The 66,859-nt window shown below is 42.9% G+C and overlaps 1 protein-coding gene across 1 annotated transcript; it reads right to left on the bottom strand.

Annotated features, from left to right (window-relative positions):
* Positions 1-9,397: 9,397 nt before the first annotated feature.
* On the bottom strand, positions 9,398-63,984 carry TRIM71 (tripartite motif containing 71). The gene is made up of 4 exons (XM_074150948.1): positions 63,073-63,984; positions 22,465-22,632; positions 13,622-13,756; positions 9,398-10,849 (listed from the first exon to the last, which is right to left on the bottom strand). Exons 1-4 carry the CDS (start codon positions 63,982-63,984, stop codon positions 9,398-9,400), a joined length of 2,667 nt encoding a protein of 888 aa, XP_074007049.1.
* Positions 63,985-66,859: the final 2,875 nt, after the last annotated feature.

The following is a 66,859-nucleotide window of genomic DNA, read 5'->3' as shown; positions in this document are numbered from 1 at the left end:
CCTTTCCTGTTTGTGTGGCCAAGATGGCAGCATCTTAGTGTGAGGGAGAGTGCGTTGCTGTGGCATCCTGGGGCCAGGGTTGCATCTGGTGCCTTGTAAGATGCTGCACTGGCCGGGGGGGGACAGGGACAGTCAGCTGGGTGGTAAATGGGCTCTTCTGCTGCCCGGAGGCTGCAGCACTACCACGGACTAGAGCTGTGCTGCCCGCGTCTGCCTCATGGCTCCATGTGGGAGTCAAAAGGCAAAAGGCAGTTTGCGGAAATGGGGAAGGTCAGCAGGGACAAACCTGGTTCACGCGGGCTTTTAGCTGGATGGGGGGATTGTTCGTGGCCAGGAGGGGGTTCTTTTGTTTGTTTGTGGGTGGGGTTTTTTCTGCTCCCTGGTTTTCCTTTGTCCTACAGGAAGGTGTAATGGTGCAAGTACAGTGAAGAGTGCCTGACCGTAAGAAAAAGTTGTTGGGTTGGTGGTGGGGTTTGGGGTTTTTTTGTTTTTCAGAAACTTTTCTGCCTTTTGCTCAAACTAAGAGGCTGTAAGACAGCAGCATAAGCAAGGAAGCTCTGGTCAGTTATTGTGAGCGCAGGAGCAGAGGTGCCTTGGGACTTACTCCAGGCATAAGATAATCAGAGCCCAGCATGGAGCACAGGGATGTCTCCTTCCTTCCCCTCCCGGCCTGGTTTGTGCCGTTTCAGCTATTCTGAGACATTGCACTGGGACAACACCGTATCTCCCTCTGCTGCTGGCCTTGTACTTTGCCTGCAGCCACCACCACAAAGGTCACTTTTCCAAGTGGCCACCTGGGGCTCGGGGCCTGCAAGTTCCGCTCTGAAGGAGTCGAGCAGAAGGTAGTGCAAATGTGTGCAGGAGGAAGCCAGCAGGACCAGCCTGGGTTTGCCCCCAAGATCTTGAACAAACAAGCCACAAGCAACAGAAGACCACAAGTAAGTTGATTAATCAACGTGCAAGCTGTAAAATGGGTACAAGCTAACCCTCACAGCGCGGTACAGCAGAAAGCTGTTTTCTTAGCTAACTGGCTTTGCTACTTTTCAAGGCTTTCAGAGTAATGACCAAGTAGCTGACAACTTCATGTAACCTTTCTGTTGCTGGAGGAGGTGGCACCCACTCTATCCTCAGGTAGGGGTAACAGGAATAAAAAAAATCAGGAAAAAGCACATAGTGGTCACCTTTCTGATAGAAGGGCGAAAGGGAGCCGATACATCCATCAAGTCAAAATAGATTGGCTGATTAAATAAAAAAAAAAAAAAAAGTTAAAGATACTAGCTGTGTGGTCCTGGACCCTGAATGGAGAAGATTCTCCTCTGCCCTTCCCCACCCCCTCAGGAATGCAGGACATTCACATGCAAAAGGCTCCCCCTGCCCCAGCCACCCCCGGGGAGGATGCGGGGGCATCTTATCACAGCTGCAATCACATGCAAGCGGCAACAGCAGCATTATTCAGCCCCAGTCCTCCCCAAACAACAACCGCTCTTCTGCGCTGACCAGAGCAGCTCTGACATTTCTCCCCCCTGCCTGTAGCACTGAGTGGTGGTGACTTCCAGCTGTTGGGTTTCAGTTTTACCATTAACAGAGGGAGAAAACCCAACCAAACACACCCCTAACAACAAAAAACCCTAAAACACAACTCGTAAGGGAGCAGGCAAGGACCAGTCTCCCCTCCGGCACTGCCACAGAGTCACAGTCCACTTCTGCCTTCTCCCTCAGTTGCTTTTAGGCTCCGATAGTAAAGAAGTGAAGGTCAAAGTAAAACTGCAAGCTGTCCTGTGGTCAAAGCAGTGAGTGGGAGCAGGAGCAGGAGCAGCACAGGCTGGGCTGAGATTGACTTAGTAAAAGTTAGTAAAGTTAATAACACTTATTTTGGTTTGGGCCACTTCCTGCAGGAAAGGCTGCCTGTCCCTCCTCCTGCTGTCCCCTTCACTCCAGGATCTCAACCTTGCAGTCACACACTGGCTCTTGTCCCCCCAGTAGAAGGGGGTTACACTCCCCTTCCCCCCAAGCACCATAGCCCCGTTGCTGTCTCGGCCTCCTTGCCCACGTGCTGGGATGGGCTCAGAGCTAAAGGTTTTGGCAAGAAAGTGGACAACAGTGACCATGGTCATGGTGCAAGAACTGTGCAGCGCTTCTTCAGCAGCATCCAGAGCCACCTCATGGCACTCAGTAAGCTTCCAGCTTCTGGTTGTCTTCAGGGAGAGAACACAGAGAAGCCAAGGGAATACAAAGTACCACACAAAGCTGGCAGTCTTGAAACTCACCTGAGCAGCCTTTTCCCCCTCCTTCACAGGGTCTTCTTCCTTCCTCCTTTCAACTGGAAGTGAACTCCGTACTGCTGAAATGTTGCCAGCTGCTCCAGCAGGAAGAGCGAGCGATGGTTTGGTCAAGGCTTTTGATGGATAGAACACAGCATGGTGCTGAGCAGTCCTACAGTTGCACGCAGCTGGGGCTAGAAAGCATCTTGGCTTTGAAGAGCTCACGCAGGCAGCACTTTCAGAAACTGGAATCCACCTCCACCACAACCCATGCTGGGAATTCAGTCAGAGGTCTTAATTCTCACACCTTACTTGAAGAGTATCTTCCTGTGTTCACCATTTCTTCACAAACTTTTTCCAGAGTAGTAAGGAGAAAGAGCACCTTTTATTTTCTGCTTACCTGACTTCTGTTGGCAATCTGCTCTGCAAGGTGCCAGACACGCTATTAAATGTCCTGGTGGCTTTGCTTTATGCCACCACTGAGAAGAAGCATTACTTTCACAGTTGCAAAGGTGGAAAAATGGAAACCTAGAAATGGACCTAACAATGTTAAACCAGGAACTTCTTGGCAAAGTACTGGAAACACTGCATGGAGTTCAGTACCAACGCCATTTCCTCCAGGCATTAGTGAGGCTGTTTTTTTTTTAACAGACCAGGCCAACTAGGAGTTTGACACTACATCAAAACTTTTTTTTATTTTTTTTCTTTTAAAACACTTATTTCCAAAGCACCCCAACATTTCTCCTCTCTCCTTTCAAAGCAGGTGCCTTTAAAGTTTTCAAACTTTAAAAAATCAGGCAAGAGCTTTTTCCTTTTCGCATCCTGACAGAAAAGAAGGCTTTGGCTGGGTAACACAGAAACACACATACACAGATTTGCCATGAAAAAACCTCCTCACGTTTATTTGATTAAACAAAAATAAAATAAACTGCATAGGAACATTTTAAAGTCCAGAGAGACACTGACTTTGTTTTAAGGCTGCCAGTAGCTGATACATCATCTCCTTGCTACATCCTTCAGCCTTCCCTATGGACCACAAAGATACATTCAGAAGCCTCCATTAACACAAGGGTTCTAACATTTTGTTCACTTATTCTACGTAAAAAGTTTGCACATAACCTGTCATGCTTTCTTCTCTATGGTTCTCAACATCTGACATCTAGCAATTATGTCACTTTTTGTCCAAGTAGAAATGTGATGCCCTTTTTGGAGCATAGAAGTTCTTGTCACAGCCTGTCTCATTATCAGTTAGATATAAAAGCTCTGAGCAGCTCATTAAAAGCAGAGCACTGTCTGTCCTGCTGAGACATTTTTATTATTATTAGGAGAGCAGCATGATTAATCACTAAAGTAGAAAAGAAACAACTGCAACAGAAGAGGAAACTACAAAACCAATCAACTCAAGATGCCCAACATCCAAGGACTGACAAAATCACTCTGGATCCCGATGCAAACCTGCGCCGAGGCAACGCTACTTATATACCAGTAATTAAGTTTTATAAGATGGGGCTATACGTATACAGTCAATTAAACAAGGGGAGAAAAATGCACATTTGTGCCACTGGTTTCACATGGACGACCTCCACTTTGTTCAAGGCTCCCAGTTTCTATGGGACTTTAATTGCAGGCATGTGTTCAACACCCTCCCTACTCCAAGCCATTGTGCACACAGCAAACAGCGCATGACAGGTAATGCACAGTACAAACAAGAGTCACATACAGTAAGAAACCCCCACCAACTCAGGTGACTAAGCACACCTTACAAACTAGTTAAAAACTTCTTTAGTCATTTTAGAAAAGAAACTAAAAACAAAAACCCAGAAAGACATCTCTGCCTCTGAAGGAAAAACTACTACATTGTCTGAAAAGTACTCTACAAACCTATAAAAGGACTTTTTTTTTTAAACTAGTCTGGTAGTTCAAAAGGAAGTTACTTAACTACGTCACTACACAGACACTTAACATTCAGTCAGTAAGGCTCTACGAAAAGAGCTTAAAAAATTATCTACCTGAGTTTGTAAGTTGATACAATCATTAATAGAAGGTCTAAGACCATGCAGGTACACAAAGCATTTTTAGAACCATTATTGGTTAAACAATGATGGAAAAAGATGCCAGTCTGGCTTGTTAACCCGTAAGATCACTTAGAGACATCAATGTACATTTTCCACCATAACATTTACCAAACCCAACACAGCCTATCCTTACTAGGGGTCTCCTGTACCTACTTTTGTCACCCCCTAATATGAGCAGGGCAGGAAAAAAAAGACTTTTCAATGTAGTAATCTGAAAATGTGCTTCTGCAACTTTAATCCACAGGTAAAACAAGGGGCATGTTGCACGTCTATGAAAGTTGCATAAAACCCCAACATACTGGTTTTAAACTGCCTCTCCTGAGAATGTCTGAATCTAAACTGCTCTCCAGGAATAGGAACTTGGTTGCTTTGTCATGGTGGAAAAAATCCCATTGAGTCAAGAAAGCTACTAATACAATCACCAAGTCAAAAAAAATCAGGATCTTATTCCCTTCAAGCATTTGGTATAGCATTGTGGTTACAGCAATCGTAACATTAGTCTTTCCAAACAGGACATATTTGTAGGCATTCATAGAAGTTTTTCTCTTGTAGAGAGAAGACCTAAAGGTCTTATGGACATAAGAACACTGCAATTGAACATGAAGTATGTCATGTCAGCTAGTAGTGTCATAATACTGAAAAAAGTTTACATTTCCATACTTCGTAGTGAAAACAGTACAAACTCAAAAGGTATCCCGGTCCAATTTGCCTGAATTTACAGATTCTCTAGCAAGGGCAGCTTAATAGTTCCATGGGCAGGTAGCAAAACCAAAAGCAAACAAAAGCAAGAAGTCACCACATTGTACACACTTAGTATCTCTGTTTCAATCAAAATGCTCGTCCAACAGGTAGGATGAATCCTTCCCCCAGGCAGATTCTCAATTATTTCTCAAACCTGTCTGATGCTAAATTGAGGTAGATGATTTACTTCTGCAAAGTGAGGTAGAACTTCAAGAAAAAGATAGTGGCATCTCTAGTTGTGCATTTTGTACCACAGCAAACTGGGCTTAAAACTCCCAAGGACTCAAAGACCAAAGGTACAATATTTGTCTAACGCAAGTACCAGTGTTCATTTTTTATACAGCTCCAAACTGTTTGTCTAAATATCTCTATCTTTAAATATCCTATTACCTTTTGGCACCATTTGGCTTACACTCCTTAAAAACAAAAAAAGAAACCACCAAAAACCCAACACTTTGGCACAATATTTTTTTTTAAATCCAGAAGCGAACTAAGAAATCTTATGATCAAAATTATGGCAAGATAAGCCTATAAACCTGCTCTCCAGAGTTGGTTTAACTGCAACTTAACAGACTGGGCCCATTCTCCTGCAATTCCAAGGGAACGCCACATCCAAATGCTTTGTTCTTCCTTGCAACCAAGTTGGTTGCGTCTGGCCGCAATATGTATTTGTTTTCAAGTGGTGTCATCCTTCCCTTGCTTTCTTTACAAGTTTAAGGTTTATGGGCTTCTTTAAATAAGCTCTATTTAAAAGGTACTAAATAAAAAGGAGTGAATTATCTTGAAGGACCTGCATTGTCACATACTGAGCTTGCTTCAGTTTGCTACTGAAGTTCCTGCTATTTAGTTCTGAGAAAGGACAAGATTGCTTCATGGGCTAACCCAAAACAGCCATACTGGCCACTGATAACATCTTGTCAAGCAAAAGCATTTTCTGAGCGCCACTGCTTTAACCTGGCATAGTGAAATTCCTTTGGGAGTTCTCGTAGACAGGTCTGTCAGCCACATCTGTTGTTCCCCAGGGTCAGAGCTAAGAGAAAGAGGCACAAGCTCACCTCAGCCTTCTCCAAGCCATTTCCACTAGTTCAGAAGATTACTCTAAATGCTTATTCCGGTTGCAATCCAGCTTCAAAGCCTCGCTTTTTCTCTCTGTACCATGTGTATTAATTATGATACTGGGGCATTAACCTGAGAACATGCATAGCCTGAGAACATGCATGGAAAAAAAACAGAGCAAGGTTTGAATCTCATTTTAAGTATTACTTTTTAAAAGCCCCTATGGGGCACCTGATGTTGGCATTGTGTATCAGCGCTACTTAATTTCATTGCATATAAAACACTCCATTTTATAAGCTACACTACCACTTTTCCATGAGACCAAGTGTGCTTAGCACTATGACAAAGATAAGGAATTATTTTGGGTAGCTAAATAGTAGTGTTTTTAAAACGAAAAAGCTCCCCAACACGTGAGGTCAAACACTTGAGGTTTGGTTTGTAAGCAAATCCCACTGAATTTATAAATAGACAGCAACTTAGAAAGAGTTAAAATCATTCCTCTTCCTGACAGAACTGGACTGGGGGGGTTTGTGCAATGGCTCCATACAGAATAGCAAAGGGACACATCCGTGTCTGTCACCTTCTACACGGTGCAGGCTGGAGAGGGCCAAAAAGGTATCTGCAGTTCAACACAATCCTGAATGCACACAACTTACTTTTTAATGCCTGGAAAACAACTCCCTTCTAGTCCCACAGAAGGGGGAACCCAACAAGCATTAAAGCACAGGAGCATTCCTAGCATACTCCAACACTGTCAGCCACTCCGGTCAAGGTATTAAGAGACCTGGCATTTTTATTAAGACATGATAGGATAAATGCAAGGACACTGCAAAGTAAACATTAAAGCTTTTTAAACCAGTTTTCTTTGGTATCTAGATCTTGCAGGCTATTAGTTTTCACAGCCCAAGTTGCAAATAATTCTCGGACTGAATAATACATGGACATCTGTCACAACTGTAGGCCACCCCCAAGAAGGGAGGCACGTACACGAGCAGAACTTGAAAAAGTTGAAGGTAAACTAGCTTTCTCTCATACCCAATATTTTGAGTGGCCACAGAAATTTAGTGACAGACATCTGTATAAAAGATTATCCTTTAAAGACTATTTTTAAACCATGCTATCCTAAGATTAAGCCTAACTGAAACATACTGCTTTGAAGAGTTTGCTTCCTTGAGGCTTTGGCTGAGAAGGCAGCACAGTTATTTAATCTTATTTAATTCAGGTGTTTTTCCTCACCCTTCTTTCAAAAGAGGTTTTTGCCATCTCATGAATCCGTCTGTCTCTCTGGTCCTTTATTTTAAGCCTCCTCTAAGTGGCAGCTATCTGTCTGCACACATCACCAGGATTTCTACAAAACCCAGACAGTTAACACTCCTTGGAGGGGAAAAGCAGCAAGAAGGAAAGTGCACCTTGTGATTTCTCACAAACTTGTGAAGAGCCTTTCAATCTCAGGTCACTTTTGTGCATGGTGGCTGGCAAAGAGATGGAGCCTTTCCTTGGAGGATGGTTTAGGCTCTTCAGGCTTTTTGATAACGACCATGTTTATGTTTCAGAGATCTCCTCTTGCAAACAGTAAGGTAAATCCCATGGCATTTCCAAGCCTAAGAGTACTGATACATGAATTTTTCCATCATGGAGAGACAGAAAAGCCCTCTGTTCCCTGCTTTAACCATTCTAGTTTGCCACCAAAGGCCTTATCCAGAGGTGAAGCAACAGGTAAACTAGGATGCAAAAAATTCAAGAATAAAACCAAATACTTCCAGGGACTCAAAGTCACATTTTGCTAAAGAGATCTCTATTCTCCTAAAAAGTTTCTGCTTCTCAGAAAAGCTTTTTTTTTTTTTTAATCCCTGAAAGGGCTAACTTCCCCCTGCCTCCAAGCTTTTAAGGATCATATACATTTATTTTTACACAGAATTCTTTGGTACTGCCCTGGAAAAAAGCAGCGAAGTTTCATCTTGATGCAGTTTGCCTTATGCTGGTACTGGTAACTTTTCACTTGGATCTGTAGCAAGAGATTAATGGAGCTACAGGCCCGTTCCACCCTAAAACCTACAATAGATCTTCCAGAATTTTTCAGTTCAGCTCTTTGGGGAAGCCAGAAGAAAAAAAAAAAATAGTATTTTTGTCACTGAGAGTTATTGCAATCCTTTTTAAACACAAAAAGGCTGTTGACTTCTCCAAAACGCACCCTGAATCTCCAAAGCTGTGCTTATTCCTTACTTTTGGAAAAAGGTACCACTTCTGTTCCAACAAATTCAAACATTATTCCCTTAAAGTCTCTCTATGGGGAAGGGCAAAAAAAGTCATTTTACAAGAAAGTAAATCAAAAGGGTTTGATTTTTCCTGTTTCAATGCTCCTTGTAACCTCTTCTGTTATCCAGATTAGGTGTACTGATAAAAGAAACAGTAACTTATTTTTAAAACTAATTTAGTTTTCAGGTGAAAGGGTAAAAAGAAATACTCAATGATAGGATACATTAAAGGAAGCCTTGCTTTTTATCTAAACTTTACAAGGACTGCACTAAGCCACTAAAATGAACAATTTGGTTTAAACTTAAAGAATTTTTGTGCATTTTCATCAGCTTTGCTTTGTGCTGTTGGATTACTGTGTTTCAGAAAAAAATACACAGAAATGCCAAAAAGATGCAAACTTGCTCTTCCTGGCAAGTGAATCCCACTCACTTTCACAAAACGTTCAAAGCCGTCTGGAAACAAGACGCTGTGCTCACCAGTAAATCAAACACACTGAGGTATAAAAAGGAGAACAGGAAAAAGTTCTCTGCTGCAGCAGCAATTAAAAAAAAAAACACAACACAAAAGTCCCCCCTCCCATGTCCCCACCCATAGAACTGCAGTATGGTCAAGAACACAAATTCTCTACAAACACCTACAACCATTTTCTCCATTAAAAAAAGTTACATAGAGCCTTTTTTTTTGGCTTAGTTTACAGAACTCACCACACAAACCACCTAATGTGCACAGCAACACTTGTTTGTGCATGAAACCCCATGGGGGGGAGAGGTAAAATGTTCTGAACTGTGAGTGTGTGGGGATAGGGAGGGGGCGAGAAACCGGGGAGGGAAGGGAAGACAATGAGGTAGATAGAATTTAACTTTACAGGCTCACTCCCTGCAGAAAAGATAAGTACATTCATCTGTAAAAAAATTAAAGATGAGGTAGGTTTGAATTAACGTTGTATTTTTTTCATTTTTCTCTTAGAAGAATTTCCCTGAGACAGTTTCTTCCTAATTCAAACACAGATTAGAAGACCAGAATTCGATTGTTTCCAAAGTCGACCACAACAATCATGCCATCAGGGGTGACGGCTATACCTGAAGGACGGTCCATCTGACCAAAGCCGCTTCCCTGAGTGCCAAACTTGCATAAAAAGCTACCATTTGACTCAAATATCTGCACCCGGTGGTTCCTGGAATCAGCCACGATGATGCGCCCCTCTTGATCCACCGCCACTCCCTGTGGGCGCAGGAACTGGCCGTTCCCGGTGCCCTCCGAGCCCAGAAAGCGTGCTGACTGGCAATCTGGATGGATGACCAGAAGGCGATGGTTGTTGAAGTCAGTCACGACCAAGTGGCCCTCGTGATTGAAAGTCACACCTCTGGGGGAATCAAAGTGCTTCCAGAGTGCCCCTTCGAAGCCATACTTGTTAAGAAACACACCATCGGGCCCAAACAGCTGAACGCGATGGTTCCTCGTGTCAGAGACCAGGATCTTGCCCTCTGCGTTGACAGCCACATCCCATGGGTAATTGAATTGCCCATTCTTTGTTCCTTTCTCCCCAAACTTCAGAATGAACTGCCCCTCAAATGTGAAGATCTGGATGCGATGATTGTCCTTGTCAGCCACCACGATCCTACGTGAGATGTCACAGGCCACACCGGCAGGGCGATCAAACTGGCCTGGCCGGGAGCCCAGCGTGCCAAACTTGTGATGGAAGGTCCCGCATGGTTTGAACACCTGGATGCGGTTATTACTGCGGTCAGCAACAATGATGTAGCCTTCTTTGTCTACACTAACCCCCCAGGGGCGGCAGAGTTTGCCGTCGCTGTCTCCCTCACTGCCAAAGGAGAGCCCTGGCAGCCCAATGCCTATGTAGCTACGCCCAGATTTTACCACAACTTTGAAGGGGCTGTTCTCAATGTGTTGGTTGCACATCATCACGGAGACCAGGTGCTCTCCCTCTAGCTGTGGACGGTAGCTGACCAGGTATGTCCCATTCTGCTGATCACTGACATCTGCCCCGAAAAGGTTTCCATCCGGGCCCATCACCACTGCAGAGATCATGTCACCTCCTGAAAGGCGAGGCTCACCATCGTGGTCGTATCCTATCACTGTGAAAGAGGCCACTTTGCCCTGCAGTGCACGCTTGAGGCCTTCCCCAGTGGCTTTGGTCAGAGGAGCAAAAGCCCCACTGCTGACAAAGCCCATTGATTTAATGGCCATATACAATGCCTGGTCAGGGGGAGTGAACATGATCCTGTCATCTTCCTGCGGCTGGAGAAGGCCTCTCACATTCTTCAGCTCCTGCACTTGAGCCAGCATGCGGTCCCGAGCCAGAAGAATATCCATGGTACGACCCTCCTCCAGGACCTGCTGAACAGCACTAATGGTGTTGTCCAGCTTATTTAGGTTCTGACGTAACTTTTCAACTTGCAAGTAGAGTGACTTAGCCTTGACTTGACGAATCTTTTCCACCTTGGGGGAGGAACGGGGGGGGGGGAAGAGAAAAGCACACATATCAGGAAAGCCAACCCGTAATACGGAAACATTTCCTAATGTCACTCTTCCATATAAGAGCTGGTTGTGCAGTTGTTGCAGCATTTTGACACAGAACTGCAAGACAAGCCTCTAAAAGCCATGATGTAGAGAAGCAGAAATGAGGAAAAGTAATTATTTATCCAAATTTGGGATTATTCTCCTCTCCCATCCTTCAGCCAAAATTATACATTCTTACTCTGCAGGTCTGCTACATCCGAGTGCCATTCAAAAGGAAGAGTCACTTGCTTACTAATAATGATTTGCTTCCTCAAGCACTATTCCATTTTCTAGTTGCAAGGTACTTGACAGATCATCCAAAGGTATGTCTTATTTAGACTCCAGGGAAGACAGAGGTTACTGCAAGCTCTCAAGAGCAGCGGCTGAGGCTTCTCTGACCAGAGCTGAGACCAATTTCAGAAGGCAGGCTGTTATCACACAGAGCTGAGGCTAGGAGTCAGCATCCACTAATCCACATGGGCTCCTGTCATTCTCCTGCCTGCCAGAACTGTTTTCAGGTGACTGGATAATACCAGACATTTATCTCCAGGGATTTTGAGGGTCCAATTATTTTAATATTTTCTTGCAAATACTGGCAGTCATGCTGAGCTAGTGCTTTACAACAGGATGCTTTATAATGTCACTTCAAATGACACAGAAGGTTGCTGCCAGTCCCTGCTTGGGGGACTGAAGCTCAAGCTAAAATTGTTTGTTTGTAACTATTTTATATAAGCCTGTATTTATCTTTACTTTAGACCATCTGGCAAAGACACCTGCCTCCTAAGACTAGTGAAACATGTAATTGCTTTGTTGCAAAAATACATTTCCTTATGTCTGAATACCTGCTTGGCTGCAAAACAATACCAGCAACATATTTTAATGAGGGACAACTCACTGTCTGAAGATTCCTTGGCTATACACTGACTAGATAACAGATGTACAAACATGCTATATCATTTACAGTTAAGGCATGTAGGTTTTACCTAACTTAAAAAAAAAGTCAGGAGATGCTTCTTCCAGTAGATTTCCAAAAGAGATTACTAATCCTAGGTCTCAGCTTAATCCTTGGCCTCAGGTTTGGTACCCAAAATTATTCATTAGCATGCTTCACAGGAAGGCTTATTACACTCGGCCCTTTTTTTTTTTTGCTAAAATGATCTACCATCACAAAGTTTCCTTCTTAAAATAGTGTTTTGTAACGTGAAGAGAACTTGCTCTCAGAGTAAACATTCCAATAGAGTGCATTTATGCAGCCTCTTGGATACAAACATCTTGGAGGCAGCTCTCACTTCTCCTGCACCAGTAACACCTCAAAACAGAAAGCTGCCAAGCTTTTGGGGGAAGGCTAACAGTGGAAAGTGAACTCTTCTCTCTCAGTCCAAATGCCTCAAAAAGCAGCATTAGAAGTACAGTAACTACACAAAGTGCACTGACACTTATAAAAGAACAGAAAACCAAACTTCTCTTTATTAGTCTCACTGTAGCCAAGAGTAATTCTGTACAATAAACTCTGGTAAGAGTAGTCACTTTGCTGATATTAAGCCAGAAAACTACTGTTCCAATCAACAGTGATGGAGAAGAGGCAGGGGAGAAGTACTTCAGCAGGACGGCACTGCTTGTTGGCAGCACGTGCCTCATCAACCACACGTACATGCCATCCTGCCTGGGTCTGCTAGTATAGGCAGCAGCCACACAGTTTCCTACCACACTTTATCTGGTACAACTGCATATTGTACAAGCATTCTCAATTTGTTCCTAAATTTTTCTCATCTTAACCACACATTTTTGGTCCCTTATACCAGTACTAGAAATCATGTGGTCATAGGACTAGTCATTTTGACTCACTGATCTAAAAGACCTAATTCAACAGAGTGTGGGTTTCTGTTCATTTCTGCAAGGGGGACCCAAAGGGCCAATCCAAACTAATCTGTGCCTAAACATGCAGAGAAGTGCCATGACCACTAAATTACCCTTTTGGAATAAGAAACTTTGCTGTTACTTCCTTTCCTCCTCTCAAAATACCACATGTGCATTGTGGCTAAAGTGAGTACAGCAGTTTGGGATTGTGTAGATACTCTTGCTATAGAGTATTCTTTTCTTCTACTAGTAACAAAAGAAAAGTATCAGAGGGACAATAACTTGATTGAGAGTAAGTTTTTAGGTGTCTGGACAACAAAAGTTAGTCTTGCAGAATTTCTACTAGTCTTCCCAAAAAAAAAAAATAATAGGTCACAGCATATACAGCTTTGCTCCTTTCCTTTGTTTGTGAAAATTGGATCATGTAAGAAAACACATATACTATATACCTACTACAGCATCATATTAAATAGCCTTTAAATACCTTCTTTAAATGTCATCTTTAAAACCTCTCTCTTCTCTGGTCAGTGCTGAGATATGAGGCACAGCTGCTGAGCCAGCAGGGGGAGCGTCCACCCTACTTGTGGGGCTAAACTTGTGTGAGGATACCATAAATCACTACAATAACCCAACCAGTTTCTCAGATTAAGAGATACCTTCAGCACAAAACCAACCAGGGCCAGAATCCAGCATTCTGCTACCTACTGTGAACTCATTTTTCTGTAAACTGTAGTGTTTCAATTCAGTGTTCCTTGGGAGGAAATCAGAATCTGGCCATATACTAGTTTAAGAGCACATTTTCAGTTTGAAAAGGCAATTGTCAAGGAGTTCAAATCACAAATGTAAGGTGCATACCTTCCAGAGCAGCTCACACTCCCGCTCTTCCAAGGCCTTCTTATGCCTAGTAGTCACTGCTTTGACTTCAGACTGTACCACCTTCGCTTTCATCTCAACCTGCTCTGCCACAGCCTGGGCCTGTTCAATACTCAGCTGCGGAGAAAAAAAAGACAACACGCTTAGGGCTCAATCAAACAAATTAGAAACGCAGAGGACTGCTGCTTACATTTCACTACATCTTCATGTGAAGGCATAAAGTGACAACTCTTTGGTTTTTTACCAGGCCTTTGCCCATTTCATACATCAGAGCCTGAAAACTGACTTTTTTTTTTAATACATCTGTGACATGGAGTTTACACCTTCATTGTACTATGCACCAACATGACAGGGCTACATTCCCAGTGCAATTCCAGCAAGCAGCTACTATGAACTCAAGCAAGAGACTTGCACAGAAATTCATACTCCTGTTTTCCCATATACAGAAAACCCAGTTTGTCTTGTCCCTCCAAAAGCTTCAGACTCTTGTGTGATGTTCTGCTTCTAGTAAGAAATGACACTGTAGGGAACAGACTTTTATCCATGCATCTGATCTGCACAGGAATACTCCTAACAGAATTAGAAGTTAATAAACTTTTTAAAGAAAAAACCAAAGATTAGATGTTTATAATTAAAAAGCATTCACAGTTATTCACACCTTGAATACAGACCAAATTCTTTTTAATAGAACCTTGTAACACTAGTATTTTTAAGACATTTTGCAGTAGTATTCCACAAATAAAAAGAATGCATCTGGAAGGAACTTCTTTTCTCAAAAAAAAAAAAAAAGATGTTTCCTTGAAAAATCCTTCTCAAACTGCTCCCAGTTTCAAACTGTAACGGACAACAGCATAAAACCCAACAAGATAAAGAGCAGGTAAAAAAAGGTTCAATAGCATCAGTTAACTGAATCTTTTCAACACCGCTGTCACACAGTGAACCAGCATTAGCGTGCAGACAAGGTTGTGAACTTTTAAGAGGTTAGCGCGATATTACTTTATTAGTTAGGAAATTATAGAACAAAATGTTGGTATGTGCAGATATTTAGAAAACAGAAGGCTCGAGGGGATCTTACCAATGTAAGTACCCGAAGGGAGGGTGCAAAGAGGACAGAGCCAGGCTCTTTTCATTATTTTCATTGTGCAGTGAGACCGGCACAAACACTGATGTTACTTAAAATTTTACTCTGAGGGATTGGAAGTACCAGGTTCAACCCCGAAGTTTAAAAAAAATGCACTGTGCAAGGCACTGGTGACTTCTCTAATAGGATGGGGAATGATACTGGCCATCTTTGGGCTCCGGAGAAGTCACAAGTGAATAGGTACAGCTGAAAGCAGGATATTTACTGTATTTACTGCCAACAGCAGGAAAAAAAAAAAATAGCTGTTCTCCATCTCACATTCAGTAACCCAATGTGATTCTTTGCTAAACACAGGCCTTCTGTTTCTCAAGCACTGAACAGGCTTGACCATCTCATTCACTAGCACTGGAACGATTATGACATACCATGAGGAGAGTGCATCACAAAAGCTGCTTTTCTTTAAAAGGATTTGTTGTTAAAAAGATTCTGTAGTGTCTGACCAGAATAAAAAATGCTGCTGCTTAACACATTTCCTAAGAAGTTGACCTCTTTGAGACAAGTTCTGCACAGGAAATGCCTGCAGAACGACAGGAGAGAGTTATCACGGCAGAGCTATGATATCTTAAGAGTAATCTAAGAGAACAAGGGATTTCCATGTAAAGAAGGCTCACAGAAGTTGTACTTAAAGCTCTTGGCTTTTCCTTCAGATTGATAACTTGCCTATTGCTGTTCCCCCACCACCACACCACTGCCTGCTGCTGTGTTTGATGCTGCTCAGCCTTCCTAGGCTGTTCCAGCCTGGTTTGGTAGAGTGCAGGATCCTGTGAATTTTACCAAAACATTGCCAACATCCTAGAGCCTTAGTGTATTGGGCACCCTTCACTCACCTGAGCTGTTCAGACTCAGGCAGGTAAAAATAAATCCAGGTACACTGTTGGTAGACAACTTTGTGCTATTTGGTATAGTTACATGCCCTACCATAACTAGTTTCTACAGATGAGAGATCACAGCATCCACAGGGAATCTCCTGCTATGATGCCCCCTACCCAGAGGGCCACAACAAAAGGAAACCTTCCAGTGGGGCAGACAAGCATGTTTTCATGAAGGAAAGCAACGCAGACATCCATCACTAGCTATTGCTACCAGCATATTTCAGGACTTCTTGCTCTTCTCTCCAAACCTACCCAACAAACAACATTCAAACCACACACTTTAGCAGAAGAGGACAATGGTGTACAGTATTATCTGTACTTTCAGCTTTCAAAGCATTTAATGAGGATTATTAAATATGCAGGCCTCAGTTTTTATTCTTCAGACATTCTGTACAACCAGAAAAGCCTACCTTGTTAACACCTCAAGGAAGCTATTCCTACAGAATATTCATACAGAACTTTACATCTTATTAAACCTAGCTCTGCATAAACACACCCCTATGTAAAGTGTCACCCAGGGTGCCAGTATGTACATACAACATGCTAAACCAAACACTCCTTTCCAGGACAAGACAGCACGCTCAGGCACGCCTGGCCAGTTCCTACATGTTCCAGCCAGCTTTGAGTAAAAGGTGAAAAGTAAAGTTGTATTGGACCCCAGGTGTCTTTGCAAGCCCCCTTTAGGTGGGCACTTCCATGAGCTCCCCTTTAGCTACGTTTAACCACCTGAGGGAAAAACTGGTAATAAGCTTGCTACAGTGGCTCTGACAGAACAACTGATGCTACAACACAAAGCTATGAAGAAACTGACTGCAAGAGCCAGAACTTTGCTGCACTTCTGGGTATCTGGGCCAAAGAGGCCCAAAACACGATTTGCCATTTGGTAGAATGGCAGCTTTCAGCTGTTTTTCACATTTCCTGTTTTCTACTGGACATTAGGAACTGGAGCCTCAAGTTAACAAGAAGTTTTCTACAATTTAATCAACCTTAGTATTCCTATGGAATATTTAAATGTAATGTTCTAGAAATATCACTAACTCCAAGTTTTCACTAGTGCTGCTTTTTTAGATGAAAAATCATGATCAGAAGCATAAAACACCCCAGGAGAAAGAAAAACCATGACAAAGCATCTGTTCTGACAGACTACAAACAAGAACTGTATGTAGGGCTACTGTAAAGGTGCTGATGCCCTCACTGCATGGTCTCCACAGTCATACCCAAACTAAGTCAGTACGGCCACAGTTATGTCCACACAGCATACAGTTCTTTAAAGAGGCTATCTTAGGTCTCTGAAACAGCAGAGCCTGTTAATCCAGATGCTGAGCCATGCTGTTAAGATTATATAAATTCAGTGCAGAAAATTATCCATTTGAGCAAACCAGCACGACATGCCACTGTGGCAACATCATGAGATACGTAAAGGCTGCTTATGATAACTGTATCACAACTTGTCAACACCAGCTTGCACGCACATTTTTGAAAAGGTCCTTAGATCCTTCAGTATCTTGGGGGTGAATGGACCACAGGTAATGGCTAAAGAACCTTAAATACACACTTCCCTACCTCAACATGGAGGATTTACACTTTGAACAGCAACAAATTTAAGAGGAAGTTAATCCTACTTAGAGGGGAAAAAAGCTTTGAGATGCATGCATATTCTCTGGCAAACCTTCTCTAGCTTTTAGAAGCACATTAAAATACAAAATACAAAGAAATCTTTCTGTATACCTCAAGTTATCCCTCTTCTATCACATTTCATCCATAAATAGTTTGTTTTCAGTTCAAAACAAACAAAAAGATATAGAGAGTTTGTTTCAAAGAACGTTTCCAAACGGATAAAACAATATTTCCAAAAGGATAAAACAACCAGGGCATAACAGCCATCTTTCTCAAGCATCAAGAACTGGATATAAACTTCCTAATGTTCTTACAGTAGAAAAATGAACTGGTAGATCCTATACAAAGTATAGTTGCAGTAAAGAAACTAGGATTAATAGTCTTAGCAGTGGCTTTGCAGTAGTATTAGTGCAGCTATAGCACAAATCACAATAGTTGGATCAATTTAAAGATTTCAGTTAAAATTGTAAATCACTAGAAAATTCTCACTTAAAGAAAAATTCTCACATGAAGAGAATCTCAAAAGAAGCTTTGATGGGGGAAGGGCTAGAGGCCAGGTTAACTCATGTCAGAAGCCAATGAACAATCACTGTGGCTTATCCTGCAAGAACAGACTTTTTGCCTAAAGTTTTAGGCAGAACAGTAGTTTGAACAGCAACACATGTCAAATCCATCTTTTCCAATAACCATCTGCTCATATGTTACACTAAGGAACTCACTAAAACACAACACAAAACAACTAGAAGTACAAAGACATTCAGCCTCTGTTGATACAAGTCCTAGCTTTAGAACAGCACAATTGACTCCATTTTGTTTACAAAGCTTCATTCCAGATTCTCAAACCTGCAAGCCTGACTTCAAAGCCACGCAGAAGGGTGCCTGAGCTAACTTGATGTGACAACCCCAGAACGATCCCTTGCAGCACAGCGGTGCCATCCTTCTCGGGTATCGACCTCCCGGCAGCAAAGATCCATATGGCAACCCACAGGGAAGCTTCCACTCAAGGGCAGAGGGCTCAAGGCAACAGATCAGCTTCCTCCTCTGGCTGGCCAAGTTTCTTACAGTACCTCCCTCCCCCACTTCCCTAGAATAAAGGTGTTAATCTACTTCATACCACCTCCCCCGCAATTTGGGAGAGAAGAGACATTGCCTTAATGGCTGACCTGCCTTACCACCAACTCTTAAGCCTTTCATGTGGGTAGATAAGAGTCATTCCCCCTGCATTCTGCACATGACCAATCTCACTGCAGGTTTCCACATTTAAATTAATGCACCATCAAACATCCCAGCATAACAGCTAGCGGCTCAGCTAGGAAAAAATTTACCTGTTTTCCAATAAAACCACTTAAGACAACTGCCATGAACAGATCAAATTGTATTTTAACATGTTCACCTGGAAATTGACCCTAAATGGGAATGAACACTCAGTGCTTTACTGCTACGCAAGTGCATTAGATTACACACACATACATACATATATACAATTACACATGTATAGATGTATTTTAAGAACATGACATTTTGAAAAAGCCATCTATCTTTCATCATAACAGATTTACGTTCAGTTTGTGGCCCAGTCAGTCCTTGGAAAAAAAGCTGAAAGAAGACAGCTAAGTGTACACTTTCATGAGGTAGAACGAGGCAGCGGGACAAGTTCCCCACACAGAAAGGCAGAGGTCCTGCTTCCCCCGACCCCACTAACCCAACGCTAACTTCAGCTTTCATAGCATCCTGTAAATCAATTCAAATCTCTGAAAAGGCTAGAAAAAGCATCCCAGCAAGGAGGATAGCTTTCCACTGGGACAAGGAAGAGGTCCTACAAGTGAAAGAGTTGGGTGTTTCTGCTCTGTTCCCTGGAACTGTTGACAGTCCTTGTAGCACTGCAGTGACCCAGCCAAAAAGTAGTGTCACAGAAAGGCTCCCCTTTCAGCTGGATCAGCTCACCACTCAGGCACACGAGCACAAGTGTTCACATTGGGGACCAGCTTAGAAATGCATGATCCAGGCCAGGACCAGCACAGCACAGGGAAGCTTTCCATTGCTGCAGAATCTCACCGAGAAAAGAAAAAGAAAAAAAAACCAAAACCAAACCACACAAGCCTCTTGCTGCCAGGGTTACTATTTCTTACAGAGGACTTCAACTCCTTTGAAAAGTGAGGTTGGGACTTTTCAGGAATGACAGGCTAGATCAGGCTTCAGTGGATCAAGAGGCTGAAATATATCCCAACTCACAGCATCTCTTTTTTTTTTTTTTTCTAAGTCTGAAAAACAATCTTTCCTCCAAAGCCACAGGAAGAGTTTAAATAAACATTTCTTCCTAAAAGCCTTCAACTTTGGTTAACCAGATACTCTCCAGCCAGTTGACTCATGGCTTGATTTCCTCTCATGCAACGCCCTTCAAATTCCACCTTTTCCCCTTTACTCTGCACTACCCTTCCTCATTCATCCTCACCATCTCTTGTCAGATAGCTATCACTTTCAGAGCCTATTAAACCATTACTAGTGCAGCAGTATGAATCAGTCCCACTAGACAGTGTTACTACACCATATTACTTTTCAAGCCTCATAGAGCTCCAGTCTACGTTCCTCATACTGCAGCTGGTACTGGCATTTAATTCCCTGTTGACTGTTTTCAAACTTTAATAAAAGCACTCAAGCCGATTTCTTTTAGAGTCTACTTAGTTTAGAGGTTGTTGCAAATTCATGCTGACATGCTGTCTCCTCCCCAGGATAAATACATACCTTCACAGCCCAAGAACAAGGAAAGCTCTGCTCCATGGAAACTTTCTAATGCAGCACGCTCACTCCATCAACCTTTGAGTCAGGCACCTCTGTTTTTAACTGCATCACATGCCCTTCTAGCTGTTGCTGATGTAGCTTAGGTAGTAGCTGACTTAAGTTGTACAGTCTTCCCATTCCTGCACTCGCAGATTACCACCACCTCAGCTTTAACACTGATCTGCTTGCTCACTACACCCTTCTGTACAGCAGGCAAGATTAAAAAGCCCATGAAACCAGTAAGACAACTCAGTTCTTGAAAAGCATGGCTTATTTTACAGAATCTTTATACAAGCTGCCTGGTTAACACTTCCAAGATAGCCTCTTAACCTGGATGGGCTGTAGCTAGACCAGGGCAAAGCTAAATTCAGTTGAGCTGCTTGTTCAAGTTACATGACCATAGCCAGTACCACCCACCCTCTACCTGTACCGCTGTAAAGGAGTCAGCTCACCATGGTGGCAGGAGCCTCCACCATAAAAGTCAGAAGAAAATGGGGGAGGAATAAGCAAAGTAAACCCAGTAGGGAGTAAGCAGGCACCAAAGTTGTCATGCAATAGTAGTAGAGTGGTACTGAATGACATTCTGCTAATTTCCACTCTAAGAGACAGTTCCTTCTTAGATTATTTATCCACACCAGATAGATGATTAAGAGTCCTGGAGGTCAAAAGCAGTAATTTAATTACCAACAGACAAGACCTTGTCTAAGACAGACCAGAGAAAATTCAGAACGCTGGACCGGTGAGGTTCTTTAAACTAGTCTAATCCCATTCTTCTTGCTCATTTTGGGGACATTAAATGTTTCACTATGGACACCGCTGAAGAGCCTTATGATCCAATTTAAAACAAATCTTTAAAGAAGCTAAGGTTTGCAGGATTCTGTCTTAAGATGGAGTTTTAAGTTAGACATCCAGTTCCAAAAACTTGGTGTTTGCTCTGTCATAACAAGTTAACATCACAAGCTAAAGGAAGACATCAACAACAGTTTAATATCTATGCCATCGTAATACTTATTATTCCATTTCACAGGGGCAAAGACTTAAGGAAAGAAAATTTAGGTGCTCCTGTCCCACTGAAGAAGCTTACTTAAGAGTTCTATCTATCTGACAGGCTAAAAAGTTATGGCTTATTCTCACTAACCAGTAAGGCAGAAAAATTATTATGTGACAGAAAGGGATTCAACTTCAAAAGTCAGTCCCCAAGACACACAAGCCCTATATCTAATAACCTGCCCAGAGTACGGAAGAATTCCGTGGTGCTGCAGGAAAGTGACTTAGGAGAGACTGAAGGAGCTGTCCCTGCCAACAACAATGGAAGAAGAAATTTAACAGTTTTTAGTTAGTAAGAAAATTTAAGAGACCTACTAAAATCCTCATCTACTAGAAACAAGCAACGATGGATGGACAACAGGTTTGGTTGTTTTAATTATTATTGTATCACACATATGCCAAGAAGGCACACCCAATTCAGAAAGTAAGTTTGCTTCCTATAGATGACATTCTATCAATGTTTACTCAAAAAAAAAAAATCTTATTAGTTAAATCACATAGAAGTGTTGAGTTTCAGACTATCCAGCTCAAATCTAGAGCATTTGAGGCTAACAAAATGAAATGATAGTAGTGTGGAGCGTAGCTTCTGAAAATGTTTTCCTAAAGTCTCCATACAAGCAAAACTACTGCTAACTTCATATGACACTTACTACTACATATTATTCAGCAAAAGTAACTGTCTACATATTAGATTAGGTTAATTCCCTGCGTAAGTTTCTTCTGTAGTTTGAAGCAATGTACTACCTTCCTTCCAGTCCTTGCCTGGTATTTATATATGCATTACCTATTTGTAATATATATGCATTACAAAACAGCTGAAGTAGAACACAATAGGCAGTTATAGCAGGCATCTGTGTGTGCAGAGTAATCCTTGTATGGAGATAGCTCCAGATCCTTCACACAGGAAGGCCACAAGTTTCACACTAATCCAGCAGCTGATTAGTATTTTATGTTTGGTGGCACCACTGAAGACATAACCAGAGTCATAGGTAGTTACAGTGCTAGATGCTGTACAGGCATAGAAGACAGCTGAAAATAAGTCTCCGTTGTAGAAACAAAAACCAGGCTTAGCACTGCTATACAGGATCAGAACTTGCTTCAAAATGCTTCACACTCAAGTGCGTTTGTACAGAGCTTCATATATATTGTGATTTACATGACAGGATTATGCTGCAAGAATGCAAAATTCACAAACAGCACTCTGTTTTCAGCTCCACAGCCACTTCTGTCAGAGATCTGAGAGAACAGAAGGGGTGAGAAGACTGACAGCAGAAGCAGAGAGCTTTTTGCCTTGACACCTTGCCCTGTAACAGGCAAGCTGTGGGAGAAAAGTGGGGGGAAATAAAGTACTCAAGTTGGGAGTATCTTACTTGAATAGCCTGTCGTCCTTGCTGAGCATCTGCCAGGAGCTGAATAGTGAGAGTCCTGGAGTCCTGGAGGGCATCTTGGAGGTAGATAAAGCTGTGACCCACATGTCGTCCCATGGTACATTCCCGACAAATGGGGACAGAACAGGTATCACAGTAGAAATGCAGTACCTAGAAGAAAAAAAAAAAGTAAATCTACATCCCTATCTAATTAAGAATTAAAGAGAAAACAGTGCCAGGATGAAAAAAAAAAAATCCAACAGCTCAATTCTAAAGGAGATGGTTAGAGGCAGTAGAAATAGGCAAAGACTTCACAATAGCTTCTCCACAGAGGAAGAGCTATCTCTCCCAGTAAGCTCCAAATCATGCTCTAACAGTTAGATGGAAGTGTCATTGTTTTCTTTGCAATACAATACTAGGAAGAGTGTCCACATCAGCTCCTCTTAAGAGCGGAAGCCATCTGCCAACACTTGCACATTGGAGATGTCATCTATGGCAAGTTTCAGGTGAAGACTTTTCCTGCATACACAAGCACCACATTCTCTTAAGTGGGTCATTAATAATCACCGCACTGGAGAACCGCACACCCACATCCCAGAAGGTGAAAATGAAGTATGCATGCCCAAGAACCATTCTTTATTTTTTTCAAATTATCTAAATCCCTCATGTTCAGGGTAGTGACAATATCAGGCAAGACTCCCTTCTGCCACTCCTAATAGCAAAGCAAAAAAAACCTTTGCTATGTCATAGTGTTTCTATGCTAGTGATACTTGGAGATGCTCGAGTTGGTGGAGAACAAGACCGAAACATTACCATGCTCATCAGAGCATTTGAATGCTACAGTGAACTGTGGGTAACCACTAAACCCCTATTCTATTCACAAAGCACTCAGAACTCTTATATTCAAATCACAATGAAAGTCTTGCACCAAGGTGTTGGCCTAGGAAGTTGGATCCATTCATCAGCTGTAACTGTTCCCATTCCACCCAGTAGAGGGAAGCAGCACACAGAAAGAGCACCTTCCACGGAAGTGTGCTTTCTTCGAGGCAAGCAGAAATCGGCTGTTCTGCTGTTCTGTTTTCATCAATACAAGTGAAGTAGTACACCACTTCAACACAAGAAAGTTCTGCATTAAAAGTCTTGCTCTTAACTACATACACTATTTTTGTTAGGGTGTAATGTTAGAAAATCTAGATTACCATGAAAGAGTCAGAAATCCACTATAAAATGGCAAACGATGTTTCATACTATAATTTTTTCCATCATCAGCTATTTGACATCTACCTCACAGGAAGGAGCAAGAGCAGAACAAAGATTGGGCAAGTGTCTGATATGCCTGTCTTCTCACAGCTGTCATCCAGCCACTCCCGATTCCAGCTAACTGTTCACGATATGGTGCATAACATCCCCCTTTTCCTTCTTCCTCAAAAGGAAGGGGGAAGAGAGGACAGGTGATTCCCTCAGATTGCCTGTGCTGCATGAAGTGACATTTTAAACTCCTGTAAGTGCAACAGCTGAAGTGGTAGATGGATTAATTCCTCAAAGGGGTATGTGTGTCTTCATGCACACATGTCAGATTTTACTAAAACACTTTTTTTTTTTTTTTTTGAAAGTTAAGTTCTGCTGTAGGGAAACTAGAAGAGACTTGTGTTTTGCTTCTGTTCAAACACTAAACCCTCAAGCACTGTCTCAGATCCTCTGTCTTTTGTAAGTAAAAAGCTGCCTGGGCTCTAAAATGCACTACTCAAATGCATCATATTCCTCAACTACAGGGTTCCTTGTCTTTACACTGCAGTTGTCTAAATCTGTATACAATGTTCACTTGCTCATGCAATTCTGTAATTTTGCTGTTGAAGTTACAGAGAATGTTTATTACATGTTGCTGAATGACTCCACTTAAACAACTGAGAGGTTGAGAGAGAATGAAAACCAAGACAGGGTATCAAGTTAAGTCATATGAATCTGATATACTTTAAAAACATACAGCAGGGATTTGGGGCCTCAATCAAGCGGAGCAGCTGAAAGGAAAATGGTGACCATATGAACAGAAGTCCAGAAGCAAGTTAAATCTGTTGTTAGTCCTCCAAAAGAGTCAACACCAGAAGCAAAAGCTTGGTAAAACACCACAGGCACTCTTGCTGCAAGGTAATAGCATCCCGTGGTAAAAAGTAATCCAGCCACTCAAACCAAAGAGAAGCTAAATTTAAGCTATTCAGTTGCCTCTTGCCACCCACCAAAATGTGGTGGAAAACATCACTCCTGAATTTAGAATTAAGAGAGACAGGAGCTATAATCTCATTTCAGAAATATGCAGATAATATAGGACACGGAAGGGGAAAGTCTTGGGTAAATACTACAGAGCCCTTGATACAGCCTCATATTTGTTTCTTAGTAAACAAAATGGTGAAAACAACCTAGATTTAAATCTGAGAGCAAAACAGTTAACAGGCTTGGGAGAAAAGGAGCAGACAGTAATGGACTGATCTCCATTATTACACTTTAAAACAGTTACCTTAAATACACAGAGGAGAAAGCATAAATGCATAACCCCCACTGCTCTCAGCAGGGAAGACAGCCTAGCCACCAGAAGAGAACTGGAAGAGTCAGCCAGCTTCAAGGTGAACTAGGAACCCCCAGAAACTCCTTTCTGGGCACAAAGACTACAACAGAACCCCCAAACTTGGCAAGAGGTACAAGAAGGGCAATTCTCATCCTGTGGTCAATCTCACATACTCACTGTCAGGAGCACCCAGCAGGCTGTCCATCAGCTCTACACAGCAGTGGGGCCACACTCCCAGAGAATTAAGCTGGGAGGTACCCAGCTGTGCAACAGAGGCAGGAAGCTGTGCCAGCCAGGCTAATGGGGCTTGGAGCTCAGCATCCAGCTTGCCTGCGCCTGCAACCACAACCAGCCATTTACTGTTAAACTCAAGCCTGCTCACATCCCAGTCCCTGGGTCACGGCCACAAAGGTCACGTACTGCTAGATTAAGTTTCTGTGCCTGTTTCTAAATAGAAGGGGGGAAAAATAAGCCAAATCCACCACACACACCACCCAACAAGCAACCCGCTGCAAAAAAGAAAAAATCATACCAATAATGTAAGTAGGACAATACACAAGTGTGTCCTCAACTCAGATTTGATGCACTTGTGTACCTACAAGGCTGGCAAAGCCTCCCCTTCTTCCAATTTCAGCAGTGTGAAGAGGCCACACCACATTCCAGTTGCACTGCTAATACAGCAACATACGGATCCTTCTATGCTCTTTATAGAGCAAATAGTAAGACTGATCTTGAAATGTCAATGGGCAGGCATAGTGGGAAGGGAAGAGTAATACTAAATCTTCCATAACAGAGATCAGCTTATGATACTCAGCATAAAAAAAAAAAACGAAACACCACTTCCCCCCCTCCACCTTATCTGAAGAGGTTGAGGTGATATAGTCAAAAAGATGCACCAAGTTGTAAATTAGTTATTGTCTTGTTAATTTCACTATTTTCCCAAATGTAGGAAAAACTGTTTTATAAGCAAAAACCTTCAAACATGCTGTTTTTTCCAAACCACACAACTGTTCTGATAGGCAACAAGGAAAGAGAAATGAGAAGAAAGCAGAGACAGATTTCTCCTTTCAAAGAAATTCAGAATTGTGCAAATTGCATTTAATGAATTGTTTCTTTCTGTAGCAATTGTTCAGCAATTAAGTAAAAATACAATTGTTTGTATTGGAAGATAAAAACTGGTGCCCTTCCAACACCCAGTTTGGTAACTAACTAATAAGGGGGAAAAAAAAAGATTCATAAGCAAGTTAAAAAAATAAATAAAAAATTGCTAAAAAACTGCTTTACTACATTAATTAGTATTTTTAGAATTTCCACCAAAATTAAATGAAGGGAGAAGTCAGAAGCAAGAATGGAACAGTTTTAGAGATAGTTAGAAGTGATTTATTTTAAAATAAATCAGCTATGGGTTGATTATTTCCCAAACAGGAAATATTTCCTGAATTGGTGGCACACAATTTTAGACACAAAACAATAAAGGGAGCCTACTTCAATTTAAACAGAATCAGTGAACCATATTACAGGGCTATTCATCTTTTACAGCCACAGCAGCCCAAGAAATACAACAGCAAGGCCATAAATGTGATTGCTTCAGGAAAGGCTGTACAGTGCACCGTAAAAACATTTTACAACAGCAGGAATTCCTGGGTGTCGCTCTCCCCATTTTTTGGTCCATCTGCTTTCAAAGGGGGCAGGGGGATGGGCGGAGATGTTGTTAAACGTCCCCTGGGACTGCACAGCAATCAATCATCATCTGATGAATGGCCACTAAAGTTAAACCCTGACCCCACTCCACAATTCCCACACCAGCGCTCCTATCCTTACTGCTGACCAGCTTCCAGCGTGCCCCCCCCCCCACCTTCCAGCCCTCACCAAAATTTCCCAAATACCAAGCCCAGACAAAAGCAATGGAATGTAGTAGGCACCATGACAGAGGAAAATTCAGCAGAAACAGCAGTTGAGAAGGCTTATGCTTAACCTGTGTTTAAATAAACGTTCCTTCAGCAATACTCAGTGCCCTTCTCCTCCCAGCTTGCAAACATTTGATTTCTCTCATTTCAGAGCACATATGCATGCAGTTGTCAATAAAGCATATGGAATCTAACCATGTTTAAGCGTTTGTTTTCTGTCATGATATTTCAGTGGCTTGCAATGATTTTATTTAAGCCTACAGCATTAAGAATTCGTACAAGGCAGCAACACATAAGGTCACATTATTTTTAAAATACAAGTCTGATGCTCTGAAAGCTATACTGTAATCTTAACCAACATTAAAAAAAAATGTACAGACAAAACAGTAGGCTCTTGGTTTCTGCTTTTGAAAAAGTTTCAGTATGGCATCTGTAAGTTAACTTAGCTTGAGTTTATGACCAAAAAAAAAAAAAAAATCATACTTACCATAGTCAGTCTAAAGTTTTCCATTACTAAAGGTGTTTTATTATCTAGTTCCCTTGACAATAACTCAAACACCAGAGGCTTTGTTAGGCAGCGTGTAAAGCTTAGATCACTATGAATTTAGTATAAACTAATTTTCCAATGAATTTTGGTCCTCCTCCCTCAGCACTGTGTTTTGTTTGGTTTGGTCGTCCCCTTCCCCCTTCCCCACCACCCCCCACCTCCCTGAACTGGAGAAGCAGCTGCGTTCCTGCATCATGCATGCAGCACTTTTTATTTATTTATTTTTTAACAGCACATAAACAAACCACCCAGGATGACTAGGTCAGAGATTGGTGCAGATAATTGTTGCACGTTTAAGTGGAAAGATGTAACATTTTTACTCTACAGGAAGCTGGTCTATTTTAATAACGATGTGTGACAATTAACTTGGTTCACACCACGATCAGAGTTTTAGGTGGTCAACTTCTGCACTGATATAACTCTTGAAATTTAAATACAAAATATAAAGACTAAAGATATTAGTAAGCCAAATAATACACATCAGAACTATGGGCTATTTCCTGGTACACCTGAAACATTTTGCTTTCAGAGATACTTAAAAACCTCTCATGTTTCTGTGTACCAATTAATGATCAAATTACTATTAGAATCTCTATTTCAACCTACTGTGTAGAAGAGACTGGCTTAACACCAATTTTCCTTGCTGCATCCAGTGGAATGGGAAATAGCACACCAGTTCCAGAAGACCTCCACAAGTTAAAAAAGTTATTTCTCAAATTCAAGTCAGTATTCTAATAATACAATTTCTACAAGAATATTGGCACCTTTGAGCATTACAGCCCATACTACATAGGCCATGCAGTTATGCACAGAAAGTTGTACCAAGTGGGAATAATGAAAACAGTTTGCTATTTATTACCTTCCTTTGCCACTTGGATGAACAGAGATGGGTTTTGGTCCATTTATAAGTTCATGAAGTGCAAGAGGATTACTCAGCCCTTCTGTTAAGTTCAGCTTGATTTCCGTACCCCACATGGAATAATAAAAGTCCAGTTAACAGATGACTAGGAATCATGCAGGTCTGTTTGTAGGACATAAAAGCTGTAATTCCACATGCATTTTTTTTCTAGCACTATTGTTAATAGCCTTCCTTCCCTTAGATGCTCCAGTGGGTTCTGTTCCTTGCTCCAGTTTCTCAGCCACATGGGTATCTCTCGGCCCAGCACATGAGGGGGGAGGAAACTCGCTTATAAAACTCTCAGTCTAACCAGCACTGCTCCCGGTGTGAGCCACACACAGTGCAAGCCTGTCATTTCACTCCACAATTAAACTGACAACCACTCCAAGAGGAAGCCCTATACCTCCTGCCTTCTTCTCCCCTTCACCGCTCCTCCAGCCTCAGTGAAGAGATTTGGGGATCTTTACAAACAGTAAAAAATAGTTTTAGAAAACAGTTTATTCAATCAGCTGAACCTAGGATCAGAATAGCAGTAGGGTCAGCACCAGGGGGGAAGAAGAACCCACAACTAAGGACATAGACACATCTGATGACAGCTATCTATTAATTATCAGCTGAGCTACAGTGCTAAGCCACATGGTTCAGTTTTGGTACTTCGCCAACCTCACAACTGGAAATCAGTGTAAAGCTTCTCATTGGTAGCATTCATCTCAAGTTCTAACTGAAAGAACGGTATCTAACTGGAGTTGAGTCTCAGAAGCTAAACAGGCTGTTAAACCAAACAGACTACCACACTCTAAAAGCTCCTGATGTTTTCCTTCTTCAATTCTCCTGTGATGTCATGAAGCCAGTAAAAACAGCTAGAACAGCTAAATATTTTAGAGTGGTGATGTGAAAACGTTGGGTCACTCAAATCATCTAGGTTTAATCTCAAATCATCAGAGGGTTTTTGGAAGACACACAGTTCCATTAACAAAGTTTAGAAAATCCAGTGAGTATTAACAGTCAGCTGGGAGTGGAGCAAAGACCATTTAAGTTGTCTTTGCCAGTGCAAACAGCATTTACAAATTCAAAAGGACTTGGGTTAGAAGTGACAATCAAGATCACTCCGAAGGCCAACATCATCACTGTAAACTGTGCGACAACAGGCTGCAAACTGGGGTTAGGAGGCAGGAAGTCACACCTTTGGCAAAGCTAATTTAAGGATCTGCTGGCTCCAGCATACTATCAAATTGCACCCTCCGTGTTTTGAGTTAAAACCTTGTAAGTAGAACTACATGTGATGACTGTAGCTCCTGGTTATAGCCACTCACATGAAGCCCTGGAACTGCAGCATCCCAAGCATTTCCCACAGCAGCACTTCTGGTAGCTGCAGCACCCTCCTGTTCATCCACTCTAAACAAGGAGGGAGCACTACAGCACTCACCCGGAATTTGCCAGGGGTTTGAGGATCAGCATCTCATCAGCTAGCTTTCTAAAAGCTCTTGGATGCAAGGTAACTTGGCCAGCTGATCTAATGTACTGCCTCAGAGTCCCATTATTGATGGGCTGGAAAGAACAGCTCACATCCACCTTAACTCACTGCTCCAATTCTTCCTAGATAGGGATAAGCAAGGCTTAATAGTCTAATACTGGGGTGGCACAGGTATAATTAGCCCACAGTGGGCTATCATTTAATTACTGTACAACAGTATGGCTACATTCTGCAATTTTCTTGTAAGGAAATTGTTTGGGGTAAGAAAAACTGCTGTGTGGCTTTTTTTTTTTTTTAAAGTCACATCATCTGCTTCAGTACTAAAGCAGGTAAAGTAGCCAGTGTATGGAAAGACGCAATAGTATCAGTAGCTAGTAGATTACTTAGCCAGTGATAAGTCAGCTCTTTTACAGATTTCAATAGAGGAGACCAGCCTGTGCTTCAACATGCAACTCATTAGCTGTTTAAATGCAGCTTCTGTGCCAAATCTACATGACACGAGTAGCAGCAGGGTGGTCTTGGCACAGGGGACAGTGGGAGGATCTAAATATTCAACAGCTCAAGCAAGCAAGTTAATAGCCTGCTGTGGAAGCAGACATTAGAGTGGGTCAGGACCCAGTTCCACTTTCAAACCCATCTGTCCAAGTCACTGCTGTAAGTCCCTACAAATCCTTCACCAAGCCTCCCTAACTACTCAGCTCTCTGAAAAGCTAGAATGTCTTACAATTCTCAGTTAAAGCTTGGCCATGATATCGGTGATGCTGTAAATCATAACGGGTTGACAATTGCTTTGGTATTGCACACTTCATTTTGTTTCTTAGAGAGAGAAGCAACAAACTTCAAGATCTCTACAGACTCCTTACGTAACACATTACCCCTTTTCCTGCACGGCTCAGCATCAGAGCTTTTGAAATTTTTCCTTCTATGCACAGGACAGGTTAGAACAGGAGTCAGGGTATACCAGAGGCTCCTGCATCTTGCTGGGTGACTAACATCAGCATAGACCTACCTCGCCTCTCAAAATCTATATTCCTCAACTCTGTGCTGTTCCTATACCACTGCAGAGAACACTACTTCCATTCAGGTCCTTGGCAACTATTGACCTGCACATGGAAAGCTGATGCTAAGGATGCTATAATATGCCTTGCAAACAAATAGCTAGAAAACGTTTTTGTCTCTCAATATACCCAAAACCAAACCTTATTCCTTTTGGATTTGATGGGGGAAGGGAGTGGGAAGAGAAACAAATGCTAAAGTTCCTGGATTTCACTCAAGGACCAGCTAGTCCTCATGACGAAGACAAGCCAATTGTGAAACATCTTAAGCTGATGGGCTGCATGCAGTTTGCCAGTGCAGTTTCCTGATCCCAGCACAAACAGGTCTTTTGTAGGATTACATTTTCTTATAGAGGTAGTCTGTAGTCAAACCACCACTACCTAAGAAAATTTACTCTGGTGCAACAGATTCCCATTAATGTTTTTAGAGGGTTTCTCTGGGGGGTCAGAAAGCCTATAAGGCTAGACATCTTAAATTCATAACAGTCAATTGTTCAGGGAAAAACTGAGTATGAGAAAACACATTTATCCAGAGAAATTGTGGCTTCCCCCATTTTAATTCTGTGATAGGTTCCACCTCAGTTTTTTGTGTTGTGTGGGGTTTTGAGGTTGGGGGTTTTTTATTTCTTTTGCTTTTACTGGTTCCAAAAAAATATTCTTTAGAACATGAGTTTGCGCTTATTCTTTCACATAGCGTAATGTTTTAATTACATCATCTAGTACATATTTGTTACAAAAAAAAAAAGATTGGAAGTGCACATTTGAAAACTCCTACAGTTTCACCACCACATTATTTTAACCTGCAATTCAAACTGCAGTCGCTAGACAATACTAGAAAACTAAACAATTCTGAATTCTGAGTCCACTTTGCAGCTTTGTCTAATTGTTCCCCCTTGCTTGTGTGGCCTTAACTGCCAATAATAGGGGAAGAGTACAAGAACCCAGAGTCAAAACAACTAGTAGAGAACAGTGCTTAAAAGTAATAAATTTCAGACAAACAAAGCTATTTTTTATATGGAAGTATGATTAATATAAAACCAGAAGTATGAGGTAGCTCAGCATCTTTTAATTTCTCTCTTCAAGTGCATAATCTATTTGGGCAAGGTTTGCCTCTCTACTGATTATTTGTTTAAAATAATTTTTAATAACATTACATAATCTCTACAGAATTAAAAAAAATCATCTCTCTACACCTTTTTTAAAAGGAGAATTTGTGTTATAATGAAAGAAAAAAATATCAACCTTTAGGCTAACAAATCTCAAAGCCCTTTTAACAAAGAGGGTTGTTAAGATACATTTACCAAAATGAAGCAATTCAGAATTCTAATCACAACCACTAGACTCTAACTCCAGTCTGTGTAATAGCCTGGTAGGCAAATCAGTATAAATACTTGTACAAGACAATATCCCTGTCACACATGCACACCCTTCCAGTATCAGCTCTTCAACAGAGATTCACCTAGTGTTAGGCAAACGAGTATCACTACAGAGGAAGCAGTAAGACTTAGACTCTTGCATATGCAAAAAAATTAAAAACCTCTATCCATTTAAATTTAGAAACAGAACCATAGTGATCCTATGGCAGTTTAAACTACATGGAGTAAAACCAAGAACATTAATATAAATTTATGCATATGAGCATATGCTGATCACGTGCGTTATTATAGGAAAGAATTCCTCCTGCTTCACACATTTTCTCAGTGGGAAACTGCCCAGTTGGCCAAGCATGCGAGGCAGACAGGGGAAGAAAGTGTCATCCTTCTCCCCCTCACCGTCCCAGCATTAGGCACTGGCTACTACTGCAGCCTGAACATCTGATGGCAACAGCACAGTTCTGCTGTTTCTCCCACTTCTGCCTTTCACCTCTTCTCTCTTCAGAGAAAATCTGTAACAAGAACAGCCATGGTACTGAACCCCCACAGCAGGAGCTGTTAATTTTTTTTTTTTCCTTCTTTAATTGTGAAACAATCCATGCCTATTAAACAAGCCCAGCTACCACCAGTGCCATATGTACATCAAACTCAGGTCAAAGTGAATATAACCAACTATAGTCTTTTATTAGGAAATACAGGCAAGGCGGTTGTCTGGGAAAACTGACATATAAACCCATTCCAAGTGTTTTATACTGCAATGTTTTTAGTTACTGCTTATGTAGAACAGGTTTTGTGGAAAGCACAAAGGCAGCACTGAACTGGCCCACTCTGTTGCCTTCTCTGCTCCTCTTGCCTTACTCCATCTCAAACACTATTTTTAAAATAACTATATACCCACATACCAAGTCCTTACAGAATAAGGCCTTAGAAGGAACTTCACTGAAACCCAAAAACGGCTAGCATGAACATTTGGAAGGTATCTTTTCAAAAAAACATTCAAGCTCTCCCTCCATACCATCATCCTCTCAAACAGTCACACACTAAAAATATGCAAGTGTAAAATTTTTACTAGCTTAAGGTACACATGTTTCAGAGCAGGAAGAAAAATTACAACATGTTGAGGTTTCAGTTGGGATTCCTCATAAATGAGGAATCTTAATTAAGCAAGAACAAATTTGGATTGCACTGAAAGAAGAGAAATTTGTTTGCTCCAGACCCGGACAACAGTTTCTAGAAGTGTATTATACATACACTGTACCAGGGTTCCTCAGTTAATACCATCAAATTGTACCATCCATGTCAAAAATAATTATTATCTTCCAGCACAGGACTTGGCACAGAGTATCTCATTCAGAGAAACAATGATGTCCTTGAGGGTCAAAGCTTTGCTGCTAATAGTAGAATGCCAGACTAAATTTGTCAGATTAATATGCTTGTTACAATTCCTCTTATTTTTTAGGAGGATTACACAATCACATTCTATGAAAGACTCCTCATGAAAGTGTTATCCTATGGGTGCCAGTGCACTATTACTTCCAACTGAACTCTAGTATTTAATGTTTGTTTTGGAAGACCTAGCTGTCTTAACAGCCACAGGGCATTTCAATAATCATATAACAAACATTACTGCAGGTTACTCTTTAATCCCTTGCGAGTGAATGAGTAAATTCTCATCAGTCTATCATATAATGACACAGGTCTGCAGTTAGTGCCAAAAAGGTACTGTAAATCATAAAAGAAAAATATGTAAGAATAAGGAGATCTCTTGGGAATTCAAAGTGTTTACTCAAATTTTTTTCTCCATCACTTTACAACAGCAAGAACAACAGATAAACTTCTGTTTACAAGCCATTAACACAAAATTAGAGACATTTTTATTTCTATCTGAAGATTTAAGACAAGTCCTGATGGACAATTTAACTACTCTTCATATATATCTCTAGCTGTTTGCCTCTCTGGCAACAGAGCAGAACGAAGACCTCACAAGTACCAGAACTCTAATCACTCACCTGACCCACACTTATTTCCAAATTGGTGAAATAAAGGTACAAGCAAGTTTAAAGGCTGTGTTTTCCCACCCTGACAAAGTGGTGTGTTTTTTTTTATTTTTAACCCCACATACCCCCCCCCCCAAAAAAAAAAAACCAAACAACTTTCTGCCTTTCTGTCATAGATTTAGGTGCTGCACAGTGTCCTAGTAGAACAGACTTTTTGCTCATGGAGATGATTTAAGATTGCTTTCCTCTTGAATTTGGGAGAGGTGGGAAGAGATGAGCAATCCAGGATGAATATTCAATTAAATGAAAACTGAATGAGAACAAAATTACTACTCCTTCAAACTGCAGCGTAGATTTGAGGTGCTTCCAGGCAATGTATAAGAAACACTAATAATTGCACTTTGTATTTTTACCATAGACGCCATCATTGAGTAGTAGGTTCAGTTTTGGGAGACTGAGGACAATCTTTCATCCCAGTCAAGGTTTAAGTTCTGGCTGATACACACACTCTATATTTAACCCATTCCATGGGGCTCCCATGGGCCGAGTATATACTGTACATATTCATACTGCCACCAAGAATTCCGTTGTAAAGCATTATAGTTTTGGTCTAACCAAACTACAGTGGCTTGGTGCCACCCTGTCATGGTTCAGCGATATATTTCAAGGACCTTCTAAGAATTTGAAAGCACTCGGAATTTTTGAAATGCTTAAATACTTTGAATCCTTTAGTGATAGCACTGCCTTTTCAATAGCATCATCACCCGTTCAACATAACACTAGCTTTAGATAGCTTCCCTATTATGCAGGCAAGTTAGCCTTACCCTGAACTTTAACTGTAGCCTTGTTTGAGCTTTAAATCGGGATAAATGTAAATACAGGAGGCTTGCTCAATCATCAGTGAAGGGAAGAAAAAGTTATCCAGGCTGAACTAGAGGGGAAAAGTCAAATGTGACTCACTTCAAAGGAAGAAGAGATGGCTAAGAAGGTTAAATCCTTGCCTAGTTCTTTGAGAAAAATAGGTACTAGTCTTACTACAAAAAAAGCTATTTTATGATAAAATCCATGTTGTCTTGTTACATATAATACAATTCCAAGCAAGAGACCATTCTTACGGTGAAAGCAAGCGGAAGTGCACCATGAACATCTAAATTAGAAATGTTATTTCTGACAAGCACTGGCAGGAGTTTGGCTGCAGTTGAGGTACACCAACTGACCAAAAGGCCAGGCTTACACGGAGTATGGTCTGTCCGTCCATCCCCCCTGCCCCCAAGGGAGGAAGCAGGTAGGTAAGGCAGAAAAAAATTTATTATCTCTGCACAATCAGCAGGAAGTTTTTATGAACAATCTTGTGTACACATAAGTCTTACATGTTAAGCCATGATCATTAATTTTTTAGGTATTGCCAAACTAGTCCTACATGTCCCCTACCTGTTAAGAAGAAAGTTTGAGGAGGTCACAGATTAGATTCATTCTCTCTAAAAAAGAAAAATACTTTCAGCAATCCAGGGAGAAGAACGAAACATATTTAACCAGATCTCCAAGCACAAGACAATTAACCCAGTGAGCCAAGTCTACTTGGTCAAAAGACTTTCAAGGAAGCTACCTGTCTGCCTCTAGACTATTCTTCTATGTAGTGTTTTCCAGCACAGGAACTCCCAAAGACAATATGCTGAATTTATTAAGAGAAAGGCCAGGCTTTTGGACAACGTTGTCAGGCAGTTCTTTCAGTAACTGCACGCACAGTGCTGAACATTCTGCTCTCATTCCAACCAAGTTATTAGGTTAATTTATTCTAAGACAAAAATGGCTTACCAGGACGGTGTAATAGGTTTGCAATCAGAAGTGCAGGTAAGAACTAAAACTCTGTGAGTTAACCCAATAAGGATTTCAGGGAAAGCTGCTTCTCTACCTTCGTCCTCTACCAAAAGGTTAACTTGCTGAACCCCACATACCACCTTTGCTATCAAAGTAATGGAGCAGCTTTAAGAGCCACACACAGCCAAGTACCTCTGGTAGCTTACTACCAAGACAGACCTACTGCATCAGGAACATCGCTTCCTGTAACTCTGCTTTCAAGTAATAACCAGACCCACTGATTCACTTAAGATTTAATGAGATTACAGCTTGAGGTGATTTGACTGGAGACCATAAAAGTTTTAGGAGCCCATCTGCTCTGCAAAAACTAACCTCTCGCACACAAGCCCGGGTATGAGCTGACCTTTGAGAGCAGCCGGGTAGTTCAGGCAGGAATCAAGATTGGTACTTGTGATGGGCAGACAGACCAGACAAAACAAGAGATTTGCACTTTCAGGCAAAGAGGAGTTTCCATATGCATCAGTACTCAAGGGGAATCTTTCCAAACAATCAGCAGCCTTTTCATTAAAAGGCTGGCCACCTTAGGGTGCTTTCCCCACCATTATCACATCATTAATAGCAAATTCAAACTGTACCCGCAATGACTGCAAAATTACCGGTATTGCAAAAGCCTAATGCAATATTCACCTTGTATATATATATCAAAACCCCATGACAAAGTACTCCTTATCAAATGTTGTAGTGCTTCAAAAAAACCAACCAAACAAAAAAAACACCTTCATAACCACACTAAAAGCTAAGTCACCACTGCTCTCCATCTCACTTTACCCTTCTATTCCCTCACAACAGCAAGCACACTCATTTTAAAGAGCCAACTGGTTATTTTTCTGATGTTTCTCAGTATCAGATCAAACACTGACTTTTCTTCCAATAAAAAAAAATACGGATTTGGAGAAATCGAGGGCAGAGGGAGAAAGAGCTACTGGTTTTAGTCTTACTTTTTACAGGTCTGTAAAAGAGCAGCATTTCAGCAAGACTGCTGTTAAAATACATTAGAAAGTCTGAATGTAAATGCTAGACAAATATTCACATTTTGTTATTCTAAACCTGACCTTGCTAGCTGTAGAAGAGCTAGTCTCACTAGACAGCTGTAAAAAAAAAAAAAAATGTAGGTGCTGTTATTTTTCCTTCCCCTTGCAGGCTGAGATGTTTTGTTGTTTTGTTCTCACTTCAGTAACAGGCCTCAATATGCAAGTTACATCTGGAAACAGACAAAAGCCAACTGCCCAGCAGTATTGGAAAATTAAAACATTGGGTCAGACTCAAACGGACTAGGAAGCCAAAGGTCAAAGCAGCATTAAATCATTAGTTTCCCAGCTGCCACCAAGGCATGGAGTTGACCTTTGATTTTGTAAGAAGTGGTCCAAGCAATTTTCTGGTGGCAATATGGGCAATCTGGCACAGTGGAATACTATCCTTGAAAAGGGTTGGTGGGAGGGAAGGAGGCATTAAAGATCTTGCAGGCAAAAATTAAACTCTTTAATTTCTCCAGACCAAATTTGCACTGTGATGCTGCAATATAATAATTATAATAATATAAATAATATATAAAATTATCAAACAAAGCAAAGACTCAAGCATTTGAATCATTCAAGTAGCTTTTATTCCCCTAGCATGAAGAACAGAGATTTTAAGAACATAACGAATGTACTTCAGAGAATACTAGAATACAATCTTTCTTTCCTGAAATGATTTAAAGTTCTCAGAAACTACAGTTGAAAGCTGTTTACATAGTTGCATATTTTTAAAACAATACATCTGAGATAGATATCATGCTTCTTCAGACAGATAAGGACCAGAAGACTGCATTTAGCCTATTTGTATCCCCATTAATGATCACTTTTTTTTTTTTTTTAAGTATAACTGAGGTAGCAAAGACAGAAAGCAAAGGCCAGTTCCTTTTGTCTTTCTCTAGCCTCCACAATATTAAAAATCTCATCTGCTACTGCACTCTGGTAATACTTCCCAACTGGTCCTTATAAACTGTCCTGCTGAACAGGCACCTGCATTGTAGGTGCCAGAGTTCTGGTCTGGTTGCTTCCAACTTCCTAGAAAGGGGTTGGTTTTACTGCTGCTTGGCAGAGAGCAGCACAGGTATCAAAGGGGCTTCCGACTCAGCCAAGGTTCATTTGAAGAGGATGTTTGATCCTCCATTAGCAGCTGAGCACATGCACACACATGCAAAACCAGTTTGCATACAATCAGCTGTTACCAGATTTCTATGTGTATTTAAGACATCTCTATGTGTATTTTTAAGCAATTTCAAGCAATTTCCTTAGTCAAAAGGGTCACCCAGCCCACACCTTATTGTTAAGGGCCATAAAAAACCTAAAAGCTATTGCCTGCCTTTGTGTTTTAGGGAGCAGCAAGTTGTCCAAACAGAACCTAGAGAGCCCCCTCCCCATCCTATGCCCTCATGGTTCAAGCATTAGTCACTGCCAGCTTTTCACATGCCAGCTTTTCACAAACTACAAGTCACAGCAGCAGCTTTAGGTACAGACTGAGTCATATATCCACAACCCCTAATGGCAGAGGGGAGAACTAGTATTTTCAGAAAGTTGCAATTAGGCATTAACAACTTGAGTAAAAATACATCCCTGTGCTGCTGGCCACCCAGGTGTGTTTGGTTTTTTAAAATACAACCAGTATTTTCACTGGCAAGGTGAAAAGCACACCACCCTTAACAAATATCACAGTGAATGAGGATGGGCAGAACAACCTCTCCTCCCACACCCTTTCTTTCTAGGAAAGGTTCAAGATCACACAGCCAATATAAACATAACACATTCTGAAGATACAGATTGTTACATACAGGTCACAGACCTAACCGCAAGAAGCAACACTTCACTCTCCAAAGAGCCTAATGTTATTGTGCTCAAACGAGTGAAAGAATATTTAAGTTTGCTTTAATAACAAACACTACCAAAAACAGAACACTGAAAGACCATACTGGTAATTTCTTAGAGGAAGCAACTTCAAAGTTCATCCAGTTGGCAAATTAAGATAAAGACGGTCAGTTGATCTTAATCCTTTCTGCTGGTACCACTGAAGGAGCAAAACAAGACACCAGAAGCCTTCTATTACAAAGGCTTGGAAGACACACACTTCCTCGTAAAGATCTTTCAGAGAAAAGAAATAACTGATTTTTGCTTGGTTAGCATTCTGGTTTACTCACATTAGCACAGGCTCACATTCACTACTGAGACACCATGAAGTGCTACCCTCACTCCACACAGCCTGCATGTGCCTGCTCCTTCCTAGGTAGAGGACAGGTTCTACCACTGCAGATTTCCCTCCAAGACAGAAAGGCCAAAACTTGCATCAAGTCTGCAAGCTACAGCTTGAGTTAACTCTTACAGTCATTGCTGCACTACCTTCCATGGTCCTGAGAGGGGTGCAAGATGTGTAAAGCTAGAAAGAGGCCTTGTTAAATAAAAAGAATAGCTATTCCCCACATTTCCAGTTTAAAAACTCGTTCTCATAAGCAGGCCAGTCACCAAATGATACTGGTTTAGGAGTGGATAATAAGGCTATTTCTGCAATTGGTATTCTGGAATTGGTTACTCCACTGTGATGCAGCTTCTGCCACAAAAACTTACAAAATCCATGTACTTCAAATACCCTCTTTTCTCCTGAAAAGATAGTTCCAAATGCTAGACCAGCACTACAGGTAGTCATTTACTCTTAAACAGAACATGGCATTGGAGTGGAACAAGGTGGGAATCATCCAGGTGACAACTAGCCCTGATCTTGCCTCAGCCCTATTCTGGCTGCCACATGAAACTGAGTATCTTCTCTATCATAGAAGTCCACTAGACCTCCATTCTCATCTGTGTAAATGGACAACAGAATCACTAATGTAATGATTTTTGCAGGTATCCAGTCTCAATGATGAGAACAATCCTATGTATGCCCACACAGCTCAAGTTTTAAAAATAAGCCAATAGGCTTTCTTGTTTTTATTGAATAGGGTAGTAACCGCCAATACAGTTCATCAAGGTAACACATTAGAAGGGTAAAGTGTTACACAACTATCTCCCTCTACACTCCAACTGGAGGGGGCCATCTGATATCACCTAATGACAGTAAGGGACCTTGTAGCCTTCTACAATGAAGGCTGGGGAGGAAGAAAGACTTTCGTAAGTTCGACCAGGGGCAATCAAGGGGCAGTTCGGTGACTGCATGCATGTTCCTCTTCATCTTTGCTACTGTGCCTCTTATCACTAGAGCCAGATGCTAGGGGGGCCAGTGGAGAGCACAACAGCCAGCAGCAGAAGCCAGGGACAATAGCCTGGATATTTGGGTGTGGTGGCCAACAGCAGCTAAAACCAACTACTTAATGCAGAGTCTTGGGCATGGCTGAAAACACCCCCACCCCACAGAACCTTCTGAGAGAAGCAGGAAAGATGTATGGCTCCCTTCACCTAACCCCAAACCTCCTATGCATAGTGCCAGAACTATCAGCCTAAACACCCCTTCAGTGCAAATGGTTTGTTTTACTTTGTCTATTACCAAGCAGACAACAGGCCCACTTCCATCTCTGCAGAGGTGTTCTTGTGGAAGGCCCTCCCGCCTCCAAATCCTTTGTGATTGTGATGCACACAAAGCAAGAAAAAGGTGGTTTCTGCGATGTGGTCTTTTTGCTTGGTCCTAACATGCTGCTCTGGGAAATTAGAAGACATCACTAGCCTTCCTTTTCTTAACTGAGAGGATGATCCCTAACTCTACCTCAGGACAGGAAACAAAATGGAATTTGGAGATTCCTCCAAAATGATTAGTTAACAAAAGCTAATAACTCCCACAATCTCAAGAACAAAGGGCTACTGCGTCTCAATCTCAGACTCCATGGGCTTAGTGGACAGCCTTTCTAGTCAGCTCTCTCACTCCATGGGACAAAGAGTGTCACTACAGGCAGAGCTTCTAATCTACTTGCTTTTGCTAGGAGAACCACATCCAGTTTTACTTTTTTGCTCCTGGTCTACTTCAGTTTTGTCGTTTCTGCTATTTAGAAATGTGTGTTCAGGTCTGCTTTGTCAGTCATATGGCTCTGTCCCCTTTGGAGTGCAAAGATGAATCCGCAGGTAGACCAGAGTGGCACAAAGCACTCCTTGGAACAGGCACAGATATCTAGCGCCCCTCTGATCTGAGCAAGCCCATGAACCTTGAACACATTATGAGCCAGCATCACTCTGTTCAGAAATACAAAGCAGGTTAAATAAGTCCTACTGCTTGTTTCTTCCCTGCTTGGATAAAAGCAAGGGCCAAGAGTGGAAGACTACATGTGACATGAAGCCTCACTGAAAGAGGCTCTGTAAGAAGGGGAAACAGACATTTGCTTTTATTCCATTGGCTTCCTTCAGTTTAACTCTCCCCCTTGGAGCTACCATTAATGCTTTAGAAAGGGAAGCACAAGCCACAGCAGCCTTCTCAAAAGCCAGATCACACTTGGACACAGTGGGTCAGAACAACTAGCTCAGGCAGAAGTGAAATTTGAAGTCTGGAGAGATCAGCTCCTGTGAAGTTTGGTTCAGCTGCCAGCCACAGACAGTAGTAGAATACAAGGACCCGTGGGCGATTTGAACAGAACAAGTATTCCTTTCTGTAACTGATATAATCTGGGACTGGCTGGCAGCAGACCCTTGTACCTTAAAGTCAACAGCTCCCTTAAAGGCATAACAAAGATGTTGTCAGTAACAATAAACACGGAGTTTTCTCTAATAGGAGGTACCCTGTATGATCTCATAATACCTTTCTCAGCTGGCATAAAAAAAACCAGAGCAAAATTAAGGGCCACATGTAGTATTCTTGACATTGCCTTACCTATGATCGAAATACTGCAGATCGAGATGATTAATAGAGTGCTCCAATCTGGTAGATCAGTAGCTGAAAGCCTCAGCTACGTAAAGCTTTAAATGTGACCTTTATAAGCAAAGCTGATCTTGCAGGAAGTTGCATGCTCAAAAAAAGTAATTCCAGTGAAACAGAGGCACTCAAGATGCTTGAGATCTGGAGCTAATACATACCAGGAAGGGATTTCTTTTCTTGGGAGAAGGGAGGAGTCAAGAATGAAAAAGAGGAAAAAAGCTTACTAAGAATGTTAACAGCAGACATTATATCTAATTTCTTTGCATTCCTTCCCCCCTCCTTTTCCTCCCATTTTTTAAAAACAGGAGCAAACTTGTGAGTTAAGGATTCTGATCAATGCAACATGTTAGGAAAAGAGAGCAGGAGGTCAAGAGGAAATGATTAATCCTGTGCAGAAGACTGGCAGGATGGGTCCTGGAATGGCTTACCAGAACAATGCCCCCACTAATAAGCAGGTCAAAAGACCCTTACAGTGAACAGAAGCCCCAGTTACACTGTACATTAATATTCTTCCCTTAACCCAAAGTTACATTTGTTCATTAAAGCCAGATTCAAAAAACAAGTGTTGAATTGGAAGACAGGTGAAAAGTTGTGGTGCCAGACACAAGCAGCAAATCTGAAAGATAAAGGATTACAATTTAACAACTCTGAAAGTGTTTGCAAAAGGCTTCAGCAAATGGAGGAACGAGGGAAGAACCCACTATTTCAGATTTCAGTTGTAACGCTGGGTTCAGCTCATGCAGTGGATTGATGCTGCTTCTTTGATAAAGACTGCTCTTCTGGTTAGCGGCATAGTTTAGTGTGCTCAAGAAAAAGGAGCAAGCAAAGGCACTGCAGGCAATACTTTGGACTTGAAGGCACGTGTGGTTCAAGGTTTACTATAAGAGAGCTGTTTAGTACTATGGTTTCATGGTAATGAGACAGAAGCAGTGCGATCCTGAGAGATTCTCTGCTTCAGGTAATTATCCCAATCCCACACTGCTTCTCCCCTCTAGTTTAGTCAGCATTACAACTCCCCAGGGCTGCACCGTGGAAGCTGTCAGGGGAAGTCAGCTCTACTCCCAAAGAGACTACAAACTTATATAAAGCATTTATCTATTTCCATGATGATTCACACAGATGACCTCACAGATTCACACTGGCAAATATGCAGCGGGCATTTCACAACTGCTTCAAGCCTGACCCAAGCAAACCCCCCTTTTAAATAGCAACCACCCCACCAGCATCCCCTCCAGTTTAGTCAACTCCCTCATGCAAACTTTAGCACCTCGTAGTGCCATCAGGGAACTGATCTGGCTGAAGACTACCCTGAACTTGAGTCTTTACGGAGAAGCCGGCTCAGATCCCCAATACAGCTTGATGTTCCGATGTTGGGGAGTCACAAGAACACCAGTGCAGGTGTAAGGGCCAGTGGTGGGCAGAGGCAGCGGGCGAGGAAGCTGGGCCGGCTGGCCTGCCCCTCCTCCCGGCAGCCGCCTGCGCTCGGCTGGCCGGGGCCACGGCAGCACCACAGCCTGGAGGAGCAGAGTGGTGGGGAGGGAACGCCCTCCGGCAGCGCTGCCGAATTGCCTTTGTATCGGGGCAGGCAAACAGCCTCCATTTTGAGGAGCTTTCAGGGCAGTCTGGAGAAGCCAAACATCAGCTTCTGATGACTAGGAATGGCAGAATCCAATTAGTGCTTTCCAACACAGGCGGCCGCTAGTGCCCACAGCATTCTCCCCAGTTGGATGCTAACTGTGCCTAGTGAACATTTGTTTATCTTTCAGGCCCACCTCCCCGTTACCCTGGGCACTGAGCCCCTCTCCTACCCCACACCAGAGAGAGGGCTTCACACAGAATGATGGGCCAAGGGCAGGGGTTTGGCTGCAAGACCAGTCCTCACAGCAAGATCTTGGGAAGTCAGAAACTCAATCTCTCAGTTTTTACTAGATTGAAAATGAAAGCAAGGGTAAATCATTTTAATATATCAATCTGCATCCCTCTTCCCTATCCCCCATTTTTCTGCAGGGTAAAGGCACAGCCTGTAACACAGTACACAGGTTTCAAAACAGGGAGATCTTTGGCATTAGCAGGTCATTTCAACTAGGGAAATCCACACCTCTCAAAAGCAGTCCGAAGACAAAGCTACAGTTCATTTACAAGGGCGTTTGGACTCAGTGGGCTCCACAGCTCTTTTGGTTAAGATAAAAATCCAGCTAATCCAGCCAGCACTTAAATCCCACCAGTAAGTAGAGGCACAGTTAAGAAGGCACAGCTTATTCCAGTTTGTGACTTCTTTCAGGTCTGCTGAAAATCAGATGTTAGGCCACTAATTTTTATTAAATCAGTGAATGAAATTGACATTTACCCCTTCAAGTCTGGAGGAAATTGAGTCACAGTTATTAAATTCACTTTTTGCAAATCTATTTCCCTATTTAATCCAGATTTTCATAGGTGCCTTGAGGTAGGTAAAGAGACTGTCCTTATAACACATCCTAGACACATGCTTCAGCTTCAGAATCTTTGCTCCCCAATACAAGTTGAAGCAGCCTCAGAGCTGTGTTAGGTTATGCATCTCTGTACAGAATCATAGACCGGTTTTCAGCAACACATGGTTAACCAACACTAAAGCTCCCACAAGCTTACCAGGTTAATTTCTGCACCTTATGCATCCATACATTAGAGAACCTTATATGGCTGGTTCAACATGCTAAATACAAGGATGTTAAAAAGCCAAATAATTGTTATCTGAAGCTCAGTGCACATGCTGAGTTCAGTGCAAACATCCATTTTGCTCTGCCTCCCCACACAAAAGCCAGGAAAGTGGATTCCAAAGTTCAAGCACTGCTACTACAGAGGAAATGCTGAAATGAAACCCTGAGTCTCACTCGAGCAAGGCTTCCACAAAATGTGAAGGACCAAGTTCTTGGGCACCTCTGTCATGCGAGTAACATACAAGCTATTTACACGGCATCCCCTAAGCCTACATACTGATTTTGTCTGTATTCCATGAGTATATCACAATGAACAATAAGCTATAGCTTATGCAGCTATTTGCTGCAGCATAAGCCTATTAAAAAATGAAATGGCTAGTATGTACATGAATGGATAAAAGTAGTAGCAACCATTATTAAAACAAAGGGTAACACAAGTTCTTACAAAGAGCTATTTCATCTGCTACTATTTGTTTCTCCTCTGTTCCCTGCAGTTTATTGTAATACATATTATCCAGGGTGGAGGGTGGTAAAGGGACTGCTAACCAAAAGCTAGCACCTCGGAACAGCCAGACACACACAGGTTGTGATGGTAATGCTTGAGAACATGCTCACGTTTTAAGACAGTCTCCTCCTATTTTCCGTGTAACAAGATACTGTCACAAGGGCAAATCCATTTCAACTATAGGTGAATTTTATGAAGAGGATGAAGTCACATTGCTCCCCCCCCGCCCCCAAGCTGATGAACCTTTAAAAACCAGAACCACTGCCCCCACAAAATTATAGCACCATTTTTAACTGGCATCATCGTTGTCCCAGCCTTCATCCTGCACTTAGAAAAATACCAGAAAATTACCCCAGAATAAGAACTACACTGTCCTCTATCTGCCCCACATAATTACTCCTTCCTTGACAGTCACCATCTTTTACACCACAATCCCCACAAAACATCAAGCACTGCTCAGACCCAAAATCAGCTTTTAATGCTGTCCTTTTTAATGCAAGTACAAAAGCCCAGTCTGCTGTCAATGCAAGCATTTTATGGAGTTGCAAACCTCCAAATTCCACCCAGAGCAACACTATCCTCTTTGAAACTTTTCCCAATGGCTGTCTCAAAGCAAGAGCCCATGAAAAGAGTTTATTTCATCAAACTGGAAGTTGCACAAGGGGAAACAGTCCTGTGAACACCACCATATTTAACTTGTTATACTTTTAAAATGTTTTGGAGCTTGACCATTTCAGGGAGGGAGGGAAGAGAAGGCATTTACCAGCCCTAGCCATGATTGATTTAAAAACAGTTTAGGGAAACAGGCAGAAGCAAGTGCAGGGCTTCCTTTCAAATTTGAAAAGAAACATATCTTGTTGTTGGCCCTCCGGTCACATTCTGTGCTGTTTTTCCTTAAGACCATCTAAACAAGACAGATGTAGCCAGTATCCAGGCAGCAGCTGAAGCCTGAGCACTAGAAAGGCACTCTGGTGTGGGGGATGGAAGGGAAAAGAGGGAGAAGAGAAGAGGAAGCCATTTGGCTATAAAAAGGATCTTTCTTTCCTGTTGAAATGCAATGGTAAAGAGTGTCAAAATGGCTTAAGGGTGGGGAGGTCAAACATGTTTTGAGATGTTAAAAAACTCTTAAGCTTTGTCAAAAAGACTGAAAAAAAATCTTAAGGTAGGTTTTTGCTCTTCCTTTCAAAATACTTCATCATAATAGCTGCAAGCAATTCTGAAATTTCCATGTTCTGTTCACTTTTTAATCACAAGTGAACCAGAACTATTCAGTTTATATTTTATCCTAACGAATCTGCTACTACAGAACCACTTCTGAAAAATTACTGTTTTCCAGTAATTTTCAGATGTGCCTTATTTGTGAATCCTTCCCTCCCTTCAGCAAACCTCAATTTTAAAAGTCAGTCACTACTGCTTATGCAGTATGACTGCGTAGTAATAAGGATGCTAGAAAACAGACACTAAATAGCAGTTTTATTAATGACATAGCGTGAGGACTCTGCATAATACGCCTTAAATCATCAAAACTAAACACAACATAGGGTTTTTATTCTGCTAAACAAAAAATATTTTTTTAGGAACCTCTAGGACCGTCACATTGTTTGCCATTTAAATCCAAGCATTAAGTTTCAGAGCTCCTCTAAACCTTATGATTCACAAAGCTAAACAACTAATGGCACTTACAAAAAGTCAAGATGTGAGAGAAGGCTTAGTAAAGCTTGTATAGTATCTTTCACCCTTTTTATTTCTTCAGTCTAAAATCTGCAAAAAGGAAGCATATAGCTTGCACAGTAAAACCTTATTTGCTATGGCTACAGTAAGTCTTTAAGCAACTCCAACTTTTTTTTTTCTAGTTTGTTCTGCAGTAATACAAGAGTCTTGAGTATTTTTTTTTTTTAAACTCAGGATAAAGAATTTAGTGATGTGAAATAAGAGCCACTGGTGCACAGACTGGCACCTCAGACACCCCCCCAGATCCCTCCCACTACTGATGAGAAAGCCAGGCTCATCCTTGCTCTCTTGGGCCAGTCATTCAGTTTCTGCTCTATAAAGTTGAACAGCTCCCACAAGAGATTCCAAACCACCGTTCCAGAAGTTAAGACTTGAAAGTTAATTCACAGGAAATTGGATTTACACCTGCCTCATCTTTGAGAGTTACATGCAATAGGGGTACAACAGAGCAAAGTCACTTTTCCACCATGATCTCCCACCCTAACGCTTGAAGGGGCTAGAATAGAGGGTGTAAGAAGGAGACTACCTTTGGGAAAGGGTTTTGAGCTTCAACTTCTGAACAGATGTTGGAAACCCAGATCCTCTATTCCCATCATGGAGATTAAGTTACACATCAAGAAATTAATTCCAGTTGCTAATATAGAAGTCAGGATGTTGTTAGTATCCTGACAATCCCACTCAACCACTGAAGTCCTCTCATGTTCTATAAGCACCTTGTCTCTGTCTCAAGTTTCTGCATTCCACTAAAACTTGCTGCTTGGGGTGGGGATTGCACAAACTGGTATTACAGCCCTTTGAGATATGGGTGTTACAGCTTTGCACCAGAGTTATAGGAAAAGTCCTCCGAGAAACAGCAAGTCAGACTTCTCTCTCACTTGGGCAGGTTTTAAGCAGGACATCCTTCCAGCCCACTGGATTGGCTTGTTAGAGTAAGAACCAGCACCAGGAGTGTTCCTCAAGGCTAGTTTCATATTTAGCACATTGACTGGGCTGAAGAAGTCACCCTTCTCTATACATTCTCAGGAATAAGGTTCATTGTGCAGCCAGAAAAACACTTGGTCAGCACAACACTGGATGTTTATAGGAAAAGACAAAGCTGCTTAGAGCAAGAAAAGGCATTTGGGTAGAAGCCTAGCTTCCCTCTCAATTGGAAGTTTTCTGGAATTAAGGGTTAATTATAACCCCACACAATATAGACAATACTGAAGCTGCAGTATTTTAAACAGGTCTTCAATCCAGCTTCACCAAAACTGCTATCAGAAACATGGTCAGAACCCAACATGACTCTCTTCCCCAACTCCGCAGAATTCAGAAGTGAGTGAGTGATCAACATCACTTCAATTTGGTCAGAACTAAGATGAGTGGGAAATATTTTGCCAACCCCTGTTTAGGGCATAAAGGCCAAGTCCCCTTGTGCCAGACATTATTTTCAGATGCCAGCACTGTTGCCAAATTGCCTGGTCAGCTTATCTAGCAAGGACAGAAGCCGATCTTAGCTGAGTATATTTTTAAGGGAGGTATTCACAGAGGGAGATCAGAAAGAGTTGAGAGTCACTAGAACCAAGAAGTTCCCCCTCTTACTTTTGTTCCAGGGCATTGATCAGGATGTGTGATTATCACCACACAACCACCTGATTATTCATAAACATAGCATCAGAAAACACCACAAGAAACTAGAAAAAGTATTTTTACAAAGGTCAGGACAATGAATAGCCAAGAGATGGCAGTGTTTCTATCCAGTAAACATGAACAATACGAATTGTTTATAGCATTCGGATAGGGTAGGACGTCCAGTAGCATCAAACAGTGATATATTGCAAGAGGCACAGATTTTAAACTGTTTCTCTCCCTTTCAGCTGCAGCCTAGTTAAACTGAACAGCTTCTTCAGGTGCTACATCCAGTTCATGATTAAAGCAATTCCATTAAGTAGCAATAGTAGTATACAACTACAAACATCCAGATTAATAGTAATTGGATGCTTCTAGACAAGAAGGTAGCAATATTTTAGTGGTTTAGTAGGCTCCAGTAAATTAAAGTGTTTTAAGAGATGCCTCTGCAGTTTTAACTTGACAAAGAATTCTAAACTTCAGAATACTTACAGGTTTTAGCGTTTTCAATTTGACTTAAGAGTTACAAAAAAGGAAGAGTAACTGTATAAATCAGTACTTAAATTTCACTTGGCATTTAAGCTAGCCTAAGGAAATCCCAAGACTGCCTCACCTCTGAATTTTTAACATGGTTATTGAACACTGGAAGATGAAGTTTCAGTTCACATGTTCAGTGCAAAGGTCATAAGCTCTGCAAGACCATGATCAGAAACATTCCAGGGCAGTGTTGCTTAATTCATGGCAACAGCTTTATTTAACAAAAGCACTCAAGGAATGGTTTCCCTCTGTAACTCCATATGGGATCAAACATGAAACAAGTCAGCTTACTCCAAGAAGTGGCTTCTTTGACCACATGAGAGCTGGGTGTTTTGAGAATTTGTTTGGCTGGTTTTGTTTCTTTTTTGTTTGTTTAAACTTTGATTTATAAAGATCTTTCATTCTGAAAGCATTTCTACCTAGTAGTAGTGGAAAAAGAGCCATGGCATACGTATTTGGCAGGAATGTCTCCCCTGCTCAGAGAAAAACAGATACATGAAATGGGGAAAAACAACCCACACACCACGATATTCGGACTCACTGATTTAGGAGAGTATCTTTCAACAACAGCTATTTGCTCCCAGTGAACTGCTGGCAGCAGTTTGCCTGGGTCAGTCAGGGGTCTCTGAAGAGGAGTTTCCTTTCTTAGATGAGAAGCATAGTATTTTGTGTCTTTTCACATCATACTGCCCAAAACCATGTCCTACTTCATTAGAATATGTGCATCCAAAACAATTTACTAGATTTACGGCTATGTAAGTCACCTTGGATTATTTCCCGCTCCTTCCCTTCCTTAGGGCAAGGGACTATATATATAGCAGTCTGTCAGTCACAGGAGCCAAATGACAAATTGCCAATCTATGCCCACAATGAGAGTCCACTAATACAGGTGGGAACTATTCCTTTACAGACACCTTAGGAAAATTCATATCAGCAAGCTCTGTAGTAAAATCATAAGCTACAACATAGGATGAGATAACTGTTCTCAAAGCAAGGAATAAACCAAATTGTCAGTTCCCCAAGAATAGACAAATAGAATAGTTAGGAGAATATACTCATTATCATGATTATCACGAGTACTTTGTCAGACTTCCATCCCAAGGCAAGCCATATACAAATGCACTTGAATTCTGCAAGAAGGTAACACCATTCTCTCATACGCTGAAGAATACCTGGAAGAATAAACAAGATTTCCAAGACAGCATACCATTTCAGTGAGTCTCTCACCTGTTGATAGCATATTTGGATAGCACATCATAATCTCAGCCGGGAGATATCATTATTCTCGTGTTTTATTTTGGTGTTTAACATGCAACCACTTCCTATTCCCAATCTATCCTCTAGCTTATGAAAACTGCTTCCTTTTATGTTTCCTTCTTGGATGGCATTAAAATGAGGAAACTTCAAACAGTAAGAACATTGATAATGATATCGTTTCATACATTGTATCGTATTTTCAGTTGAGACTTTTTTCATATTGCTCATATTAGGACATCTTCAAGGCTTCCCCATGGTAATTTTAGATACAAATAAAAATGGAAGGACACGTTGTGGGCCAGTTACTCTAGAACTATATACTATACAGCTCTCCATTTTTTTTTTTCCTGAAACAGCTGTATTGAACATTGGTGAAGACAAAACAGCAGTTCTGACGGAGTACTGGTTCAATACATTATTTCTAGATTGATTAACTGTCAAGATTTATCTTTCATTTAGGAAAAAATAAGTCAGTCTTCTATGCTAGCCAAACCCTCATAAATACTATATAAAAAAATGTTTATATAGGTATACCGACAATATATAATGAAGACAAATGAACAGCAACAAAGCATATTACTAAACAACTGAGAGGAATGAACACATGCTCCACATTTAGACAGTGACTTGCAGTAGCAAAGAAGACAACTTAAAAGTGAGATGTTTAGTCACAAGACTGCTTCACAATGAAAAGCAGAACCATGGCTTTAACCAAAAATTCAGTCAAAGCATCCAAGTTATTTAATTCCCTTTACAAAGTTTGGGTTGTTAGGTTTAAGGCACAGCTGGGGAAGGAGAAGATATGAACAGGTTTGAACAAGAGTAAGGGAACTTCAGTACTTTTTCTCCTTCTTCCCTACAGCATCTTCAGCTGCACGGTTTTGCTGCCTCCATTATCCAATGATTTTGGCTAGCCTGGCACTGGCTTCCCTCCTCTTAAATTTCAGCCACTTCACACTGCTACTTGTTGAAGAGATCAGATATAGAACGCGGACTGTCTGAAGGAGGCTGAAGCAGAGAGGAAATGCAGATTTAGACAAGGGATACCAGTACCAAGGCTAGTAAGGTAACTAGCTAGGTTTTGCCCACACCACCTTGCTTTGCCTGCAGATCAAACACTAATTTCCCTCCCTCCCATAACGAATGCAGCTTTTCATGCCTGGACCTGCTTGAGTCCACACCGTTGAGGGGTTTCATCAGCTTAAGCTCCTGAGCAGCCCTGTTCTTTGCTGAATGGCATACACTGGCATTAAGAATAGGTTTCAGAAGTGACAATCTACAGAATGCAAATAGTAACCTTGAATTGTATTTACAAGGATGTTACTTGAGAAAGGCATGACTTCTCTGTAAGAATCTGGTTACCAAATGAGCCGGCTACATCCTCCATACAAAGTTTATGTGGCTAGATGAGCCAATCAGAAACCAATGAAAATAAAGCTAATGAGTAGTTTAGCACCCTAAATTACTTCTACAATAACTATAAAAATCATGGTCTTTTCTGTAGATACAGTTCAATTGCTGTGCAGCATCTAAGGACTGAGATATGAAAATGCAGCTATTAACTGAAAGAAATGTTCAAGGCGATTTTTTTGTTCCAGTTTGTAAAAGTAAGCTTTGTTTTAACACCTGCACTTTTAAATTAAGCTTCTCCCATTTATACTCTTAAGTAGAAAGTTTTCTTGGCATTGTTGCCAAGAGATCAAGATGGGAATGCTAGTAAATACTGTCAGTAAGCACATACTACTTGAACTCCCTTCACTGACTCAGAGGCATAGGAAGAGTAATAAAAGAACTGACAAGGTAGCATCCAGGTGAAAGGAGAGCCTTTGGATCTAATCCAAGCCGAAGTGCACAGTATGCCACTACAAGCTTAAGTGGCAAGCCACAGAACCCAACTACTTCAGTCTTTGCAGAGACATGCTGACCTTACCTATATCCAGTCAGTGCCAAAAACTCATGCGAGGGGAAATGAATGTATACATTATGTAAATTCCAATCAGTGCTTCAGAACTTCCAGCAGAATCTCTAATAGTACTCTGGAAGGTCCATCTTCCTGGATCATGAAGAAATTTTAATTACAACTAGAAGCATCACATGCAAGCAAAGCCTACTATTGGCTCCCCGTATATATTACTTCAGGAGTAAGCCACTCTGAATGGAAGCCCTCCCATCCCTTCAGGCTCTTAAGAACATTGCCTGAGAGGTTTTCCACTTGTCTTTGGTACAGAGACACAGTAGTTAGGCTGGCTTGATATACCTGCTATTGTTTAGAGAGTAACAATTCAGACTCAGAGGTACTTACTGAAGTACTTTTTGACAAGATGCAAAGATGGGATAACATCACCTTTGCCAGAAAAGGCAGTAACATGAAGATAAAATCATGTTTGTTTTGACAACTCACGATTATCTAAAACTTGTCCCATCAAGCGTATCAAATTTGTATGCAGCCTGTCATTGGGAAGAGCACCTTTGAAACGTGAGGTTTGGAGTAGACAGCCCTCCAGCAGCATGGCAGCTATGGAGAGGAAGGCCACTCAGGACCCTACAGGCTTACTTCCACTCACCAGCCAGCTTAGACTGCCCACTCACCTCCATATTAACCATCCCACCAACGACCATACAGGGTAACTTGAGTAAGGGAGCCATGCTTCAGCAACAGAAGGCAAGGGTCATACATTAGTTATCTCTGCTCTAGTAAGAGGCACAGAGTCCTTGAGAAAATAAGTAATGCTATAAGAAAGCAAGAGCTACAGTGAAATAGTACTGTCGATTAAAATACGTCTCAAATGCAGAAAGCAGATGATACCTTCATTCTAAGAAAGGGCATGCTGTTACATTTTGGGACATTGTCAACAGTAATTACTTATAACCCTAATCGAATTCTAATCTTATCAATGTTTCCATGCTATTGGGGGGGGGGGATTATTATGTGTGCTCAATACAATTGCATTAGGTATGTATTAAGTACAAGAGGGGAAGAAGTAGGAAGAGTATTACATCTACCCCCATTACCATTTAATTAAACACAAGAGCAGCACCGGGAAGACTGGGACCTCAGTGTTCCAGTAATTCTTTTGTACTTCATCCTCTCTCATTCCCTAATGGTTTGTTGTCATTAGTTTGGTTGTTGTTTCTTTCAGGGCAGAATCCACTCCTGACCACTGCCTGACATTTCCAGTTCTGAATATTTTTTAAATTTTTGTTTTTATTTCTTCATAAACTGTCCCTCCTCTCTTCCCAAAAACATTTGCCCATCCATTTAAAAGCCTTTAACAAAAGTTGATACCAAATGCATTGTGTTGGGACACCACTGCGACATTTCAGCTGCTTCTAGAGTAACTAAAGGGGGCAAAGTTTTATTTGCCATTTGTTCAGTCAATTCAATATGATACAATAGAGAATTTAGTTATCTGTACAACAGTTTCTATAACTTGCAAGCACTTCAGTGGGAGAACCAGAGTTTTCATTTTCCCCTGCAAATAACCATTGTTCTCTGAAGGGAGATGGTTCACACAACAACTCTGATGGCTGGTAAGCAAGCCAGCCAATTAAAGAAAATCTGGTTTCCAATTTGCTCATCTAGCCACAAAAAACTGTGTTTAGGACACACTCAGCCGGCTCATTTGGCAACCAGTTTCTTACAGAGAAGTCATGCCTTTCTCAAGTAACATCCTTGTATGGATCAAGTATTCTTGAAATTTGAGTGACTTTGTCTAGCAGCCTGCAGACCCCCTTCACGCTCCAACTTCAATGTATTAAATCTCCAGCGCCTTTGGGCACACCATATATAGCAGTGGGGGCGGGGTGTGCTGCAGGGGGGTGAAATTTAACTCTTTACCAGCATTGCTTTTAAAGGAAAAAGAAAGCTTGGTGGCATGATGAGCCTTTCCATTCTCTAATGAGGTTTTCCTCAGGGTAACAGACTCCCTCTGCCTCCCGTATACAGGCACTTACATTTTAGGACTACATAGCTGGCTTCCAAAGCACAGAAAGACACAGCAACAGCAAGCCCCTAGAAGCTACCTGATCTTTATCTCCTACACCCTCAATCACCTGACATGGCATTACTCAAGGTTAGGGAAGATCAGGAATAGTAACCTTGTCAGGCGACAGGGACCAGTACTGACTAGTTCACTGGCGGGGATTCACAGACCACACTACCAACCCTTACACAGGAGAGAGCAGCATTCTCTAGCACTAGGTTGGATTACAAAGCTTAAAGGCATCCATAATGCAGACAGCTTTCAAGCCTTGCTTGCACCAAAGATTTAAGGCTAGGGATTTTTTTTATATTGTACACTTAACTGTCTGACAGCATGAATGGTGTGAGTAGCAAGAACCACTGAAGTGAAGGGGGAGGGAAAGGGGGAGGATTTGAAGTTTGATAGCTGACATTTTCCCCTAAATAATAGTTTGCCTTTTGTTAACCAAGAGCAGCTGAACAAGAGGCTGTATAAAATTAGTCTTCTATCATATGCCCGCCACTCTGGACAGCATGTACCCAAATATGCAAACAGAACCCACAAAACTCAAGACAAACATAGTACAAGAGAAAGAGCAACAAGCTCTAACATTACCATCCAAGAATCCTGTTCAGGTTTGATTTCTGAATCTCAGGTTCCCTGTCAGCCTTTTAGTCCAGCCAAACACAGCACTTGGTAGTTCTGTACATTTACAATACCTTAACTAGGAAAAGGAAATATTTACAGTGGATGGTAGTTTATAACATCATTGGCTATCCACAAAATGTATGTGATGGGCATGTAATACAAGCAAACAACTAGAAAAGATAAGGTTTAGCAAACTTGACAAGAAACTTTAAATATTTTGGTTATACGTGGAGACCAACATTGAAGGGAAAACCATGCAACACAAGTTTAGCTTTTACATTTAGCTCACTAAAGGATCCTTCTCCTTCCAAAGCACTGAGATATAAGGGCAGTCACTATTTTGTCAGTCCTGGAAAGCACCTGTACTGAAAGCAGTCTTTATGATTACTTGTGTGATCTTCATGAAGATCATACCATTGTAACAAGCAGAAGTAAGACATAACTACTGAGGTAACAGGAGGACAGCAGCCTTTGATTGGATTAATCCGTTTCAAAAATGAATTTAAGATATATCATGTTTCTTTGCTCAGTAGAGACCACTTCCACTACAGCATTGAACACATACCTCACCATCCCCAAAATTCTGAATATTCAACTCTGATGAGTTACTTTCACCCATCGCTAGTGAGACAAGTTTAAAGATTGCCTCAAGTTGCCTACCTTCTGCTGGAAGGTAAGCCATTTTCTCCAAGTCAGCACCAGTGCAGAGGCAGAGTACAAAGTATGCAGAATCATAAAACAATAAGCTTCTCATTTACTGTTTCCAGTTCAAGTCCTAGTCACTTCAAAAATATTTCACCTACATATGTAGGAAAATTGCTGACCAGACATTCTATCCTCCAACAAGCTCACCATCTGAGGTTTTAGAAATGCATGTTATACACTCAAGTGAAATAACAGGATGGAACTCTTTATTTCTTACAGCTGAACATGTAACTATGAATTAATTCTTGTGAGGAAGTGTCAGTATTGCACACATATCCAAGAGGCAGCACAGTAGGACAACACAGAACATACATTCACAAGCCTCATCTGTGGTTACTGAGTATTACTGCTTTTCTTATTTAACAGTTAGAGCATTCAAAGCTGATCAGCATTTTTGGTTCCTAAACACAAGTATTAGCTACAGACTCCATAGTTGAAAACTTTGTTATTTTTTTGTGCTGATAAAGAAGAAAGAAGTAGCTTAGAGTCCCAAGAACATTAGGAAAGGGGTACTGCTCCTTTATTAGCCACATACAATTTCTCTTCTTTAAGATGGGAGGAGGAAGAGGAAGAGATAAAATTGTCCAAAGTGACACTGCATAGTAAAGCAGCTTTTGAACTCAAGTTAGAAAACAGTTAGCAGATAGTATTGTTTCAGGTTTTTAACATGTTTTTGTTCTATTCCTGTGACTTTCAAAATTGATTTGGATGCATGAGCTTAATTTGTTAGATAAGAGGACCAAACCCATCCCACCCACATAGCCCTTAAACAAGCACAGCCAAGGAAGAGTGGAAAACAGCCTGTGGAAGGAGCTGCAGCTGAGCCCATGACAAGAACAGCTAAAACAAAGACATATGCCTAATATATTTTAGGATCAGGGACATCCACTCATTACATTAACCAGTACTTACATTGCCAAGCAGTAGTCCCATTCTCATCCAGTATTTCTACACTTTAATTAAAGACTTAGAATGATAGCATAAAAGCATTACTAAAAATTATGTACTACATAATTATGATCCAAGATTGTATTTGTAACTGCTCTATTGAAAGTGGATTACAGCTAAAGACAATAAACCCCTTCTGTGAAATCTTATCTGTGGTAACATTAGTCTTGCATTCGGTGCATTGTTCGTATAGCTTAAGATCTGTGCTCTCAACACATCATGATTCTTTGTCTGATGGAAAGACACCAACAACTTTGCAGGAAGGAAGGGAGTATGGGAGGAAAACTAGGAAGAGACGGGGTCAAGACAGTATTGAAAGAAGAATGATACCGTCCTAACTTTAAAACAGAGGAACCATGTAGTTTTCCTCTAAGGAAGCAAGGTCTAGCAGGCATGTTTACATGCTCTGAAGATTTAGCTGAAAGGAGAAACTCCTGCACGTGATGCAAGATTTCTTCACTAAGTCAAAGCAAAAGCCAGTCAGACCATCTCTCCAGGTTATGAGACACACTTCAAGACATCAGTTTTAGCAAAACTGAAGTTAAAGAAAATTAACTTCTCAGTATACAGTGGACTAGTTTCATGCCTATTTATTGTATGCACATTTCCAGTCCTATTTTCTGAAGAAAGTTACGGTAAATTCAGAAGTCTATGCTGCAGCCTGCAAGTTTCTAGTTTATTGATACTGTTGGTTTTTCAAATATGTTCTCAAAGTAAAAACAGCCCATGAAAGTTGCCTGAACAGACAAAGCATTTCTGTTTCTTCCAATTTTTACTCACTGGAAACTGTCCAAAGTCATGTTTAAGTAGACTAGTAGTGCAACAAAATCAGATTATCACCAAGGAAAAAACCAAACAACTTTGCTTTATTTACCCTAAAATGTTGAGAGCGTTTCAACATCAGTCACACCAAAGCAGAGGAAAGGAAGGGAGGTTCTGATTTGGTCCAGTATGACATTAAAGCTGTTTCAAGCCCAAAGTTTTCATTCTCTTACAAATGTGAAGCAGATAAATAAAAATACTTCTACATACAGAGGAGAACCAGGAGCTAAAGGTACACCGGAGAAGGAAGGAGCAGCTGAAAGGAAGTTAAGGCAGAATACCTGTTTAGCACCAGATATCTGAACCTTATTTGTAAGCAGAAAAAAGTACAAAATTAGGGATTATTAAAACCCTTCATTATTCCAAAAACATTGTCTTCAGATTAGCAAATGCACATGCAGGTGCCCATCAGAAGAGAAATTACACAGTAAGTATGACAAATGAAGGGGGCATCAGTACAGACAAGTATATGCACAGTTTCTTACATACGCTGAAGTAGGCATTTCTCTAGCTCATGTGCACATTCTCCTATAAAGCTGAAGCTATAGCAGCCACAACAGCTGCAACACAATAAAGTATCACATATAAAGACTGGTGCCTCTGGGATGCGCTCCTGAAGTTTTCGTTAGGAGGCCAGAAAGCCCAACCAATATAAAAAGGAATAGCAAGAGCCCGCATCCCATTTGTATCACTTACTGCAGTTTCATGTAAATAGCCCTTGAGCAAGGGACACAGAAGTGGGAACACGGGCATCTTACCTTTGTGTTAGACATGCGAGTGGACAGTGTTAAGAACACCGTGTAGTGTGGAGTACAGCTCAGCGTTTGGCAGGGATGGCAAGCCATCACACAAAAGGGATTGTATTTAACCTACCCCTTCCTTCCTATTCCTCCTTTTCCCTCATACCAGTTCAGTCTGGGCCAGACTCCTCTGCAATTCAAATAAACTTATGCCAATGCTAGAAGGAGGCGGAAGAGAAAGCAGTTTTCTACCATGTTAAGCAAGTTAAATTGGCTCACAGAAGCACCTCCGGAGTGCACACAACCAAGGCCAGTGAGAACTGAGGAGGGACTGAGATGCCCTTCTTTGAGTAGCCATGAGATGTTAAGGTGGCTGACTCCCTATTGTGAGAACAGAGCTTTACCCTACAACCAGCAAATTTAGCCAAGGTACCGGGTAAGTAGCTTTCAGTTCAGCTGACAGTTATGTGTTTGAATGCCTTCCCCTACTCACACACAAGCCTTCAAGAGTTGCATCTTTTACAGTCTGTAAGACAAAGTAAGGTGAAGTGTAAATTTTTTTGTGGTCTAGAAAGACAAATTCAGGAATATATGCTATATTGAATTCTGGAATTGCGATCTAATTTTAGCCAGTCTTGTCCACATATACTGATACCCCATGAGCCATTTCAGCTCACTGATCTGGCAAGAAGCTTCCGAGTTTGATGAGATTAATTCACAATGAATAATCTGACCAAAGACAGAGCTGGTGCAAGAGGAAGAACAGTATAACTAAGGGCAATGGGAGAAAGAACTTTAAAATCCTTACTTGCAGTGGGGGAGAGCCGTGGTGCTATAGGGTTTTGCCTTGTAGTTTGTGAACCACTTCTAAAATGGAATCTGTGAAGCAATGTGAGAAGTAGGGGGTCACAGACCATTAAGTTGACTGAATTCGGCAACTCTGCACTTTCCCTAGAAAGTGTTAGAAGTCTGCTATTGAAGTGTTTTGACCATCCGCCACTGTTACCACCAGGTGATACCAAAGCATGTAGCAGCTATGAGTTGGCATAAAGAAAACTCCACATTATTTAACTTGGGACCTTTTCCACTTTCTGTAACAGCCAAGTATCCTACAGCTGTTCCAACATTCCTAAGCATCTGCTTTGTTTTTCAGCCTACTATTGAGAATTCTACAAAAGGAAAAATAGAGGTGCTCTTTCAGTTTGAGAGATGAGACAATCAAGCCCCCTTTGATATATTCGTTAGCATATTTGATTTAATTACAAATAAGACTAAGGCAAAACCTTTTTCAAGATTAGAGTTCTGTTCTAGTGGGTTTTATGACAAGAACATCTATTTACTACTGTAATGTTGACAATTCTATCCATACAAGAAACATGGTCACACAGAAGAAAGTTTTCAGGGCTGCAATACAAATATCCATACATTTGTAGAATGCTTTGGAGCATCTGTCTGAGATTAAGTATTTCCCTTGCTGCCCTGATAGCACTTTACCTCAGCAGAGTTCCAAGTGGTAAGCAACCAGACAAGGTTAACAGCAGCTCTATGATAAAGATTGGCTTTTCTTAGTTTTGTTTGTTTGTTTTCCAGGAATAGTTTACTTACTTCCCTTTCATGCATCCTTGCAGTATTTACACCATTAGCCACCCCGAAAGCAGTGCCCGAAGTTCCACTTTCTTTAACATTTGCCACTCCAGTAACAGTCAATATTCTGTTTCCAGTGACTGCACACATACTCATAGCACAAAACAGGTTACTGTTAATTTACATGAGTCAACAGCTCAACTGAGAGCAGAACCAACTCAACTAAGAGGAGACAGCAAAGAGCTGAAATCTGCATTTCTCTGCACTGAAAGGACGAGCGACTACATTGATCTTGTCTCGCAAATGCGTGTCTGTGGTCTTGTTTTGATACTTGGAACACCCAGTAAGTAACCACCCACAGCGTGATTTCCCTTTTCACTTGAGGGAGTCTCGAAGTGGGGGTGTGAGATGGGAAAATTACAGGGAATGGACAGTGCTTCCCAGAAGGGGGGAGTGGAAAGACCCCTCTTTCCACCAAAGGAAAGAGGAACAAAACCAAAGGTAACCAGTGAAGTAGCTGTGTTGGAAAGACCGGAGTATCATGTTCTAGGCAAGGAGGTAGAAAATAAAGGCAGCTACTTTGGCCCAGGAAAGCCTCAAGGACAGGGTCAGAATAAGCACTTTATAACAACTGATCTCAAACAGGGTGAGGAGAGGATGCATCCTGAGGAAGGAGAACCCTGCATCTGAGAGAACTATTATTCCAGCAACTTACAGATGAGGTCTGCCTGTGCTCCAACTTACCTGCCCCTCTGTCACCAGCTTCTCCCACTTACATACTGAGCAGAACTGGAGTTTATGACTACTAATTCCAGTTTCAAGCTATCATTCCAGCCTTGCATTTTAGGTTTGTTTTTACACTATTAGACAGCCAAACCAAGTACTTAGTACATCACTTAAGCACTCTCTTGGAAGGCTGCCTTTCTATTATCGTTCCTTTTATGAGGCTGTAAATAGCATTCTTAGAATTAAACAAGCAATAACCCTCACAGTTTTGCAGCCACCCTTTCTCAAAAAAAGTTGTACACCTCGCCCACATTTTTAGCAAAAGTGAGAAAGACTTACAGCATAAACTGTTCCCAACAGTCATACTCTCCCAAACGTTTTCCATTGAGTGAATAATACTTGCAATACTGATCAGGCACACCCACATTAAGGAACCACCAAAACTCACTAATCAAGAACAGTAGTAGACCATTAATTTGCAGAATAAAAGCCTTTCTCAACAGGAACTGAAGGCTTGAAAATGCTCACTTGTTTTAAAACAATTTCTAGGTCTACAGGACACCCAAAACCAATCCTGAGACACATACTCTTTCCAAAGTGCACTGCTGAAAATAAAATATTCGTTATGTAAAATAAATTGACAAGCTTTTTTAGAAGTTACTTCTAGAAAAGTTGTACAGCTTAAGCACAGCTAGAGTATCTTTCTTGCCTTTGCAATTTAAGCTTTTAAGTCTACAAAAATACCTTGGAGCTCCTGTCCCAGCTGCTCTTCACATGCTTTAGAAGCTGGATCCTCTATGCTATGGCCAACAGCCCCCCATTGTTTCATTTCACACACTTCAACAAGTTTTGTCATACTGAGAACACAACTAGAAGCTTTTCAGCCCATACCACAAGTCCAAAGTTATACTCCAAAATGAAGGCAGAAGCATAGCTTTTTTAGCATATTAAGAACACCATGCTTCATTTAATTCTGCCATTCAGTATTACACACGTTCTTTAGGAAGCCCACTAGCAGGAAGATACTTAAGATACCACAAAAAGCTGTAAACAGCCCGATTGCCAGTAAGGTGTTTTGGTGTTTTATTTTTTTCAAGTCTCCTTGGGCTCAAGCACACCCCACCACCACCCCCAAACGTCATTTTAAGGTAGTTCTTTTTCCACCAAGTTCATACTTTCTGTCCTGACACCAGCAACTTTAAGAACCAAGAAAAGCTCTTCCAGAGCTTTCTAGAAATCTCAGAGGTACAGTAGCATTAGAGGAGATGACAAAAGCGTCCTTGCAAACTGGAGACAAAGGCATCACCACCACATTTCACTAGGCTAAACGCCCTCATGTATCAGTTCAGCCAGGATCCCACAGAAAACTCCTGTCCTACCCTGTCCTCAAGCAGGTTTTTGCCCTGAAGCGGCTTGCTGTGCTGTCCGATTTAACACTGGGATAAAGGCTACCTCCCAACACTGAAGTTACTGGAAAATTCCAGCAAAATCCCCCGCGTTGACCCCCAGAGCAGAAGGGGGGGGGACAGCAAACCGCCATTTTCCAGTTTCAGATGAAAATCAAGTTTCAAACTATCACAGCAAGAAGCTATGTCCCAATGAAACTTGAGACACTTTTCAGTGCATTTTGAAGCAGCCGCAGCCTCTCTTAGATCTGTGAAACAATACTCAGGATCATCAGAAACAAAACTTGCCAGCAAAGCGTTTTAAATGAAGACCGCATTAAGCAAGTTCCTTTTTTTTTTTTTTTTTTTTTTTTTTTTTACATCCGCAAAGTTCTCGTTTGCGCTACGGAGGCAGCTAAAATATTACCCAGGAGCGGGAGATGGTATAGGCAAGGGCGAACGTCTTTGCTAACTAACGTCAATAAAAGAAAAAAATAAAATTAAAAAAAAAAAAAGGAATCATTTCCTCGTTACAGTTATCCTCCATCCTTATTTATTCGTTTTACGGTTATCTTTCCCATTTATTCGTTTTCTCTTGCTTCGGTGGGTTACCCGCCGAGCACGCTACAAAGCGGATCCCACGAAGTAATTTAACTTCGCGTTAGAAACACTGCGGGGGGGGGTCCGGACTCTTCTCTCTCCCGTCTCTCGCCACCCCCTCAGTGGGCGTCCCCCTCCGCCCCCCCATAGGCCCCCTCACAACGGCAGCGCCCGCCGCCTCGGCGGCTTCCCGAAGCACCGACGGCCGCCTCTCGGGTCAGCGGCTCCCGCACCTCGCAACGGGCCGTCATCCATCCGTCCGTCCGTCCGCCCCCCCCCCCTCCCCTCCCCGGGCTCACCTCCTCCTCCCGGGCGGCGCGGAGGGAGCGGGGCGCCCGGGGCCGCGGCCGCACACCCTCCCCCAGCCCGTTAACGGCTCCCGACCCCCCGCGTGAGGGGGCGGCCACCTCACCGCGCGCCCTCCCCCGGACCGTTAACGGCTCCCCGCCGCGTGAGGGGGCGGCAAGACCCCCAGCGCGCCTCGGCGGGTGGAGGCAGCGCGGCGGCTGGTCCCCCACCGCCCAGGGTGCGAGGGCCCTCTGGCGCCGGCGAAGGACGGGAGGGGCGGCCGGCCACCCCACCGCCACCCCCCCCGCACTCGCTCACCTCGTCGTCGTGGTGCTGGCAGTAGCTGGCCCGGTCGGGGAAGACGGAGAGGATGTTGTAGGGCGAGGCGGTGGTGTAGGGCGGGCTGAGGGCGAGCGGCGCGGCGGGGCCACCGGCAGGGCCGGGTCCGGCGGCGGCGAAGCGCTCGATGAAGTGGTCCTTGGTGAGGCGGACGCGCTGGTGCGCCCGCACGCAGTTGTCGCACAGGTGCTCCTGGCAGTCGAGGCAGCGGGAGCTGGCGGCGTTGCCTTCGTCGCAGGAGCTGCAGCGGGGCTCGCCCTGCCGGCTGTGGGGCCGCCGCAGCAGGAGAGCCGCCGAGCCGCCGCCGCCCGAGGAGGAGGAGGACGACGACGTCGAGGAGGGCGCGGCCGAGGCGGCGGCGGCGGGCGAGGAGCCGGCGGCGCGGTGGGGCGGCGGCGGGCGGCCGTGGTGGCGGTTGTTACCGCCGCCGCCGCCTCCTCCTCCCGCACCGGAGCCCGCGGCGGGGCCGGTCCCGGTGGCTCGACCGTTCTTCTGCTCCTCGGCGGCGGCGGCCACGACGACGACGTCCAGCAGGTTGCTGAGGAGGAAGTTGGAGGAGGGCAGCGCGTCCATGCCCGAGGGCTCCGAGATCACCACCTTCTGGTCGCAGATGGGGCAGCGCAGCTTGAGGGCGTCCCCCGCGCCGGGGTGCCGCTGCGCCTCCAGGCACTGGCGGCAGAAGGCGTGCAGGCAGGGCAGGACGTGGAGCCGCCGCGGCGGGCCCCCGCAGGAGGAGCCGCCGCCGCCACCGCCGCCGCCCCCCCCGGAGGAGCTGGAGGTCTGCGAGGAGGAGGAGGAGGTGGAGGAGTTGGAGGAGAGGGGAGCCGGCGAGCCGCACATCTCCTTGCACAGCGGGCAGATCTGGAAGTCGGACTCGGGAAACGAAGCCATTTGCGATGGGGCCTGACTCCCCGATGGGAGGGGGGGGGTTAAAAATGTATCTCCCCTCCCTCCCCCCCCCAAAAAAAAAGTATAGGGGGTGAAAAAAAAAAAAAGCCACAGAGGGCGGGGGGCGTTTGGAGCGGCGGGGGGAGAAGGTAGTTCTGCAAGCGGCTTACGGGCAAGCTGGCATCGATCAGTCTTTTTGCCAAGTGGGATCGATTGGCCGGTTTTGCAAATACGGTGTCATCGATCCGGCGGTCTGCAGGGAGCTGGATCCTCGCCTCGTACCTCGCTGCTGCTGCGGAGGTGGGGGGGGGGGGGTATTTTTGGTATCAAGGTGTAGCTGTCCCGTTCTCTCTCAGCAAATGGATCCTCTCTTCCCTCACATGTACTTAACCCCCGATTCCCCGTTGCATTAGACAAATTGTATCGATTCCCAGATCGGTCAATACCTCACACAGTCTTCTCATTTCCCCCTCGGGTCAGCAGTTTGACAACGTGGTTTGGTTACTTGTCTTCTTCCTAAACACAAAGTGCATGGGCGCCAATCGCCCGGTCCCCTCCGCATCCAACGGGGACCGGACCTCTGTCCGCCGGGGCTCGGCTCCGGTTCCCACGGCCGTAGGACGGGGTCGGGGCGCCGGGGCGACAGTGCAAGTCCTTCTTGGCCGGGCGGGGAGAACGCGGGTGGGGGGACAGCAGGGGTTTAACTCAAGTTTCGCTCTTTCTTCTTGGGGCTTTGGGTTTTTTCCTCTTTTCCTTTAAACCTGTGCTTGTCGGGGGGGAAGGGGAAATTTCGTTTCAGTTCCCCCCTCCACTTTTGCAATCCAGAGCAGCTCTAGGAGAGAGAGAGGCACTGAAACACAGTGGCCAGGCAGACTTCTCCGGCTCCAGTCCTCCCCCGCCGACGCCTGCTCCACCACCTCATGACTGGGGGGTGGGGATGGAGGGCGGCGTTGGTGCCCACCCCACCGGCAGAGAACTCACGCTGGCGGGACACAGAGGAGGAGGAGGAGATGGGAAGGCAAGAAGAAAAGGGCTCCGGGGACGGCTGGGAAGAACAGCCTCTCGCCTCACAGAGCCCCGGCTCCTGCCGGGCGCCCTCCTTTCACGGGGGGTTCCTCCCCCGCAGAGGGCAGCGCCGAGCCCGCAGCGGCCCCCGCCACACGCGGTGCCCAGAACTCGGCTCGGCTCCGGTGGGCTCTCCCGGTCAGCGCCGCGGGCTCGGCGGGGCTCGCACAGGCAGCGGCGGCCGGGCAGAGGAGCAGCGGCAGGTCCCCGCCGGCCGCCCTGAATTATTCATGGGGGGTGTATTATATTCGCTCGCACAAATTGGAGCCGCTGTGCAATGCTATCCGAGAGCGCTACGCTCGCCCCCTCCTCCTCCTCCTCTCCGGTTCTCGCTCGCTCTGAGCCCCTGCAGCGCCTAGGATCACATTTCCTTTGTCATCTCGCCTCTTCGCGTGGTGTTTTATTGATAAAACAAAAATAATATAAAACGCGAAGAGGGGGAGGGAGGAGGAGACAAAAAAAGCAGGGAAAAAAAACAAAAAACAAAACGCCCGCCTCCCCCGCGATCTGCCGAGCCGGAGCCCACCGGCCCCGGGGGGTGAATTAGCAGGAATTACTCACTGATGCGGCAGCACCGTCCCGGGCGGCGTAGGATCCGGGGAGAGCCATCGCGCCGGGCGCCTTTTTTCCCCTCCCTGCTTGGCGGGGTGCGGAGGGGCAGAGCCGGGCGAGGGGACAGAGGGATGAGGCGGGGTGGCGGTGGGGGGGGGACAGCTCAGGTCGCGGGGCAGCGCATGGCGTGGCCGGCAGGGCTAGCGGCGGCGCTGGCTCCGGCCCCGCTGCGGCCGCCGGCACTGGGGCGGCGCGGCGTGCGGGAGCCTTTTAAGCTCCGACGGCGCGGGCTGACTTCCGCCCGGCTGCGGGGGGCGGCCGGGGGGCGGCGGCGGCGGGCAGGAAACATTCGCCCTCCGCTCGCCCGCCCGCCCGACCTGCCCTCCCACCCCCCCGCCATCCGCCCGCATCCAGCCCCGCTACCCCCCACCCACCCCCCGCCGCCTGTTAATATCGCTGGTTTCGGCACCGGGGGCGCCCCCCACCCACCCCAACCCCCCTTTGGGTAGAGGCGCTTCGGCCGCGGCTCGGGCGATTTCCTCGCCCCTTTTTTTTCGGCTTGAGATGCGAGGGGGGCTCCGGGGCCGTTCAAAGCATTAACGCAGCTTTAAACGTTAAGTCGCTCGATTAATTGTTTTCCGACGCCCGGTCTCGGGGCGATCTCCGGCTCCCTTCCGCGCCGATGCGGTCGCTGCTGGCTCTGCCGTGCCCGGGAAGGCGAGCCCGAGGTTTGCTGCTAGCCATGGGCAAACGTCGCCTTCTCCTTTCAACTTTACGCCATGAAATTAGCAAAAATTAGCGGCGATGCCATTTGCGCTGCGGCGAGACCGAACTTAAATCAAAACGCAACAATTATTTTGTGTTCATGAAACGCGCCTGGCGACCAGGGACTGCTAAAAGGCAAGTTTGGGCTGCAGGGCGGCTGAGTGGCCACCCTCTTGTTTTCAGTGGGGCTTGTCCTAGCCAGGGAGGACGCATGGCATTTTGCCTTTAACAAGGAAACTGGAAATGGTGAAAAGTTTTAAGACATGAAACTGGCTTAGGGATCGGAAAGCCAAAAAAAAAAAAAATAGCAAAAAGAATAAAAGCAGGAGAAGATACAGACAGATTTGTGAATGAAAGCGTATGTAAATAAGCAAAATAAACTCAAAACAAATTAGTGTTAAGTAATGATAATAATTTTTCAAAAACACCACAGAAAAGGAAAACTGGCTGTTAAAATATATTGAATGATGTTCCTCCTTCATTTAGGCCTTAGAGA

The sequence above is a fragment of the Numenius arquata genome, chromosome 7, assembly GCF_964106895.1.
Source record: "Numenius arquata chromosome 7, bNumArq3.hap1.1, whole genome shotgun sequence".
Lineage (NCBI taxonomy): Eukaryota > Metazoa > Chordata > Aves > Charadriiformes > Scolopacidae > Numenius > Numenius arquata.
This window is presented reverse-complemented; position numbering and strand designations above follow the sequence as displayed.

Excerpts from the sequence above, each read along its gene's own strand:
- TRIM71 (XM_074150948.1), bottom strand. The coding sequence starts at position 63,984 with ATGGCTTCGTTTCCCGAGTCCGACTTCCAGATCTGCCCGCTGTGCAAG. Across the intron at positions 13,757-22,464 it reads AAGGACGACAGGCTATTCAA|CTGAGTATTGAACAGGCCCA; the intron begins GTAAGATACTCC and ends TTTTCTCCGCAG. Across the intron at positions 10,850-13,621 it reads AGTGTGAGCTGCTCTGGAAG|GTGGAAAAGATTCGTCAAGT; the intron begins GTATGCACCTTA and ends TCCTCCCCCAAG.